The sequence below is a fragment of the Sorex fumeus genome, unplaced genomic scaffold, assembly GCF_029834395.1.
Source record: "Sorex fumeus unplaced genomic scaffold, SorFum_2.1 ptg000041l, whole genome shotgun sequence".
In the NCBI taxonomy this organism is placed as follows: Eukaryota; Metazoa; Chordata; class Mammalia; order Eulipotyphla; family Soricidae; genus Sorex; species Sorex fumeus.
Window position 1 is genome coordinate 2,768,816 of NW_026606098.1, and position 72,089 is coordinate 2,840,904.

Genomic DNA, 72,089 nt, shown 5'->3' on the forward strand with positions numbered 1-72,089 from the left:
TGAAATTAACACCCTCTTAGAAGGAGGACAAAACAAGCTTGATTGCTTGCATGCAGATCATCTGCATAGAAATGAGGATTCCAAGAGCAAGAGACCGGGAGGGGTCTTCTGAATCCTCGAAGGCTGGGGGAAGGGAACTGGGGCTCCCAGAAGAAAATAGGGGGCTTCCCTGAGGAGGCCTTCCCCGAATCAAGACTTGTGACGAGAGGCTTGTTCTGCCATTGAGAGGCTCTTCAACAACAAGATTTTATTTATGGTTTTAAAAAAATCCAGATTTGGAAGGACGGGTATTAGAACATTATATGACTGAAACCCAATCATGAAAAACTTTGTAACTGTGATTCAATTAATAAATAAATTTTTTTAAGAATAAAAATTTTTACTGTTAAAAAAAATCCAGATTCTGGTTCATCCTCCCAAGTCACTCTCATTTTCATTGACTTACCTTCTTTTGGCTTCTAATCGAGTGGGGTTTTGGGGGGTTAGTGCCACGCCCATATGTGTATAACTGCCACCATACCCACCACCAAAGTTCCAGGGCCATCCTCCACCCAAATGACCCCTCTGTCCTTAACCCTACCCTGTCCCCTTCCCAAAGTCTTCCATGTGTTTAGGGTCTGGTTTTGCTCTTTCTTGTCAGTTTATTTGCCTTCGTAGCTCAGAGTCCACATGGATGAAGCCATTGAATAATTCTCTGCCCTTTCTGGATCATTCCATTGAGCATTGTCACCTCTAGGTCCCTCTGTGTAGTTCCAGTGAGCACACCCTCTTTTTCACTACTATGTAGCATTCCTGGTGTGTGTAAACCCAGGGCATAGAATTGAGTCCAGGGTTGGGCTACTGTGAATTGCTTTGCTGAACAGGGTATGCACACAACTTTTCAGGGCTCAAAGGGGCCCAATCAGTGTGGCTGGTTCCCACCAGGAGGGTCCTACATTTCACCTTCCAGGCCTCTGGAGAAGAGCTGAAAATTTCCCCCCAGGGTGGGTCAGCCTGCCCAAGAAGAGCTCTGGCATTTGAAAACTCCCATGCTCCACAATCACTGCCATGCTCCTGGCCAGACCCCAGTGCTCAGAACGAGCCTCACCCAAAAATTAATCTGCTGAAAAATTCAGGTATGCGGGGCTAGAGTGATAGTACAGTGGGTACATTTGCCTTGCACATGGTTGACCCAGGTTTGATTCCCAGCATCCCATATGATCCCCCGAGTACCACCAGGAGTAATTCCTGAGTGCAAAGCCAGGTAGTAACCCCTGTGCATCACTGGATGTGACCCAAAAAGCCAAAAAAAAAAATTCTCAACTTTCTGAAGCCAATCGACATCTCAAACTCTACAACACTGATAAACCAGTAGTAGCACATCAGATTGGAATGTCATGTAGAAGGCACCCAATCTCGATTAACAAAATATAAGCATAGTAGACTTAACCTGTAACAACATATTAGTAATCTCTTATACAAATACTTAATGGTTTGCTTCAAGGTGTAGTACAATAATCTCCACTAATTTTCTTCTAAGGATATTTATTAGCAAATTATTGATAACAAGCAATATTCAATAAATGATTGAGGACCTGCTATGGGAGCAGGGTTAAGGGGTGGTTGTGAAAATTGGAGAAAATGGTGGAGGGAAGGTGTAATGATGGTGGGATTGGTGTCGGAATATTGAATGCCTGTAACAATCATGCACACCCTTGTAAACCTCAGTCTTTATATAAAGTGTGAGTGGAAAATTGGAAAACATCAATAACTATTTTGAAGAAAGGAAAGAAAGTTTCCCCCTAACCTATGGTGCCTTCTATGAAACTCAGCTGGGAAAGAAGAAGAAAAAAAAAAACACCTGCCAAAGGACACAGGGACTGACATTTATTTGGGGTCATTAATAAATAGCACAAGTAAGTCCAACGTGGGAAGACCCCCACAGTAGGTGGTCCGTAGAGTTTGGGGTGAACAGCCAGTGGAGGAAATGGGATCAAATAGACAGTCCTGGGAGGAAATGCAAGGTTCTAGAAGGGCTGCTGGGATCTGCTTGCTGCCTTGGAGGGGGAACTGCAGAGTGGGGGACCTCTGTCCCCCACCCCACCACAGAGTTTGAGCCTTCCTGTCCCCCCTCACTTGCCATTGCTGATGCTCAGACTCCCAAACACTACCCACAGTGCTCACCACAGTGCTCACCTTCTGCTCCATATTTCTCCCCTTTCCCATGAGGCTTCCCGCAGAGGGATGCATATTTCAGGGGTGTCCTTTCCTGCAAATTCCTGTCCCTAACTGTCACCCTTCTCCTACAAGCATTCCTTCTTTCTCTAACTGCTTTGCAGGTGGTGCCTGTTTGTTTGATTTTTCCCCCTCAAAATGTTCTAAATTATCCTCACTCTTACTAAATTTTGCACTTGTAAGATTTATCTCCTTTGGACAGACACCCAAGGACAGTTGACACAAGGACCAGGAATATTGCTCCATGGTTGGAAGCCTGCCTTATGAACTGGGGGAGAAGGCAGCTGGAATAGAGAAGGGATCACTAAGTCAGTGATGGTTGGAGGGATCGTTCGGGATGGGAGCTGTGTGCTGAAAGTAGATAAAGGACCAAACACGATGGCCTCTCAGTATCTATATTGCAAACCATAATACCCATAAGTAGAGAGAGAGTACGGGGGAAATTGTCTGCCATGGAGGCAGGAGGAGGGTTGGAAAGGGGGGCATGGTATACTGGGGACATTGGTGGTAGAGAACGTGCACTGGTGGAGGGATGGGTGTTTGATCATTGTATGACTGAAACTCAAACATGAAAGCTTGTAACTGTATTTCAAGGTGATTAAATAAAAAAAAGATATGAAAAAAGATTTATCTCTTTTGTGTAAATTTTTAAATGTATTAGCACAGAGTTACTAAAGATACTAGTTTTTTAATTTACACACCTAAAAAAATCATAGTTCTTGAAATAAATTTTATCAACTCATTATTGATTTACCATTCTGAGGAATTTCAGATGTTGAACTCTATTCATTTATATGTGTACAAGTGTCACCACTCTAATATAAAAAAATTTTTTTAAAGGTCTCTCTCCTATACAAGTATCATAATGGAGACGTTACTGAGCCCGCTAGAGCAAATCGATGAACAACGGGAGGACAGTGGACAGTATTACAGTGCTCTCTCCTATGTGGACTAAAAAAGAAACACAGTAAGGTAACAACAAGTGACCAAAGTCATTGAAGCTGGAGATTTTGCCTATATAACCGAGGCTCCTGGGGAGAGGTCCTTGGGGTGGGTGGGAGCACATGGACCCTCTGGGGGTGGGAGTGGTATCGGAATGATGCATGCATGAAAAGTATAAGTAACAATATTATAAGTCCTGGTACCTCCATTAAAACGGTTTCAAAGACACAAAAAATTTTAAGTGCTCTTTTGTGTTCCTTGCTGCACTATCCACAGTAGCCAAGGTCTAGAATCAATCCAAACACTCAAGAACTGATGAGTAGATAAAGGTGCAGTCTATCGGCATGACAGAATGGACTCAGCTCTTAAAAAATGAAAAGATGAAATCCTGCTTGCAACAATGTGGGTGGAATTGAAAGGAATTCAATTTCGCTCAGCGAAACAAGTCAAAGACCAAGGGTATAGGATTTTACTCATATGTGGAAGATAAAAAACAAAAAAGTTAAAGAAAGCAAAAAACCCTTCTGTTTTGATCCCAGAATGGGGGTCACCATAAGGGAAGGGATACAGAGGGCAGGTATGAGGAGCTCAACGAGGAGTTCAACATTACGACAATGAGTGGAAATAAAAGCATTGCAGGGTGATGAGACATATCCCACAATGGGACCAAACAGTCTTTGTTTTGCCATTCAAGGAAGGGGCAAGGATGGGTTTAGAAGGGGCGTGGGGGGTGGGAAATGTCATAATCATGCCGAATGCACTAGACCCACTCCTCACCAATGTGTTCAGACCCACCACCATGGTACCCTTTATTTCAAGCTCAGAAAGATTCTAAATAACTCGTCCAAGATCAAACAACATGTAGAAAAAACGAATTCCTACCCAAAGTTACCAATTCCAAGCTATTGATCTGTTTGTCGACTGAAGCTGCCTTGGCTAAGAAAGGTGGTACTAGGGCTCCTGGGAATATATCCCGGAGAGGCAAAAAAGTACAGTTGAAGTGACATCTGCACTTCTATGTTCATTGCTGCACTATTCACAATAGCCAAAATTTGGGGGAAAAAACCCGAGTGCACGAGAACAGATGACTGATTAAAGAAACTGGTACATCTACACAATGGAGTACTATGCAGCTGTTAGAAAAGATGAAGTCATGAAATTTACATACAAGTGGTACTACCTGGAAAGTAATGAGTCAGAAAGAGAGGGACAGACATAGAAAGATTGCATTCATCTGGGGAATATAAAATAACAAAATAGGAGAATAACACCCAAGAATAACCAAGATAAGCACCAGAAGGTTCACTCCATGGCTTGGAGGAGGCCAGCCACACATGCTAGGGGGAAAGGCAGCTCAGATAGAGAAGGGAGCACCAAATAAAGGGTGTTGGGAGGATCCTCCCAGGATAAGAGATGCATGCTGAAAGTAGACTATAGACCGAACATGATTGCCACTCAATTCCATTTTTGCAAACCAAAGCACCCAAAAGGAGAGAGAGAACAAGGGGGAATGCTCTGCCACAGAGGCAGGGTGGGATGGGGGGATGGGGGGTGGGAGGGATACTGGGATCAGTGATGGTGGAGAATGGGCACTGATGGAGGGTTGGGTACTCGATCATTGAATAACTGAAGCCCAAGCACAAAAATTTGTAAGTCTGGGAATGGAGTGATAGCACAGCAGGTAGGGCATTTGCCTTGCACGCAGCCGACCCAGGTTCGATTCCCAGCATCCCATATGGTCCCTCAAGCACCGCCAGGAGTTATTCCTGAGTACAGAGCCAGGCGTAACCCCTGTGCATTGCCGGGTGTGACCCAAAAAGAAAAAAAATTACAAGTCTACAACTTTACCTCATGGTGTTTCACAAAGAAAGAAAGAAAGAAAGAAAGAAAGAAAGAAAGAAAGAAAGAAAGAAAGAAAGAAAGAAAAGTGGTGCCAGGGAAACAGGGGCCAGGAGGCCTGGTCAGTGGTGGGAATCTACCACAAGTTGGGCAGGAGGAGGGTAGGTAAGGTAGAGAAGGAACCAGTATGACCACAATAGCTGGGAATGATCACACTGGACAAGAACTGAATGGACAAGAACTGAATGTTGAAAGTAGGTAAAGTGAGACACAGAACCTTTCAGTACCTGTATTGCAAACCATAATGCCCAAAACAGGGAAGAGAGACAGAGAGAGACAGAGAGATGGATAAAAACAGATAGAAAGAGACAGAGAGACAGACACAGGAACAGAGAGACAGAGAGAGAGATAGACAGAGAAAGAGACAAAGACACAGGGGTAGAGAGAGAGCGACACAGAGAGACAGAGAAAGACAGAGAGACAGAGACAGAGAGAAACAGAGAAACAGAGAGAGACAGAGAAGAAACAGAGAGAGACAGCGGGAGAGAACTGCCTCCCATAGAGGAAGGCTGGGTTGAGGGGAGAAGTTTATGGGTGCTGGTGGGAAAACTGGGGACATTGGTGCTGGGAAATGCACACTGCTGGAGGATGGGTGTTGGAATATTGTACGACTGAAATCTAATCATGAGTGGTTTTGTAAGGTTTTATTTGTAGCAGTTTTATTGATTCACAGTGGTTCAATAAAAATTTTTTGAGAGAAGGGGAGAGGGAGAGAGAGGGAGGGGGAAGAGAGAGAGGGAGGGAGAGGGAGAGGGAGAGAGAGGGAGGGAAGCAGAGAGAGGGAGGGAGAGAGAGGGAAAGAGGGGGAAGAGAAGGAGAGAGGTGAGGAAGATTAAACACATACTTGTTCCCTCAGGATTCAGAGGCTGGGGAGAGCCTGGTCAGGCCACGGTCAGTGCCGCCCCTGATGAGAACTGTCTCATCTCTTCTCCCAGGGACACAGAACCTGTTGGGTCAGCCCCACACTAGCGACCTTGCTAACCTTGACAGCTTCCTTAGAAGCCCCATCCCCAGTGCACCCGGGCTGCCCAAAGGGGAGGGTTAGGGTCCAAACAAACTGAGGGGTTGGCATTCCCTCCTTAACGTGGTCTTCCCGCTACACCACACTGCCTCTCCATCGACACGGCAACTGGCACAAAAGCACTGCCTCCAGGACCCAAATCTGTGGTTACTACAACTTTTCTTCTTCTTGATTGAGGCGAATAGTGGGCACAACTAGAGAAAGAAGTTAGCCAGATAGAATGAACCCTTTTATTTTTATAATTGGTCCACGGTGGCAAGCCTGCCTCAAGCGCAGGGGGCCAAGGCAGTTGGGATAGAGATGGGACCATTATGACAGTGATGGTTGGAAGGGATTGTCTAGATGGGAAATGAGTGCCGGAAGTGGGCAAAGGACGAAACAGGATGTCCTCTCAGTATCTATATTGCAAACCACCATAATGCCCAGAAGGAGACAGAGAGAGAGAGAGAGAGAGAGAGAGAAATGTTTGCCATAGAGGCAGGCTGTGGGGGGAGGGGAGGGACATAGCAGCAGGGAATCTAGAGACATTGGTGGAGGGAAATGTATTCTGGTGGACGGATGGTTGTTGGAACATTGTATAACTGAAGCCCGATCATGAAAGCTTTGTAACTGTATCTCCTCACAGTGATTCAATTTTTTAAAAATTAATTGATTTAAAAAACAATAACTGGGGCTGGAGAGATAGCACAGCGGGTAGGGCGTTTGCCTTGCACACAGCCAACCCGGGTTCGACTCCCAGCATCCCATATGGTCCCCTGAGCACCGCCAGGAGTAACTCCTGAGAGCAAAGCCAGGGGTAACCCCTATGCATCGCCAGGTGTGACCCCCAAAAAAGCAAAAAAATAATAATAATAATAATAATAACACGCGTAGGTCAACCATCAACTTTGATGCAGGATGTGAAGATAGACTTCCGCTGCGCTCTCGTCTGTGGGTTCCCAGCTGTCTCTGCTCTGTCGTTCTCTTATCTTCTCATTTGCCAGCCCTGGTCACCCTCGCTGGGGGTCAGCAAGGGGAACAAAGCACCGGACCCCTTTTGGTCCTGGTGGCTGAGGGCTGACCTTTGCTAAGAAGGCACCTGTCCCCTGCATTCTGTGCAGAAGGAAGCTTCCTTCCATGCTTGTCCTTAACCCTTGGCGGTGGCTGCAGAGGGAGAACCAGGAGCCCAGACTCTGGCTCACTGCTGGTCTCCTCAGGTCAGCGTGTGTCTCTGTGCCCTCCCTGAGTCCACACCCCGGCTCGTGTTCAACCTGCTGATCTCGGCTGCAGTTTTGCTCAGTTTTGCTCAGTCCCAGCAGCAGAACAGAACCGTCCCCTGCAAGCAAGCCTGAGCCCAGCCTCTGGCATTTCTGTCCTTCCCCGCGCTTTGCCAGAAGGGCGACACCAGAGCCCGTTGCTTTCTGCCGGTCCTCAGGACCTGCCGGGAGCCAAGATGTCAGTACAGCCTGACCTGCGATTTAAGAACTAATCTCTTCTTGGAAAAATATTAAAATACATTGTGTAAGTTTCTGAGCTATGCCCGGGGTAAATGCCATGAGCCCACCGCTAGGGCTCAAACCATGATTTATTGAAAATCTGCATGCTTTGTTAATTTCCCATTTTGCCCACTTCCTCATGTAACCAATCATAAAAGGCTAGCTTGGGAGAAATAAATCTGGAGCTTGATCAGAGTCTTGACTTGCCCTCAATCTTCTCTCTCTCTTTTTTCCCCACTCGTGAACCCTCTCCCGGTTATCCACGTTGAATAGTCCCGCGGGTTGGGGCAAGGACCATGCCAGGCTTTGGAACTCTCTGAGGCCGGAATCTCCCTCAGGACTCCATCTGAGTTTCACTCATGGCATTTCCTTCCAAGCCCAGAGCCCACTCAGCACTTGGGGGTGTCGGGGACGCCCCTGCGCCTGGCACTGCACCTGCTAGGTGGACGCCTGGTCAGGGGTCAGCCTGGAAGCCCACAGTCCTTAGGGCCACCCCAGGGTCAGGTGCTTCCTCTGAGGACAGGAGCGCCCCCTCTGTACGTGCACTGCCAGCCCCCCTGGGGTGCTTATAATTAATTTATTATTCCTCTGGTGGGGGCGGCAGTGATAGTATGGAAAAAAGAAAAATGATAACACAGTGGGCAGGGTGTTTACCTTGCACGAAGTCAACCTGGGTTCAACCCCGGCATCCCATGTGGTCCCCCAAGCGCCGCCAGGAGTGATTCCTGAGTGCAGAACCAGGAGGAAGCCCTGAGCATCACCAGGTGTAGCCCAAAAACAAAACCAAAACAAAACAAAAAAAGATTTAAGGACCTGCTCTGCACTTTGCTCATTTCCCATTACCCTGCCATCCCGGTCCCCAGAATTTCCCTTCTGACCCGTAATCCAGCAGTCAAATTTGCACCGAATATTCTGCCCCTGAGAACTGAGAAAGGCCCTGGGCAGGCAGACTGAGACCCCGAGAGGCGGTGTGGAGGCCGCTTCAACACCGTCAAAGAACCCGTGTAGCGCCCCCTGCTGGGCGCTGAACTGCCGGCCACCTGGGGGACTTCCTTCAGGGTTCAGACTCAGCATGGCTCACCACTTTCTCCCCGGCCCCGCTTTGTTGTCTGCACAAGATGACTTGTTCGTTAGCCAGAGTGAATAATGCGTAATTGCACAGCCGGGCTTTCCCACCGGGCCCCGCTTGGACTGTGCAGACGGGCGTAATCTCACCTAGGGCTCGGGATTACTGCCCTTCCTCCCAGGGCCTTATTCACGCCCAGCAATCATGATGGCATTCACTGTCTGGCCAAGCTCTGGGGTGGGGTGGGGGGGGGGGGTGACAAGTTAGAGGGGTGCATGGTCATGATCTCATGGGGTTGAGACTCAGAAATTTCAGTGTCTCTTGATGCTTCCTACGATGAAGACCAGTCCTCCCGTTGTTCATCGATTTGCTCCAGCGGGCCCAGTAACGTCTCCATTGTGAAAGTTCATTGTTACTGTGTTTGGCATATTGAATACATCACGGGTAGCTTGCCAGGCTCTGCCGTGTGGGCGAGATACTCTTGGTAGCTTGCCAGGCTCTCCAAGAGGGGTGGAGGAATCGAACTCCGGTCGGCCAGGTCGGCCGCATGCAAGGCAAATGCCCCACACCCTATGCTATCGCTCCAGCCCAAAAGACTCAAAATTATACCCACCGCACTCATGTCGAATGATCCCTTTCTTCCTTCACAAGGACAAAAAAAAAATGTATGCCATTAAACCGGTGTTTTCTGATGTGAACAGAACTGATCTGCTATGATCCAAGGGACCGTAACAGCACCACTGTTTGCAATCTCTTGCTTTAGCTGATGTTCACAGGAGCAAAACAGGGCCTTCCTCTTTCTTTTTTAGTGGAATTCCTTTTTTTATTTTGCTTTTTTGGGGCCACACCTGGTGATGGACAGAGGTCACTCCTGGCTCTGCACTCAGGAATTACCCCTTGCGGTGCTCAGGGGACCATATGGGATGCTGGGAATTGAACCCGAGTTGGCTGCATGCAAGGCAAACGCCCTACCCACTGTGGTATCACTCCAGCCCCGCAGTGGAATTTCTGAGTTACCCTTATTCTTTGACTTCTGCACTCCTCCCCCACCCCACCCCATTAGACCTGGGGGCTGCGATTAGAGTGACAGCAAGCGTGAGGACATTCGTGCACATGGAGTGGACAAGCCCGTTTATCCTTCACACACACACACACACACACACACACTGGTTCTGTGTCACTGAATCGGCTCTTCCCTGCTGAGGGCAAAGCCGAGTTCTCACTGTGAAGATCATCTAAAGCAAGAGATTGCGAACAGTGTTGGAAAATGCTCCCCTCACCCACCTTGCCTGATTGTATTACAAACACTCAAGACTTGAGGCTGATTCAGAGAAGTCAAGGCTTCCCCAGGGGCTGGGGGCAGGGGCTAGAGATGTGGGCGTAGTGGTGGGGGGGGGGGGGCGAAGGGAGAGGCCTGGAGACACGGATTTGGGTTCAGATGCAGCTAGAAGAAAGGAGAGACCGCTTGATTTCCAGGAATGGGTGTAAGCAGTCCTGGGCTCTGGCTGAGCAAATCTGGCATCCCCAGGGCAGGCCAGCTGGGCAGCTGGAAGCTGGCAGATGCAAGATTTGCATCGCCTGCTGGACTCTGTTCCGCTGGAGGAGCCCCGGATGGACACTCAGAGATTTATACTCTCCTGGGGGAGACCCACCTGGGAGATGACATCCTTAAAGTCGGTAAATGGTGATTAACTCGACATCATTGTGTTCTTTATTTTTTTTTTTTTTTTGGAGAAAGTATCTGGTGGTGCTCAGGGATTCCTCCTGGACTCTGAGCCCAGGGTCACTCCTGGTGGGGCTCAGGGCACCATATAGGGTGCTGGGAATAAAGCGCAGGCAGAGGGCCGGAGTGATAGTCCAGCGGGGAGGGTGTTTGCCCTGCACGCAGCAGACCTGAATTCGATTCCCAGCATCGAATAGGGTCCCCCTCCATAGGATCCCGCCACAGCACTGCCAGGAGTTAATTCCTGAGTGCAGAGTCAGGAGGAACCGTTGAGTATTGTTGGGTGTCACCTCAAAAGCAAAATAAAAAATAAATAAAATAAATCCACATGTGCAAGGCAAGTGCCCTCCCCGCTGTACTATTGCTCTGGCCCAAATCAGCATCATTCTTGCAGGTCTCTCCCTAGCAAAACCTCGAAGTTTTGTCCAGGAGCAGGGCGCCACCGCCAAGCCAGGCTGACACATAAAACAGGCGGCTGACCCCTACCATGCTCTGCTGTGAAGGAGGAAGTTTCCCTTACCCAGTTCAGATGGAGAAGCTGAGACTCCCTCGGGTGGGGGCGGGGGAATCTACTTGCAGCCCACAGCTCACATCCATGTACGTAGCGAAGGGGGGACACGCTAAAGAATTCCCAGAATGAAAATGCAAGCCCTTCTCAGAGTCACCATGGGCGACCTGCACCCCCCAAACTTCAGAAGCCCCGGCGATACACCATACCTCACTGCCACCACCGTGTAAGCTCAGCCTTGCTCTGGAGACTCATATATAAATCTTAAAAGAGATGAACTTAGTTGCAAAAAATCTCTCGAATACCCATGCCCAACTGACACTTCTGAGGCAATCTTGGGAGGGGTCAGGCCCTCTCCTGCCCAGCCAACACCACACAGCAGCTGACCCACAACCTTTCCCCAGGACTCCCAGAGTCTCAGCAGCCAACATGACAATCGTAGATGCTCAAGACTCTGGAACGTATGTAACTGTTAGAAAAGATGAAGTCATGAAATTTACATACAAGTGGTACTACATGGAAAGTATCATGCTAAGCGAAATGAGTCAGAAAGAGAGGGACAGACATAGAAAGATTGCATTCATCTGGGGAATATAAAATAACAAAATAGGAGAATAACATCCAAGAATAATCAAGATAAGCACCAGGAGGTTCACTCCATGGTCTGGAGGCCAGCTGCACATGCTAGGGGAAAAGGCAGCTCAGATAGAGAAGGGAGCACCAAATAAAGGGTGTTGGGAGGATCCTCCCAGGATAAGAGATGCATGCTGAAAGTAGACTATAAACGGAACATGATTGCCACTCAATGCCTCTTTTGCAAACCACAGCACCCAAAAGGAGAGAGAGAACAAAAGGGAATGACCTACCACAGAGGCAGGGTGAGATGGGGTGAGGGGGAATGGGGGGAGGGGGGGATACTGGAATCAGTGGTGGTGGAAAATGGGCACTGGTGGAGGGATGGGTACTCAATCATTATATAATTGAAACCCAAGCACAAAAATTTGTAAGTCTACAGCTGTACCTCATGGTGTTTCACTAATAAAAATTTCAAATAAATAAATAAATAATAACAATAAAAAAACAAAGACTGCAGTACGGGGCCTCAATATTCAACCGCTCCATTGCTGAGATCAGAGCAGAGGGTAGGGGAAGAGAGAGGCAGAGCCCACCTCCTCTTTGGTCCCCCACGTCCCCAGGTCTCCGACTGGAGACTGGTGGTGTCCATTGTCTCTGTGAGTCAGCCGACCTCCCGCGAGCCCCAACCACGCTCATCAGGACTGACAGCAAGAGGCCTTCGGATGCTGGTTTCTCCGTGGGGAAACTCAGCCTCCCAAATCAATAAATAATTGAGCAACTTCGAGTCAGAACGAGCATCCCCCCGCCCCCTAGGCCAAGCCTCCTTTGGACCCTGTCCCAGCATCCCGTCTCTCTCTGTCCACTCTCTGAAGGCCTTGTGGGGACAGAGGGGCAAAATCTCAGTCACCCCCAGGGCAGAGAAATCGGGTGACGCCGGGCAGGAGAGGCTCTGTGTTTCTGTTGCGGTGCCTTTCTGGCGGCCACTGGCACAGGACTGCTGTGTACTCCGAGAAAGTCACATCAGCTCTGCCGTCCCCTTTTGGGGTGAGGGGGTACAGCCTCCCCAGGAGAATGTCCCCCCAAATTTCAAACTACTGACCTAGCCATGGCAGAAGGGTGGTATCGTTTGTCTCACAGATGACAGTTGCTTTGAGGCTCCCATGAGGGAACCTGAAAAAAAATGCACAGGACTTGGGGAAAGGAACACGCGTATTCACCATCCCCCTGCCCAAGGGAAGCCGGAAATGGGGCTGGATTTTCCAAAACTTTCACTGCACAAGCCAGCAAGAGACCCAAAGGGATACAAAACAAAGACCATTGCCAATGGGTGAGGCACGGTGGGCACACGATGCCCTCTCAGCCCAGCCAGAACGTCCCTTAATTACCTCTCGAGCTCACTTCCAGTCATTTGTTACTATTGTTGAGTTTCTTCCTTTTTTTTTTCTTTTTCCTTTTCCACAAAACAACTCAGCGTGTTTTCAACCGTTGTCATGGAGACTTGGCAACCGAGAGACTACTTGAAGAAAAATTTCTCCAAAGACTTATGTCCTCTAGACAAACAAACCCCCACCCCCGGCCCACCAAAACAAATATATTTCCCCCCAGGAGGTGTGAGGGGAAAGGAATTTTGAAGATAAAAATATTGCGATCAGATCTATAAGCCTATTTCTCTCTCTCTCTCTCTCTCTCTCTCTCTCTCTGGCATCCGTTTGGTTCCTCATCATCAGCCATCACCTACAAATTACTGGCTTTTATTACCCTGTTATGATTTGATATGACAGCAACTACAAAAACTTGAGCAAATTAACAAAATGGAATGAACACAACTGAGGAGTGTTTTGAAAACAGCTGCAAATAAACGCTCTGAAGAGTCGTGAGAAGTGCTAGACAGGGTGCTCCCACCCGCACGCCACGGGTAACAGTCTGGAAGGTTCTATCAAGGGAGGCCATGTGTCAGCTGCTTTCTGATCTCAAGAGTCATTTCATAAGTTTAAAGCAGTTCTAGAGAGGGTGACGCCTGAATGACCCAGAAAGTGAGTCAACCTGTACCTACAAGCCCATGATGCGTGTACATTTATGTGTCCCATGTTATTCACTAGTAACTTTTCTGTGCATAAATTCAGTGCCTGGGGCCGGAGCGATAGTACAGTTGGGATAGCACAGCTGCTTTGCACACAGCCGACTGGAGTTCGATCCCCGTCATCCCATATGATCCCCCGAACACCGCCAGGAGTAATTCCTGAGCGCAGAGCCAGGAGGAACCCCTGAGCATTGCTGGTTGTGACCCAAAAAGGAAAAAAATAAATACATTCAGTGCCTGTTTTGTTTTTTTCCCAGCTATACTGGAGTGATAGCACAGCGGCTAGGGCGTTTGCCTTGCAAGCGGCCAACATGGCCAACCCGAGTTCGATTCATCTGCCCCTCTTGGAGAGCCCGGCAAGCTACCGAGAGTATCTCGCCCGCACGGCAGAGCCTGGCAAGCTCCCCGTGACGTATTCGATATGCCAAACACAGTAACAATTGTCACAATGGAGACATTACTGGGCCCACTCGATGAACAAATCGATGAACAACGGGAGGACAGTGATCCTGGATAAATATCAGACATTTATTTGGAGCCTGGTGGAAAATGTACCAAGGAACATTGAACCATACAGGCTTCCCCCCTGCCATGCTGTGGTAGAAAATGTGCCCTGAGATGCTGCGACCTTAGTGACAGCTGGTGCTGCTCAGAATGTCGAGAGAGGGAGGGTCCAGTTGTTCCGAGCCTGTTTTCTTACATCAGGTCACTTTGGGAAGAGATGTCAGAGAGAAGAAGGCAAAGGAGCTGTTTGACTAGAAGCTCCGAAAGCCGTGGCTGGTGCTCACACTGACGCGGGCAACCGCTCTGAGACCTTTCCTTGCCTGTGGGGGTGACTCAGCCTGCCTGCACTGTATTCCCAACCACCAACCCTTTTCAGAAGAGAGGAGGTGAGCTATACGCCCTCAGGGGCCCTCCCCAGCCCCTTCCCTGCCCTGAGCGCCCCTGAGCGCCCATTCCACTGAATGCTCTCCGACGTTTTCCCCAGTTTTTCCCTTCTCCTTCCCAGAAGCTACTTGAACATCTTTCCTCTCCAGCAGGATCCTTTCAGTACTTGGGACCAGAGAGATAGTTACAGCAGGTACTTGCAGCTGACCGGGATTCAATCCCCAGCATCCCATTTACCACCCCTCCCCCTCCCCCAAGCACCACCAGGAATAATTCCTGAGTGCAGAGCCAGAAGCAATCCCTGAGCATCATCAGGTGTGACTCCCAAAGTAACTAGGTAGCTCTGTAGCACTGTCCTCCCGTTGTTCATCAATTTGCTCGAGCGGGCACCAGTAACGTCTCCATTGTGAGACTTGCTGTTATTGCTTTTGGCATATCCGATACACCACGGGGATCTTGGCAGGCTCTGTCGTGTGGGCGGGATACTCTCGGTAGCTTGCCGGGCTCTCCGAGAGGGATGGAGGACTCGAACCCGGGTCAGCCACATGCAAGGCAAACGCCCTACCCTCTGTGCTATTGCTCCAGCCAAAGTAAATAAATAAATAAACGAGAGGGTCCTTTCAGATATGGCGGGTGTTTACCTTTTTGATGTATTTTACAGATGCTGCTCTAATCATTTCCAGGTCTTTAATCCCCTTTGAATCAACTTTTGTGTACGGTGTGAGAAGTGGACCCAATTTCTGGTTTGGTGTCCATGACGCTACCAGGTGTTCCCAGCACCACTGGTTGAAGGGGCTCTTCTTGCTCTACTTCGTGCACCCAGATTCTTCATCAGATATGGACTTTCCATTAATCTGAGGGTTTACCTCTTGGTTCTCGATTCTAATCCAGGGGTCTGATAGTCTGCCCTTGGTCCTGCGCCAGGCTGTTTGATTACTATGGCTTTCTAGGAAAACTTAAAGTTGAGAAATGCCACGTCTCCCCACTTCCTTTTTCTCAGATTTGCTTTGGCATTCAGAGAGGAGTTTTTTTGTTTTGTTTTGTTTTTTACTTTTTGGGTCACACCCGGCAATGCAGAGGATAGTTACTCCTGGCTCTGCACTCAGGAATTATACCTGGAGGTGCTCAGGGGACCATATGGGATGCTGGGAATAGAACCCGGGTCGGCCACGTGCAGGGCAAACGCCCTACCCGCAGTGCTATCGCTCCAGCCCCTCAGAGGGTTTTTTGGGGAATTCCATACAGATTTCAATAGTGTTTGTTCTACGTCTTTAAAAACGTCACTGGACTTTCCATGAGGATTGCAGGGAGGCTGAATACTACTGTGGGTCAGACAGTCGTCCTGACAACGTTAATTCTTGCTGGCACTCAGCCAGGAAAATTGGCCTCACCACACCCTGAGACCTTCCTCACCCCAGAGAGTCACAGGCCCTGCCAGGGGAAGGGAAACCCTCATCTCCCCGCAGCCAGGAGGACATGGTTTAGGGAGGCCCCCAACCCACTGCCCCCATGCCCTTTGGCGTGTCTAGAAGAGTCTAACACAGAGATAGAGAGGCAAGGGCACCCTCTGGCTCCTCCCAGCCTAGCTGGAAATCTCATGAGTGCCACCCCATGCCTGCTCACCCTTGGGTGTCCCTCCCACTGGCTCTGCAGCTCCCCTCAGGAGGAAGTAGCCCAGAGCCCTGGCTCCTTGCTGAGGGGTAGGAGACCTGAGGAACAAAAGACCGTAAGTGCAGTGGCTGGAAACCTGGAGATGTGTACTCTGTTCACCCATTAGAGAACTCTGAAGTCAGTAGCTCTGGGCCACAGCTGAGGTCTCAGCAGGGCTGGTTCTTTCTAGACGCCCCGAAGACCGTGAGAATCCAAGCCTCCAACTTCCCAGCCGCTGCCAAGTGCTCAACTCCTCCACTGGCCTCAAAACCAGCCTCCCAGCAATCAGGCCAACCTGGGGTGCAGATGGGGGGAGGGGGCGGTGCTGGCCATGGGAGTTTGCAGGGGGAGACCCTGAGTGTGGCCGTGGGTCCCCCAAGTGGGTACAGGATCTGTCACCAGAACAGGACTAGGGAGGGGAAGGGGTTGGAGGAAAGTAGGTCAGAATATTTAATTTCCCATTAGTTATGGAAATATTATACAGATGGAAGTGTTCATTTACGGACTAATCATAAATGCATCCTCAGTGCCTATTAATGAGCTTATAATTCACCCAGAAACATTCCTGGGGGCACCCGCTTGCCAGGCTGTGTGTATTAAACCTGAGATTGACCCTGAACCTGAAAGAGAACCTCTCTAACCCAGGAACCTATCTTCTGGAAGCTTCCATGAATGAAGCAAAAAGGGGCTGGAGCGATAGCACAGCGGGGAGGTTGTTTACCTTGCATACAGCCAACCTGGGTTTGATCCCCGGCATGCCATATGGTCCCGCAAGCACCACCAGGAGTGATTCCTGAGCACAGAGCAGAAATGACCCCTGAGCATTGCTGGGTGTGGCCCAAAAACTGGGACATAAAACAAAAGAAAGAAGAAAGAAAGAAAGAAAGAAAGAAAGAAAGAAAGAAAGAAAGAAGAAAGAAAGAAAGAAAGAAAGAAAGAAAGAAAGAAAGAAAGAAGGGACCCAGTAAAAAGCTAGGAGTTTCAGCATGCTTCTCCCACCCTGGGTGGATCCTCCCAACACCCTTTATTTGGTACTCTCTTCTCTATCTGAGCTTCCTTTTCCCCTAACACGTGTGGCTGGCCTCCAAGTCATGGATCAAAATTCCTGGTACTAATCTCAGCCACTCCTGGGTGTTAGTCTCCCATTTTGTTGCTTTATGTTCCCCAGGGCTGGAGCAATAGCACAGCGGTAGGGCGTTTGCCTTACAAACGGCCAACATGGCCAACCCGAGTTCGATTCCTCCGCCCCTCTCGGAGAGCCTGGGAAGCTACCAAGAGTATCTCGCCCGCATGGCAAAGCCTGACAAGCTACCTGTGATGTATTCGATATGCCAAACACAGTAACAACAAGTCTCATGATGGCGACCTTACTGGGCCTGCTTGAGCAAATTGATGAACAACGGGAGGACCATGATGTTCCCCAGATGAATGCAATCTTTCTGTGTCTATCCTGCTCTTTCTGACTCATTTCGCTTAACATGATACTTTCCATGTAGTACAACTTGTATGTAAATTTCATGACTTCATCTTTTCTAACAGCTACATACTACTCCATTGTGTAAATGTACCAAAGTTTCTTTAACCAGTCATCTGTTCTCGGGCACTCAGTAGACTATAGACCAAACATGATTGCCACTCAATGCCTATCTTGCGAAACACAGGACCCAAAAGAAAAGAGAGAGAACAAGGGGGAATGCCCTGCCACAGAGGCAGGGTGGGATGGGGGGATGGGGGGTGGGAGGGATGCTGGGACCCGTGGTGGTGGAGGATGAGCACTGGTGGAGGGATGGGTACTTGATCATTGTATAACTGAAACCCAAGCACAAAAATTTGTAAGTCTATAACTGTACCTCATGGTGTTTCACTAATAAAAAAATTTTAAAAAAGAAAAAGAAAAAAAACTTTAGAAAAATTGAAAAAAAAACTAGGAGTTTCACATTCTAACCATCCCCTTAGAAGTATATGTCTAAGGCCCCAACTCTCACTCTATGGGAGAAGGTGCTTGTCTTGCACACAGTGGAACCCAATTCAATCCCCAGAACTGCTGTGACTTTTGTCTTCCACTCTGCATTCTGCCATCAGCTCCCTTCCCCCTCATTCCTCTCTTCCCAACCCCCCCCCCCCCCCACTCAGACCCTGCATGGTAGCTGAGTCTCCCAAGGCTGTGTTCCTAATACCCCCCTGCTCCTCATTTCGAAGGGGGCTTCACCTACATGGAGGTTGCAGTATGGTAAACATATATTTAGAAAAGGGGTAAAATTGTACCCCTAAGCAACCCACACTACCTCAATTCAAGATGCAATAAGATTAACTGCACTTTTTCAGAAGCTGAAGTGAGATTGGTTTGTTTCAGGAGTGTATCATTGAAAACCAACCTATGTAAAGGGATGATTAGAAGTTAAAAGCGGGGAAAGGTGGCTCTGGGGGTCAGATAAAATGACAGAAGGCCCTGGAGAGTGGACACAGGTGCCCAGGCCTGGAAGAATTCAGATTCCTTATATAGACCTAATACTCGGCTTCTGTTTGGATTATTCCAAGACAACAATTTGTTCTGGGGCCAGAGAATGTAGTGGATAAGGAACTTACCTTGCATGCGACCAGCCACGGGTCCATCTCCAGATTGTCATTTGGTCCTCGCCCACCCCAGTACTGCTCTGGGAGGGGTCCCTGAGCACAAACCCAGAAGTAAGCCCTGAGCACCACAAGGTGTGGCCAAGATTTTTTTTAATTCTGACCAGGACCAGAGAGATAGGATGGGCAGGGGGACGGTGTTTGTCTTGTACACAGTGGACCCTAGTTCAATCCCCAGAAGTGTTCGTGGAACCAGGAGTAAGCCCTGAACACCACCAGGTATGGCCCCAAAGAGAAAGTACAGAGAGAGTGAGGGGAAGAGGGAGAGGAGAGAGAGAGAGAGAAAGAGAGAGAGAAAGAGAGAGTAGAGGGAGGGAGAAAGAGGGAGGGGGAGAGGGAGAGAGAGGGAGAGAGAGGGAGAGGGATAGAATGGAATTGATAGGAAACATCCTGTGAAAGGCAGGAGGGGTAGTCTGGCACCGGACAGGTCTCTCCAGCAGAGGAAGCATCTCTCAAGGTCCTCAGGTGGTCCATGCCCAAGAAAGGGGGTGGGAAGGACTGATGCCCTTTTTCTTGGTTGAAGAAACTGGGGTTGGCTGCACCAGACAGAGCAGGTGCTGAGACTCAAAGGCAGCTTGGGACCCTCCCCCACAAAACACACACACACACACACACACACACGCACGCATGCACGCACGCACGCACACTCTGCCCTGATGCGGAGCTGGAATCTGGATCGCAGCTAATGCAAGTTCAAGGCAGGCAGGGATAGAAAATAGGCCAAATGAATCATCCCTCAAGCAACAAAACACAGCCTGGAGGTGAATGCTTTCCTGACACACACACACACCACACACACATTCACACACACACGCACACACTCTCACACATATGCACACACTCACACACACTCACAAACTCACACACACTCACACGTATGCACACACAGGCACACACCCACTCACACACACACAGGCACACATACTCACACACAAACACACATGCATGCACACACTCACACACACATGCCTTGGTCCCCTCGCCCCCTCTCCTGCATCCCACAGTTACACCTCCAGCTCTTCCGCCTTATGGCTGGGGGCGGCAGGTCCCTGGCCCCAACACAGGCCTGAGTGACTGGAAACTCTTCCCTCGGGGAGGAAACTGCTCACAATGACCCACAGCTGGCACCCCTGGCCGGCATGCCACTGCTCGCTCATGCCCGACACCTTTCTGAGGACTCGCCTTCACCCTGACTTGGGAGCAAGTTAGGACGTGCTGTGGACGTGCTGTCAGCCATGAGGGAGACCTCGCTGCTGAGATCCCCAGTCAGCTGTGTACATGGCATCCCAGGCATAGGTTGTGTACATGGGATCCCAGGCATAGGCTCTGTACATGGGATCCCAGCACTCAGCTGTGTACATGGGAGCCCAGGCATAGTCTGTACACAGGATTGCAGGCATAGGCTGTGTACACGGGATCTCAGCATTTGGCTGCGTACATGGGATCCCAGGCATAGGCTGTGTACAAGGGATCCCAAGCATAGGCTGTGTATACGGGATCACAGCACTCAGCTGTGTACACAGGATCCCAAGCATGGGCTGTGTACATGGGATCTCAGTTACTTGGATGTATACCGGGAATCCCAGTCACTCTGCTCTGTACATGGGAGCCCCAGACTCAGTTGTGTATATGCAATTGCAGACACTAGACTATGTATACAGAATCTGAGGCACTCAGCTGTGTACACGGGATCCCAAGCATAGTCTGTGTATATGGGATCCCAGGCATAGTCTGTGTATATGGGATCCCAGGCATAGTCTGTGTATATGGGATCCCAGGCATAGTCTGTGTATATGGGATCCCAGGCATAGTCTGTGTATATGGGATCCCAGGCATAGTCTGTGTATATGGGATCCCAGGCATAGTCTGTGTATATGGGATTCCAGGCATAGGCTGTGTACATGGGATCCCAACATTCAGCTGCGTACATGGGATCCCAGGCATAGTCTGTGTACATGAGATCCCAGGCACAGGCTGTGTACACAGGATCCCAGACATAGGCTGTGTACATGGAATCCCAGGCACTGGCTATGTACACAGGATCCCTGGCACTCTGCTGTGTACATAAGATCCCCAGGCTGGGCTGTGTACACTCAGCTGTGTACCTGGGATCCCAGTCATAAGTCGCATATGCAGAATTCTTGGCACTCTGCTGAGTACCCAAGATCCCAGCACTCGGCTGTGTAAAGAGGATCCTCCACGCCTCCGATGCATCCCGAGAGTCACCTGGAGCTGCCCGTAGGGTTTAAGGCCCAAACTGCTCAACCTTGTCCCATTGCTGTTCCCATCACAGGGCATCCAGGACGGAGGGTGGAACCCAAGGGCTCCACTCAGAGACACAGGACCCCACACAAGGGCGCATAGCAGCCAAGAGCCACTGCCAACTGCCAGGGGTATGCAGATATGGGTAGATCTGTGGGAGTGGGAGGGGGGGACAGGGGTCAGCTCTGCTGGTCTCATGGGTGCTCAGAGCTTCTGGGGATATTCACTTTACTCTGACTTTCTCCCTTTTCAGTTTGTACACAGGTGTATCCAGGAGGAATGGCAACGTCCCAGAACTGGAGGTGAGCATTAATGCTTAGCCGTGGAATAGAGAACGATGCTGGTTACAGAGAAGGGAGGGAGGCAGGCCATAACCTTGAAATACAGCTATGACCACATGACGAATGTCCCCAGAGGGGCATGTCCATGTGTCCATGGAGGACAGAATGGGCTTTATGGCTGTGACTTCAGATCAGGAGAGAGGAGAGTACAGTGGTTACGGGCCTTGCCTGGCACACTACTGATCCCAGTTTGGTCCCAAGCACCACACATTGGTCCCCTGAGCACTTCTAGACAAGATCCCTGAGCATAGAGCCAGAAAGAAGCCCTAAATCCATCCAGGTACGGCTGGCTCCCAAACAAAAATCAAATCAGGAAAGTCAGGAGGAAGACGAGGGTAGATGTGGCAGCAATACCCTAGGTCAGCAGGAACGAGAGAGAGGGGACGAGTACTGGTGACCGGCAGAGCACAAACATCAGCTTCTGGGGTAGACTCCAGGCAGTCAGCTCTTCTTCTGCTCCTTTGATGCAAAGGTGGGTGCTGGTTCTATCTCCTGAATTCTAGGCTGGCCTGGAACTGCTTCACCAGAACATGTTGTGGCATCCAGGACTCTGGAGGGCTTGTAAGTACAGGAGCATCTACCTGCTTCCCTCAATCTTAGGAGCCTGAGCCATCATCCAAAAAAAAAGGCTGAGCACCTGTAAAACAGGGGCCGACATCTCTTTCAGAGGAATCACACGAAGACAAGTTGTGATACAATAAGCAAAGGGTCTTTATTGGCTAACTCGAGCTAGGATCCTCGTCCGGGTCACTGACACAGTGAAGCCTTCTCAGAACTAGTGGCGCCCCAAGTCTCAAAACTGAGGGGCTTTTATATCATAACGTTATATAACAGGGACTTTCCGTGGACCACCCTTTTGGGCCACAGTCGGAGGGGCTTTCCACTGCTTGTTCTTAGCTGATTGGTTATAAGTTGGAGTTGTATAAGGGTTATATAGGGTTATATATATATATATATATATATATATATATATATATATATATACACATATATATATCCCTACCTGCATCTGATTGGTAACCCTTAGTTGACCTCACCATGGCAATCTCATTTTGGGGAATTCATGACTCAATTCCAGATATCTGGGCTCAATTCCAGGAATTCTGGAACCGAAACCTAGGCCTAGCTACTTCTGGCTTCTTTAGGAGACTCTCATGACTCTGCCTTTGCTTCTCTATCTCTCACACCCTGTAGGGACCTTGTCCAAAAGTCCCACTCCCTGCCCAGCTGAAAGACGCAGGGCCCTCCCATACCAGATATCCCCGGCATATAAGCAGCCCAGCCTCATACTCCACTGCCAATCGTGATGAGACGCCAAGCTGCTAAATGACCTGAGCGGCACAGCCTCTGGAGCCTGTGACTGCCTGTGCAGCTCCTGACACCTCCCAAGTTTATAGAGCCGGTAGCCCTGTAGGAGACCAGCAAATTAGGTGGGAAAGTTGTGCAGAGTCCCACGAAGTTCAGTGAGCAAAAGCACTTAACACAGAAGACGCACCTGGCGCCAAATAGCTCAGTGAATCAGACAAGGACTTTTGTAACGTCATTGTGAGATATAACAATCTTCACAAATATTCTTTTACTGGACTATTGTTTTATATATAATTTCATTTGCTGTGACAAGCAATATAAAGTAAATTATTATGTGCCTTTTAAGGGGGCAGGCTTGGAGAGTGGGTGAGAAATGGAGGACTTTGGTGGAGGGACGGTCCCACGGGTGGTGGGCGGGATTAGTATTGGAACACTGAATATCTGCAACAACTGTATTAAGAACAACTGTGTAGGGCTGGAGCAATAGCACAGTGGGTAGGGTGTTTGCCTTGTACTTGGCCAACCCAGGTTCAATCCCCAGCATCCCATATGGTCCCCCGAGCACAGCCAGGAGTAATTCCTGAGTGGGAATTACATCAATAAATCCTGATGAGTCGCACAAAACAGCAAATTAGATCACTAGATAGAATCCAATCATTTAGTCTCTTGCAAGCACTGCCCAGATGATCTATACAGAGATGCTCCCTCTCTCTCTTCCATTGTAACTATAACTGAACACCTTATTAAATGAAAGTGGCTGAGGCTGGGCCGGACTGATAGCACAGTGGGTAGGGCATTTGCCTTGCACATGACCAAACCAGGTTCCATCCCCGGCATCCCAGATGGTCCCCTGAGCCAGGAACCAAGAGTGATCCCTGAGCACAGAGCCAGGAGTAAGCCCTGAGCACTGCCGGGGGTGGCCCAAAAACCAAATAAATAAATAAATAAATATTTAAATAGAAAGAAAGTGACTAAGGAAAAGGACCTGGCATTTTTTTTATACCTTACAAAGGGCATGAATGGAAGAGCATCCAAAGAACTAGTGAGGCATCCCATTAATAAATAAAAATGAGCTGTTACTATTTGAGAAGCGTTTTGCTTAGAAATGAACCTGCAAAAACAATCCCAGGAGAAGAGAGGCCCTGCCTTTACACACTGGTGCGAGGACCACCATCACTGAGGTAGTTTCTGCCTTTCCAGAACTGGAATTTGAATCCATCAACCCTTTCAAACTCACTCTGATGGAGAGGGACAAGGAGCAATCTGGAAACATGAGAAGGAAAATCACAGGTACATTCAGCAGTGTCAGTCTAGGCTGTTCCAGAGCACGCATTGTCCTCTTCAATTAATGACAAGAAAATGAGAGAGGGAGAGAGGGAGTGAGAGAGAGAGAGAGAAAGAGAGAGAGAGAGAGAGACAGAGACAGAGACAGACAGAGACAGAGACAGAGACAGAGAGACCGAGAAACAGAGAAACAGAGAGAAACAGAGATCTGGGGTGAATCTGAAAGAGTTCACATTGTTTGGATCCCAATTCAAATATCAAACTGTCAAAAAAAAATAAAATAAAATTCACAAGACAACTGGGAAGCTATCCAGGCTGGGAACTTGGAGGTATCTTTGTTCTGGGTGAGATCATAGTGTTGCGGCTTCATTAGTATGGTTTGTTTCTAAGTTCCTTAATTTCCCCCTATCTTTTAGATAACACCAAAATATTTAGAGATTCCTGGAAAGTGCTTCAGAACCATTTGGGGCGGGGAGGGTCAGGGATTAGGAGAAACCAGGTGACCACAGCTCACCCTCAGGCTACAGCTGACAGAGTTCTTGTCCGCTATGTGTTCAAAAGTCCACACTAGGGCTGGAGAGAGAGTTCACGGGTTAAGGCACTAAACTCACGTGGAGCCAACCGCATGCCACACACCAGCCCCCAAGCACCCCCAGGACACACTCCAGTGCACACAGCCAGAAAGAGCCTCCCAACACCTCAGGTTGTGGCCCCAATCCATTCTGCAAAGTCCTTCATCATGCTTACATGTTTTAGCAGCATAGAAAAAAATTGCTGATGACACATTATTAATTATGAAAAGGAGAGAAGACCTGGAGCGATAGCACGGGGGGGGGGGGGCGGTGGTGGCGTTTGCCTTGCATGCAGCCGATCCTGGTTTGATTTCCAGCATCCCATAGGGTCCCCCGAGCACCACCAGGAGTAATTCCTGAGTGCAGAGCCAGGAGTAATCCCTGAGCAACGCTGGGCATGACCCAAAAAGCAAAAAAAAAAAAAAAAAAAAAAAAAAAACAAAGAAAAAGAAAAAAAAAGAAAGAAAGAAAGAAAGAAGAGAAAAGAAAACAAAACAAAAGACTGAGTATCGTAGAACCCAAGCTCTGTCCGTCAGTATGCTGCACCCCGGTGTTCCTGGGTGTGTTCCTGGGTTCGCTGGAGGCAGCTCTCCCGCCTGCTAGGCTGGGTGGGGGCCCCCCCCGGGTGATTCAGGAAAACCAGAGATCTAGTTCAGTGGGGGAGGGGCAGTTCCAAACAGAGCTCAAGAGGTTCAGGGGCCACCCCGGTGACTCTTGCCCAAGCGGGCTGGACAGTTCAACCTGGCCCAATCTAGGATCTGGTGCTACTCAGGCCTGGCAGAGCTGGGGCTCCCCAGAGCTAGGTAGGGTCCTGCCGGGTCACATGGCAATGGTCATCCGGGCCCTCCAGTGCTGGGGGTTGAACTCTGCTCCCTGCATAGGCAAGTGTGAACTATGACCCCTGTGCCATCTCCCAGCCCCTCCCCTTTAATTTGGGGAGGGGCTGTGTCCAGGGCTGACTCCTGGCTCTGTGCTTAGGCATCACTCCTGGAGGGGTTCAAGAGATCATATGGGGTACTGGGGATCAAACTTGGATGAGTGGTAAGTCAAGAACATTATCCACTGTCCTATCTCTCCAGCCCCTGTATATGGGGGTCTCCCAGGGCATGCCCAGGAGAAAGCAGAGGGTGGGGCTCTTGGCATTTTTCACCAATCCCCTGGGTCGCCACCTCTGCACCCAGGCCTTGCTGGCGGCCTCCTGGTGATGCTTTGGGGGCCATACAGCACCAGGGATCAAAAAGGGCAGGCTGCAAGCAAGGCAACCACCCTCACCATCTCTGTACTGTCTGGTCCTTCGTTGTTTTTTATTTTTTCTTTTTTGGATCACATCTGGCGATGCACAGGGGTTAGAAATTACTCCTGGTGGTGTTCAGTGGACATTATGGGATGCTGGGAATTGAACCCGGGTCAGCCGCGTGCAAGGCAAACGCCCTCAGTGCTGTGCTATCGCTCCAGCCCCGGTCCCCTCTATGTTAGTGGTTGATGTGGATGAGCTCTGCCTATCTGACGTTGCTCTGAGTCATGGTTTTGTGCCACATATTCTCAGGAAGATTCCTGAGACATCTCAGTGCACCTCACATTAAGTTACCCCAAGAGGCGAGATGGCCTGGAATGAATGACTGGTCTGCACTTCCAGAATCTCCCCACCGTGCTGACAAAGGGACAAAAGAGCCAATCATCTCCCAGGCATGACCACCCATGTGCCCCCAACACCATCTATAGGATGACATTGCTTTCTATAGCTCTGCCAGGCCTGAGTAGCACCATCTATAGGATGACATTGCTATAGGATGACATTGTCCTTTCTCCCTTTCTCCACAAGGAGCTTAGGTTTATCAGGTTACACCCATCACAGTGCTCCCAAGTCACTCCCATTCCTCCCTTTATCTGTAACCACTTCTCTATGCTCTCTTCCCCAACCAGGTAATCAGCTTTTTCCCCCTAATCAGTATCTGTTCATTTGTAAGGTCAGATCCTTCTAGGGCACTAAAATTGTATTGTAAGTTAATATTGCCTTTCTCCTCTCCTTATGTCTTTTGAATAGTTTACTTTAAAGCAATGCCCTTTTTGAATAGATACAGGAAGACCATTAATACCATGCTTTGTAATTTAGGATTTGATTGGCTCTGAATATTATTCACTCCCGGCATCTGCTTTCTCGACTTAAGCCTCAGTTGCCCTTAGTTCTTTTTTTTTTTTTTTTTTGCTTTTTGGGTCATACCCAGCAATGCACAGGGGTTACTCCTAGCTCTGCACTCAGGAATTACTCCTGGCGGTGCTCAGGGGACCATATGGGATGCTGGGGATCGAACCTGGGTCGGCCGCGTGCAAAGCAAACGCCCTACCCGCTGTGCTATCGCTCCAGCCCTGCCCTTAGTTCTTAACACCCCAAAAGCAGGATCCCGACAAGGGACTGAATGGACCCACCCAGGGCAAGCGGTGAGCTACCCTGGCATCGAAATGGGCCAGGCCAAAGTGCCACGGTTCTTAACTATAAGTTAAGAGCTTGATCATAGACAAATGTTGTCATGATCCAAAAGTAACAACAAGAGTAGGACCCTGCTAGGGGTAGGAAAGACTATCGGGCCTGAGCACTGTAGTCTGAGATCGAGATGGCCCTAGGAAGGCAATTCTATAAGTTTAAGATATTTCGTACTGTACCCATACAAAATGATTTATATTATGTATAATATAAATTATATCTATATTTATGCTTCTATGTTTGTTAGACAAGGAGAGGAGAAACACACCCAGGGGAATCTGATCTAGGGTGGATTGATCTGATAATGAGGATCTGTCCTAGGAGCGGATGTCCCCGAGGGAAAGAATTCTACCCCTATTGATTGTGATCGCACCTATGTGTAATTGTTATCCAACCCCTCATGCTTTGGGATTTAACTAGACTGTAAGAGTGGGCTGGGAGATCAGAAGTGAGTATCCAGATTCCAGAGCAAGAGGAGAAAGGGAATCAGAATCAGAATCCAGACTCCAGAGAAGGAGGATGAAGGGGTATTGAGAAGGAGAATGAAGTAGCATGGGGGAGGAAGAAGCAGAGAGCAGAGGCAGAGGACAGAGACAGGAGTGGATGGAGAGAGGATTGGAATAAACTGCAACAAAGACCAACCAGCCTGTCCCTCGTTTCCTTCCTTCGCCTGCCCATAGCCATCGACCTCCCCCGGGGTGGGGGAAGCGGCTTGAGACTACCGAACACGGGCGGTGGGAGAGATAGAACAGCTGCTGCTGCCTTTTTTGAGTTTACACAACCATCATCGTTATTATTCTGTCCTTAAGGCTCTAGAAACTTCTGTGCTCCGGAGGAAACAGACCTCGTGCCTTCATTGTTTAGGTGAAATCTCTGATCCAGAGGACCCGACCCCTTCTCAGTGCTGGACACGGCAGACTCAGTCCTGCAGAACCTGGCACATTCCCTGACCAGTGTGTCCTCAGAGACCCACCCCCACCAGGCACCAGCGTCCAGTGGCACTTCCTGCGGGTGCAGAGCTTGTTTGTTAGGGGAATGTTCCTGGAAAAGGGATTTGCACGATGCCTTCCTTCCAGCTTGTCTTCAAAATCATGTAAGAGAAGTCCTGGGCTGAGAAACTGGAAGAAACCTGAGTGCCCAAGAACAGATGACTGGTTAAAGAAACTTTGGTACATCTACACAATGGAGTACTATGTAGCTGTTAGAAAATATGAAGTCATGAAATTTACATACAAGTGGTTCAATATGGAAAGTATCATGCTAAGCGAAATGAGTCAGAAAGAGAGGGATAGACATAGAAAGATTGCATTCATCTGGGGGATATAAAGTAACAAAATATGAGATTAATACCCACGAATAGCTGAGATCAGCACCAGGAGGATTACTCCATAACTTAGAGGCCAGCCGGGTATCCTAGAGGAAAGGGCAGTTCAGATAGAGAAGGGAGCACCAAATAAAGGGTGTTTGGAGGATCCTCCCAGGAGGGGAGATGCATGTCGAAAGTAGACTATGGACTGAACATGTTTGCCACTCAATGCCTCTTTTGCAGACCACAACACCCAAAAGGAGAGAGAGAACATAGGGGATTGCCCTGCCACAGAGGCAGGGGAGGATGGGGGGATGGGGGTGGGGGGATATTATCCATGGTGGTGAAAAATGGGCACTGGTGGAGGGATGGGTATCTGATCATTGTATAATCAAACCCAAGCACAAAAAAATTGTAAATCTACAACTGTACCTCATGGTGTTTCACTAATAAAAAAAAAAAAAAAAAGAGAAGTCCTGGGCTGGACCGAAGGCACAGAGGGTAGGGCGTTTGCCTTGCATGTGGCCAACCCGGGTTCGATTCCCAGCATCCCAGATGGGCCCCTCAGCACAGCCAGGAGTAATTCCTGAGTGCAGAGCCAGAGGTAACCACTGTACATCGCCAGGTGTGACCCAAAAAGAAAAAAAAAAAAAGGAGTCCTGATGCCCAACTCAGCAAGGTTTATGTTACTGGCCAGCACAGAAAGTTCCAGGAGGGTCTCTGAAACTCTCGGGGCCTGTCCTACCCACTGCCCCCCAGAGTCCAGGCTGCTGCCCACACTCCAGCTGGGGTCCTGCCCAAGTTAACAGAGTCCTCCCCTCTCCCGGTCCCGACCACAGACAGCTGAGCTGTGCCACGCAGCCACTGAGCTGTTCTGGTCACTGAGTTCTTGAGACGTGTCAGGTTGAACTTGAGCCACGACAGGCGCGTGGATTTTGCCTCAGAATGAAAGAAGGAGTGTAGGCGTCTCCGCTGTTTTCCACAGAGTGTGCCATGAGATGATGTCTGGGCTGCGGTCGTCGGTTAAATAAGCTGCGTGATTAGAATCAACTTTGGCGTTTCTCTCGCGCTGCCTCTGAGGAACCCCTAGAACACGCTCCGTTCCCCGAGCTTCCACCTTCTGTTTCTCTCCAGCAACACTTGTCTCCAGACTCCTCAAGCTTCAGCGCTGTAATTCCTGGAATCAGCCTGAACGATCATTCTCTGTTCATCTCTTCCTTGGGGGAGGAGAAAAAGAAGCCATAATTTAATCAGCTTGTTCCTACCTGATTGCTTCTGAGGAAGCCAAAGGAAAAGAGAGGAGGATGGAAGCCACGTATTTATCTGCTATTATTGCCTCTACCCTGGCAAAAGTCTCCTTGGAATATTATGATGCCAATCCTTGATTTAAAAAAAAAAATGATCCTTATTCTCCATCTAACAAGATAAAGGCACTTCTTTTGTTTGTTTGTTTGTTTTGCTTTTTTGGGTCACACCCAGAGATGCACAGGGGTTACTCCTGGCTCATGCACTCAGGAATTACTCCTGGCAGGGCTCAGGGGACCGTATGGGATGCTGGGAACCGAACCCGGGTCAGCTGCATGCAAGGCAAACTCCCTACCCGCTGGGCTATCTCTCCAGCCCCTAAAGGCACTTGTTTTGCATGCCGTCAAAGCATGTTCAACCCCAACACCAAATATGGTGCCCCAATTACCAGTTATGGTAAAAAAAAAAAAAACCCACTAAATATAGACAGACAGACAGAGCTCTACAAATTGCTCTTCACCTCATTTGTAATCCAAGCCAGGAAAGGGATGAGTGCCCTGGGTCCTTAACTCTGCATGGCCCATCTGTTTTAGGATACTGTTCTGCCCCTTTCCCACCACCCCCCCCAAAAAAAAAAAAAAACAGCCTTCTCCCGAGCTGCTGTTTTTGAAGCAGGAGGGTTGTTTGTTTCAGGCCTGGAGCCCAAGACAAACATTTGTTATAAGGCGCCAGAGATTGTGCAAACAATTTCCACCCGTGGCTTCCAAGAGCCGGCCTTGCTTGGGTAACCTTTGGGTAAGAGCGTGGGCCGCGAACGTGAAACAAGCATCTGCAAAAAAATGTTTACTCTGAGGGAGGGAGTGGGGGGGACTGAGGGGGCAGGAGGGAAAATGCCATTCCGACCCAAACCCACGCGCGGTCACGTGACTGGGCGGCAGCGCTTCCGGCTGAAATGGACCCGGTCACGTGAGCAGCTGTCTGCTCAGCTGGACCCTGCAGCCCCTGAGCTCCGCTACCTGCAGAGCACCTGGGGGCAGATGGGCATCTCAGTGGCGCTGGCCCCACTGAGGGTGACCGGTCAGAGGCGGGGACCCAAAGGCTCCTGAACACAGGGCAGAAGGACCTGGGCGTTTCTAGACTGTGCTGGGTGCGGCCTGGGTTATGAGCCCTCCCAGGAAGGGTGTTGGTCATCAGGACCTTGGCCAGCCCCCAGGTCATGGGCTGAAACCCCAGGCCCCCTCCTCCCCAGGGGGACGCTGAGAAGCAGGATTCAGGAGGGGCCTCATTACAGAGACCCTGGAGAGCTCCCTGGGGGCCCTGCCACGTGAAGTCGCGGGAGACAGCAGCTAGGACAGCGACTGGGCAGTCTCTGCCGTCCCCTCATCTTGGCTGCCCTTCCAGTCCCCAGAGCCATGAGAAGCGGTTTCTACAGAGACGTCGTATCTTTCTGATGAGACCTGCCAGAGAGAGAGAATCAGGGCTGAGGGAGGTGTCTGCACCGAAATTACTCCAGGAGGCTGGGGAGAAAGTGCAGCAGATGGGGTGCTTCCTTGCAGGCCAGGCTAGCCCAGGTTCAGTTCCCTGCACCATGCATGGTCCCCAAGCACTGCCAGGAGTGATCCCTGAGCACAAAGCCGGGAGTCTTGCCAAAAGCCAGAACCAACGAGGGCTGGGGAGGGGCAGCCGGAGCTTGTGCTCTGCATGTGGAAGGCCCAGGTTTAGCCCTGGGCACTGTATTTGGAGTAGACTCCCAAATAATGGATAAAATGCGAGATCAATCTGGGCTGTGTGGGTTGCTGGGCTTTGGGGTGTGTGTTTTTTTTTTGGGGGGGGGAAGGGCTACATCTAGCTGTGCTTGGGAGTTACCCTGGCACTGCTTAGAAGTTGCTCCTGGAGGTGCTCAAGGGACCAAGCACGTGGTCCGGCCTGCCATACCCACTCTCGGTCCTCACGTCCTGAATCCTGAGAGGCACTTAGGGCCTGGAAGGCGTCTCAGCACCCGCCCCGTAGGTGTGGGACCTTGAGTTCGACCATGGGCACCAGACGGTAGCCCAGAATTGCCAGATGCAGTCCTAGAGACCCCGAGCACTGCTGGAGTGACCCAGGGCCAAGCATCATGGCACCCTTGGGCCCCGCATTGAGCCACTGATCCCCTTGGCCAAGAATCACTGGTGAGACCCAGTCTCCTGAGCTCCTCGTGGTGACTTTCTCGCCACCCCCTGAACTACGGGCAGAAAACCCACAAGGACATACAGGGGGCCAGTAGGCATGCTCTAAACTGCTTTTCTCATTTGTTATTCGAGAATCGCTGACTCCCTAAATGATAGAATTTGCTGCCAGGGAGACACAGGCCCAAGGGATAGCGAAGCAGAGTGGGGGCTTGCCTTGCACGCAGCTGACCGGGTTAATTCCTGGGAGTTCCCCGTGCTCTAAGTGACCCCTGAGCGCAGAACTGGGCATAAGCCCTGAGAGGAGGAGGAGGAGGAGGAGGAGGAGGAGGAGAAGGAGGAGGAGGAGGAGGAGGAGGAGGAGGAGGAGGAGGAGGAGGAGGAGGAGGAGGAGGAGGAGGAGGAGGAGGAGACGACAATTCTGCAAGATGGGAGGACAGTTCTGACACGAGTTGATGCTGGTGCCACTAAGGTGCCAACAGGGAGCAGGTACAGCCCCAAGGCAGACCCTGGGCTGCTGTGTGCCCATGCCAAGGAGTACGCATACACACACACATACACACATATACACACATACACATATGCACATACACATGCATACACGCACATGCACACACACACATACAAACACATATACACACATACACACACACACACACACACACACACACACACATGATGTTGTGACCTCCTCAAGTGCTCCACCATGGAGGGTAGTCTGGACCAGACAAGGTGGGACAGGGTAGGTTGGGGGCCCCCAGGCTTCACCCCCCCCCCCTTCCTCACACTGGGTATTCTGCCACGGAGACGCTGAGCCCAGCCTCTGGGCTCCCGCCCTGTCCAGGGTGCCAGCAACCCCAGCCTCCACCAGCCAAGCCCCTCACTCCCCACGTAAAGGGGGTCACGGGACGCTGCTGGCTGTGTCTGTCCCGGTGTGTGTGGAGGAGGGAAGGCCAGCTATGGGCACGGAGGGACACTACTGGGTAAACCAGGGTGTCCACCTCCTTCGGGGTGTCTGTGGACACACCTGCCCCATTCAGAGCTGCCTCCTGCCCCTTCCGCTTCCAGGGACCCCCGTTCCACCCACCCCTTGGGCTGGGGTGGCGGCTGGCTCTGCTGTAGGGGTGTGGCCTGGGCCCCTGTGGGGGGGAGGGGGGAGCTCTTCTCTCCAGGGCTGAAAAGATGTTCTTCCCATTTCACAGAGGCAGAAACTGAGGCTCCCGGTGCCAGGGGACAGGATGGGTGCTTTCCTGAGGCCTTAAGCGTCCTTGGCTGCGGCAAGGGCCACGAGTACCGGCCTCCTACTTTCTGGAGACTTTTGCCATCTCATCATCCAAGATGACCTGCCCTTTGCCCTCTCCTCGCCCTCTGACCTCTCAGCTCTCTCTCTGTAACCTCCAGGCCTCCTTGGGGACAAGGATCTTCAGGAGCCCAGGTGCTGGGACCCCAGGCCCTGGGAAGCTACCCTGGGGGGCAGGGTAGAATGTGGAGTTCAGCTAGACTAGGGCAACACGGCTGCAGGATAAAAGACCCCGGGGGCCTCAGAGCCCCCAGACTCTCCAGCTTTCCTGGCAGCACGGAGGTTCCTGCAGCTGCCACCAGCCAGGCCACCGTCACCAGCTGCTGAAACTGGGTTGTGGGGAGCAGAGGCCCCAGTTCCCCACCCCGGGAAATGAGACCAGCCAGGGCTCCCGCCAACCCCCCCCCCCACCCCGTGCAGAGCGGGGCCCGTCCTGGCCACCCCGGGGAGGCCGGCAGTGGGGGCGGAGAAGGCCAGGGCTGGCCAGAGGTCGACAGCTGCTTCCCCGGGCAAGGCTGCTGGGGGGGTAAGGGGGCACTCCCACGCCCTCACCCCACCTGCCAGGCGCCCCTTCCGGCCCCGGAGTCTAGCTACAAGCCCACGCTGAGTCCAGGCAGCTGAGAGCACTGTCGGGACATGGGTACTGGCCTCCCTCAGGACAATGTCCCTGCACAAGGCTAGGCACTGAGGGGCTCTGGGAGCCAGAGAGTGGAGAAGGTTGCGGGGAGCTCCAGGACGAGCCTCTGGGCTGCCCCTGCCTCCGAGGCCAGGGCACAGGGCCCCGGGGTCAGCCCCCGACCCAGGGACAGAGCCTAGCACTGGTGGGCTGCAGCGTCAACAAGGAAGCGCGCTGCTGGTGCTTGGTCTCAGCATCAGATTCGGCCTCTTAAATGCCACAGGCAGCCCACGGCTCAGCCCACGGTTCAGTCCATGTCTCAGTGTCCAGCTCAGCCCATGGCTCAGCCCACGACTCAGTCCATGGCTCCGTGTCCAGCTCAGCCAACGGCTCAGTCTGACCTCACTACAGTCAGCATGATGACAGGTCTTGGTGGGGGCTGGAGCTGGCAGTGCCAGCCAGAGGAGAGGGACAGACAGAGAGATAGTACAGCAGGAGAGGCACTTGTCCTGGACACAGGGTTCTGTCCCTGGCACGATGTCAAGCACCAGCAGGCATCATCCCCTGAGCACAGAGTCAGGAGTAAGCCCTGAGCACTGCTTGGTGTGACCCCCCCCCCAAAAAAAAACAAACAAAACACAGAATGATTTCTTTCCTCTGTGGGATTTAAAGAAATCTTGTAAGAGAACAACAAAGGGTCAAAGATAGCAGAAGTCACTTGTTTGTTCATAGCAGCACTCTTTAAAATAGCCAGAATTTAGAAAAAAACCTGACTGCCCGAGAACAGATGACTGGTTAAAGAAACTCTGGTACATTTACACAATGGGGTAGTATGTAGCTGTTAGAAAAGATGAAGGCATGAAATTTACATACAAGTGGTACTACATGGAAAGTATCATGTTAAGCGAAATGAGTCAGAAAGAATGATAGACACAGAACGATTGCATTCATCTGGGAAACATAAAGTAAAAATCAGAGACTAACACCCAGGAGTGGCCGAGATTAGTACCAGGAATTTTGCTCCATGACTTGGAGGCCAGCCACACGTGCTAGGGGAAAAGGAGGCTCAGATAGAGAAGGGAGCACCAAATAAAGGGTGTTGGGAGGATCCTCCCAGGATGGGAGAAGCATGCTGAAAGTAGACTATAGACCAAACATGATTGCCACTCAATGCCTCTCTTGCAAACCACAGGACCCAAAAGGAGAGAGAGAGAACTAAAGGGAATGCGCTGCCACAGAGGTAGGGTGGGATGGGGGGGTGGGGGATTGGTGGTGGGAGGGATGCTGGGACCCGTGGTGGTGGAGGATGGGCGCTGGTGGAGGGATGGGTACTTGATCATTGTATAACTGAAACCCAAGCACAAAAATTTGTAAGTCTATAACTGTACCTCATGGTGTTTCACTAATAATAAATAAATAAATAAATAAATAAAAAGATAGCAGAAGCTGAGAAGTGGGGTTGGGGAGGAGCTATCCGTGGGGGTGATGTGGAGGAGGGGTGAGGAGTGCCCTGGGGGACCCTGAGACCACAGAGGAGGGAAGCAGACACTCTGGCAGGGCCTGTGGTATTGGAATGTTGTGTGCATGGAACCTTACCAGGGACTGGGGGATAACATTGGTTTGTCCTTTCTGCCTTGCCGCAGGGAGCTTAGGCTTACTGGGTGACTCCCATCACAGTGCTCCCATTCCTCTGTGTTTGTCTGTAACCTCTTTCTTTGTGCTCTGCTTCCGCAACCAGTCAATCACCTTTATCTCCTGATCAGACTCTGCTAACTTGTAAATATTGCTTTTCTCTTCTCCTTATGTCCTTTGCATAGTAAATTCAGAGCAATGTCCTTTTTGTATAGACACAGGAAGATAATTGATGCTATGCTTTTTTTTTACTTGAAAGTTAAAATTAATTGACTCTGAATAATATTCACTCCTGGGCATCTGTTTTCTTGACTTAAACCTCAGTTGCCCTGAGTTCCTAGAACCTCCAAAGCAGGGTCCCGACGAGGGACTGGATGGACCCAGGGAAAGCTATGAGCTACCCTGGCATCAAAATAGGCCAGACCAAAGAGCCATAATACTTAACTAGTTAAGAGCAGCCATAGACAAATTCTGTCATGACTCAAAAAGTAACAACTATGGGGCTGGAGCAATAGCACAGCGGATAGGATGTTTGCCTTGCACTCGGTCAGCCCAGGTTCAATTCCCAGCATCCTATATGGTCCCCTGAGCGCCGCCAGGAGTAATTCCTGAGTGCATGAGCCAGGAGTAACCCCTGCGTATCACCGGGTGTGACCCAAAAAGAAAAAAAAAAGTAACTAGATTAAGACCCTGCTAGGATTAGGAAAGATTAATCTGGCCTGAGCACTGTAGTCTAAGATCTATAGCCAGATGTCCCCTGGACAGTCACCCTACAAGCTTAATGTATCTCTTTCTGTGTCCATGCGAAATAACTAATATTCACTGTCACTGTCCTCCCATTGTTCATCGATTTGCTCGAGTGGGTCCAGTAACGTCTCCATTGTGACAATTGTTACTGTGTTTGGCATATTGAATACATCACGGGTAGCTTGCCAGGCTTTGCCATGAGGGCAAGATACTCTCGGTAGCTTGCCGGGCTTTCCAAGAGAGGGAGGAGGAATCAAACTCAGGTCGGCCAGATTGGCCGCATGCAAGGCAAATGCCCTACCTGCTGTGCTATTGCTCCAGCCCCACTAATATTAAGAAGTAGAATTAAGATGAATGTTTAAACGGTTATTAGACTAGGGAAAGGAGAAAAGCAATATTCACAAGTTAACAGAGTCTGATTAGGAGATAACGGTGATCGACCGGTCGGGGAAGCAGAGCACAAAGAAAGAGTTCACAGATAAACACAGAGGAATGGGAGCACTGTGATGGGAGTCACCCAATAAACCTAAGCTCCCTGTGGCAAGGCAGAAAGGACAAACCAATGTTAGCGTACAATGGACAACAGTGCAAAATTACAGTGCCTCACGTTTAAAGAAGAAATTTAAAGGCAGCTGCACTGCTAAAGGGGGATGGAAGATAGAAACCAGCACTTGGAAAGTAAAATTAAGTGCTGCTGCTGGAAGAAGAGCTGAGAACCAGAGCTCAGTGCCTCTTTCAAATCTACTAAGCAAGCATCTCAGGAAAGTCTAGGGGCAAGAAGTCTGGCTCTGGGGGTGGGGGGCTCGGGGCTACTGGACTCTTTGCATTGAGTCCATCAAATCCTTCCAGGCTACCCCAGAAACTCACCGTGTGGCCGTGACCCAAACACCGACGCCAGGACATGCAAAGGCTGTCATGCTGGGTTCTGTTTTTGTTTTTCGGAAGCTTTGGGAATTCCCATGTGCGTGTCGTAGTCCCAGAGGTGCCAAGGGAATTGGTTTGGTATGAGCCTGAGTGTCAAGACTTTGAAAGCCTCCCAGGAGTCTTAGGAGATGGGTGACCCCACCCGGAACCCCACCCAGAACGTTAGAGTGGAAGGAAGTGTGTTCACAGAAATAATGAAGGGAAAGAGGAATCTGTAAGCGCAGGCCTCCTGGTCAAGGTGGTTCTTAATTCCTAAGACTGAACCGCTCATAGAAGGCAACAGGACAGGGACTCGGGCTGACCCTCGGAAGGACCAAGTCCCAACCAGAGACCAAGAAATGCCAAGGTCACAGAGCCAGCAGCCGCTGAGAGGCAAATCCAGATTCTCCCCCAGCCTCGGTTGGAGATCAGCACTGCCTTGACTTCAGTCTCCTGCTCTGCGGACCCCACAGCCTCCCAGAAAGAATCCTCCCAGTGATTATCAGATGGACAAGAGACAGTGTCGTGGAAAAGTTAGGACCGACCAAAATTTCTGGAGCATGCAACTCCTGGTGGTACATCTGCAGAAATCGGGAGGAGGGGGGGCGATTCTAGAATTTTCTAGACACCTCTATATCGGTGCCTCCAAACGTGACTGTGTGCACTTGATTTCTGGTTCCCAGGTCCCCTGGAGTTTCTGATTTTCTTGGTCAGCATAGGGCTCTGTGGTGGGCAAGTTCTTTAAAGACTTGAAGTGACCCCAAGGCATAGCCAAGATGGGGAAAACCACTGTTCAGAGTCCCAGTCTTTTGAAAGCAAAGTTGACTCTGCCCTCTTGGTCTATGTCAGGGACTTGGCCAAGAAATACAAATTGCAGACTAGTTTCTTTCTTTGCAAAATGTTAGTAGCTTTTGCTGAGATGAAAGTCTCAGCAACAGCCCCCACTAGTCTCTTCCCCACCAAGAACCCAATCCAGGAGCCAAATTTTTCCTTATTTTTTGATGTGGTGCATGGTTGGTTGGTTGGTTGAATGTTTCTTTGATGGTTGAATGGATGGACGATATTTTGGGTGCTTGTGGGATGGTGGTTGGTTGGATGATTTGTTGGTTGAATGGTTAGTTGGTGGATTGTTTGGTTGGACAGTTGGTTGAATATTTTGGTTGTTGAATGTTTAGATGGATGGATAGATGGATGGCTGGCTGGATGGATGGGTGGGTGGATAGATGGATAGTTGGTTGGCTGCTTCATGGAATGGAGGTTGGTCGGAATATTGTTTGTTGAGTTTTGGTGTACTTTCTCCTTTTTTTTTTTTGAGATGTTTCCCAAATACTAATTTAACTTCCCAGGAAATAATATCAGATTTAGTAGGAGATCAGTCAAATCAATGTCCAGGTGTCCTGGGTAAATTGGAAAGAGTCTTTATCTGTGTCCTACACATGAAGCCAAGTCTGACAAACGAATTGGGGGCACAGGGAGAGTGTTCATAAACAGAGATGTATCTTTTCAGTTCTGAAGACAGAAAGTCTAAAAGCAAGGAGCAGGTTGGAGCAATGAGATAGCAGGGAGGGCATTGGCCTTGCGTGCGACTGAACTGGGTTTGGTCCCCAGCATCCCATGTGGTCCCCCGAGCACCACCAAGAGTAATTCCTGAGTGCAGAGCCAGGAGTAACCCCTGAGCCTCGCCAGGTATGACCCAAAAAGCAAAATAATAATAATAATAAAGTAAACAAAAGCAAGGAGGTCCCAATTTGGCTTTTTCGGAGAATCGCCAAGGACCTATTCTAAGCCCTCTCTCTGAGACAATCACTGGTGCTCCCTGGGTTTTAAAGCATCTCCCCCACATAAAGTAACAAAAAAGGAGACTAATACCCAAGAATAGCTGAGATAAGTACCAGGAGGTTTACTCCATGGCTTGGAGGCCAGCCACACATGCTAGGGGGAAAAGCAGCTCAGATAGACAAGGGAGCACCAAATAAAGGGTGTTGGGAGGATCCTCCCAGGATGGGAGAAGCATGCTGAAAGTAGACTATAGACCAAACACGATTGCCACTCAATGCCTTTTTTGCAAACCACAACACCCAAAAGGAGAGAGAGGACAAAAGGGAGTGCCCTGCCACAGAGGCCCTGCAGATGGGGGGGATGAGGGGTGGGAGGGATACTGGGATCCGTGGTGGTGGAAAATGGGCATCGGTGGAGGGATGGGTATTTGGTCATTGTATAATCGAAACCCAAGCACAAAAATGTGTAAGCCTACAACTGTGCCTCATGGTGTTTCACTAATAAAAATTTTAAAAAATAAAGCATCTCCCCCTTCTCTGTCCCATATTCCCCAGTGTTCTCCCCGTGCACACCTAACCCCCAGTGTCCCTTTTCATTAGGACGCCATCAGCATTGGATTAGGCCCAACCCTGTAGCCTCTCCTCAACCTGATCATCTCTCTCAGACCCTCCTCCCAGCTCAAGTCGTGTTTCTGAGGGGCTGAGGTGGGGGCTCCATGCAGCCCAGCTGTGGCTCAAGCTCCTCCTCTAGTCAGACACCAAGGCTGGCCCTGGTCCAAGCTCTGCTCGCTCCCACGCCACATGGTGGGTCCAGGAGCTCCCACCTGCAGGGCCGTGTCCACAGGACCTGCTGCCTGCCCTTGACTCAGAGACCCTTGAGGATGAAGACAACAACAGGAGGAGGGTCCCTGGAGTCAGATTGGAGGTGCTGGGGGGTAGGCGAGTCGCTTATCATCTCTGTGAGAATCCCAGGGGACTCAGCAATCACACAGGGAGTGAAAATGAGCTCCTAGGGGCCAGGAACGTGGGTCCGAGAGGCAGCGCCTGCCTATGTGCTTGAGGTCTGGCTGGACCTTCCCCCCCCCCTCCACAGCCAATGATGCCCACCATCGTCCTGACGAGGAAGCCCCTCCTTCTGCCTCAGTGTCCCCTTGTTCCCTTCTCGACTCAAGTAATAGTGTGAGGAAGTTACATGCTTACATCCGCCCCTGGAAGGTGTCCTCGTTGCTAAAGGGGAAGGACAGGGGGTGGCAACCATGTCTGTGAGGGTCTGTGGAGTTAGGGGAGGTGAACCCCAAATCTTCAGCAGGAAATTCAAGCGGCAGGAGGAAGACTGATGCCCTGAGCACACACAGGTTGCTGCTCAGGCCTTGTCTGTGACGCGCACACACACACACGCACGCACACACGCGCGTACACACGCACACACATGCGCACATGCACACATGCGCGTACACACACACACGCGCACATGCACACACGTGCGCACACACACACATAGAAACACACACCAACCCCACATGCAAACACACACATGCACACACACACATGAACACACACACACACACACACACCCCAACCCTGACAAGGCAGGACATTTCCCGACTTGGGAACAACCAGGGCAGTCCCCACCTTCCCAGAGGCTCTGGGGAGAGACTCAGGGAGTCATCCAGGAGGCAGTGGGCCCCCCTCCTCTCCCCTCGGTCCCCAGGTCACAGTCCCAGGGTCCTGCTCCGAGCGGGGAGCAGAGAGCACGACCGTCCTGAGCCCAGTGCAACAAGCCAAGCTCCTTCCACAGTTCTCTCAAGACACTTAGAACCATCCAGGACTCCCTTCTGAACCCCACGGCTCAGCACCACCCCCAGCCAGGGCCCACTCACTGCCCTGCTCCCAACACCGGGCGCCATCTCCCGCAAGGAGGAAGCTGGAGCCTCCCTTCCTCTTTCGTTCCTGAAAAGTCTGCTGGGCCCCCAGGTGCAGGCGCAGTTTCAGGATGATCCTTCCTGGGGTTCCACTTTTGTGTCACTTCCTCCCGAGGATGCTAGGGGAGGATGCGGTTCCCCTCGCCTTCCCCCTTGAGGAGCTAGACAGCATGAGAGAACCCCAGTTTGACACACAGGTGTGCTGGGGGTCTGAGGGCTGTTGCTGTTCCTCTGGCTCTCCTTTGCCGGTACCCACAGCGCAGGAGGTCTCTGGGGGCGTCTGCACCCCACCGTGCACAACATCCAGAGAGAAGAGGTCAGAGCACCCCCAGAAACCCACTAGGAGGACCCCCAAGAAGCCCCCTGGGAACAGGGGAGCTGCAGCTGGCAGGATCCAGGTGGGGGATGAGGCAGGATCTTGGAGGCGTCCATCATGTTGGCCCTTTCCGGCCACAGCCACCTGGGCTCCACACTGCCCTGCCCGGGGCCTGCCCTCAGAAAGGCCTGGGATGAAGGGGGCATCCCTCAGCGGAGGGGACTCCCTTTCCGGCCACCTAGCCTCAACAGTGGAAAGTCTCACCGTGTGTGTGAATCTGGTCAGGGACCCCCGACCCAAGACTGGGGGACACGTACCACAGAGGTCTCTGCGATCCCTGCCACAGCTGCACATAGAGGGTCCCACAGCCCCCCGGGGCAGCACGGCAAGGCCGACCACCAGCCCCCTCACCCAGAACTCTCCTTGGCGCCCAGGGCCCCCCCAAAACACACCCCTCCTATCTCCCAGAGCACCCCTGAACCTTCCCTGGATTCAGTGCTGAGAGGCAGTGAGAGGGTGGATGCTGAAGCAGAGAAAGAGACTGAGGGGTTGGTAAGCAGGCTGGGTGAAGGGCCAAAGGCAGGCTTTGCAGGTACGGGCTGGGGTTTGATCTCTGGCACTGCCACCGCCAGATGATGACAAAGCCCGCCTGTTCCTCAGGTAAAGAGGGACACCCCTACTAACCACCCACCACGATCGACATGGAGAGGATCATGCTGAGTAAAATGAGTCAGAGAGGGACAGACAGAAGGACTGCACTCATTTGTGGAGTATAAGATAATAGGAGACCGACACCCAAGGACAGTAGACACAAGGGCCAGGAAGACTGCTCCATAGTTGGAAGCCTGTCTCATGAGCTGGGGGAGAAGGCAGCTGGGATAGAGAAGGGATCACTAAGACAATGATGGTTGGAGGGATCGCTCGGGATGGGAGATGCATGCTGAAAGTAGATAAAGGACCAAACGTGATGGCCACTTAGTACTTGTATTGCAAACCATAACACCCAGAAGGAGAAAGAGAGTAAGAGGGAATGTGCCTGCCACAGAGGTGGGGTGGGGTGGTGGGGGATGGGATGGGGGTGGCGGGAGGGACACTGGGATCATTGGTGGTGGAGAATGGGCACTGGCGGAGGGATGGGTACTCGATCATAGTATGACTGAAATGTAATCACGAAAATTTGTAAGTCTGTAACTGTATCTCACGGTGCTTAACTAAAAATTACAAAAACAATAATAATAATAAAAATTTAAAAATAAACACCCACCACGCTCCACAGCCCCAGACGGGGGACAGGAACTTGGAGATTCCCCAGTCCTGGGCCCGCAGCAGCCCCAGGGAGAGCTGGGAGATGAGGAGAACCCACGGCCCCATCCCCCCAAAGCACCCCAGACAAGGGAGCTTGTGGCCCGAGGCTCCTGCCCCTGGGAGAGTCACCCCAGAGCTCCGCTCCCCAGATCTGCAAAGGCCGAGGTCCAAGCCCAGGGCCAAGAAGATGCCAGAAAAAACACAGCCTCTGGCAGGCCCTGGGGCTGCCAAAAGACGCCCACACGGCAGGTCTGGGCCCTTGGAAGCCTCAGTCTACACGGAGGCTGCCAAGAAAAAACATGCCGTTGTGTGACCTCCTGGACCTCAGAAGTGGGGGCAGAGAAGCTACTTGAACATACCTGACCACCCACCAGGCCATGATAATAAAGAAAGGGAGCAGCAGAGGGTGGGTGGTCCCAGGGTCTGCTGGGACTCAGTGACACCAGACAGTGAGTTGGGAAGGAATCGAAGCCCAGATAAATACCGTGAGCCACTATCGGCCGAGGGGAACGCCGTTTGCTCTGTGCCAACCTGGCGAGCTCACGCCAAGGCTTTGAGTCATTCCTCTCCATGGGGACGACCAGGGCCAAGTCTGTGTGCGGCCAGAGAGGACACGTTGAGCTCCTGTCCAGGCCCCTGACCAGATCCAGCGAGGGTCAGGGCCAAGCCCAGGTTTCATCGGGTGGGAAACAAGATGGGGAACATTTGGACCCAGACGACGCCATCTATTCCTACGTGTTTTAGATTCATGTGTGTAAAGGTGCATATGGTACATATAAACAAACAAACAAACAAACAAACACTGTCCTCCCGTTGTTCGATTTACTCGAGCGGGCCCAGTAATGTCCCCATTTTGAGACTTGTTGGTACTGTGTTTGGCATATTGAATACGTCACGGGGAGCTTGCCAGGCTTTGCCGTGCAGGTGAGATACTCTCAGTCGCTTGCCGGGTTCTCCTAGAGGGGCGGAGAAATCGAACCTGGCTTGGCCGGGCTGGCTGCATGCAAGGCAAACACCCTACCACTGTGCTATCGCTCCAGTCATGGTGCATATAATCCGTGCTTATTTTATAGATTTATACACACATACTCTTTTTTTTTTTTTGCGTTTTGGGTCACACCCGGCGATGCTCAGGGGTTACTCCTGGCTCATGCACTCAGGAATTGCTCCTGGTGGTGCTTGGGGGACCATATGGGATGCTGGGAATCGAACCTGTGTCAGCCATGTTGGCTGCATGCAAGGCAAACGCCCTACCCGCTGTGCTATCACTCCAGCCCCATACTCTTTTTTTTATATAATTTTTATTAGTGAGACATCATGAGGTACAGTTGTAGACTTACAAATTTTTGTGCTTGGGTTTCAATTATACAATGATCAAATACCCATCCCTCCACCAGTGCCCATTTCCCACCACCATGGATCCCAGTATCCCTCCCACTCCCCATCCCCCCATCCCACCCTGCCTCAGTGGCAGGGCATTCCCTTTTGTTCTCTCTTTCTTATTGGGTGTTGTGGTTTGCAAAAGAGGCAATGGGTGACAATCATGTTTGGTCTATAGTCTACCTTCAGCATGCTTCTCCCATCCTGGGAGGATCCTCCCAACACCCTTTATTTGGTGCTCCCTTCTCTATCTGAGCTGCCTTTTCCCCTAGCATGTGTGGCTGACCTCTTTTTGTTTTAACCACATGATAGTATCGCTGTCCTATAGCTTGGAGCTTCAAAGAAGAGTGTGCTTTGGGGCTGGGGGCTAGTGTAGTGGGAAAGGCGTCTGCCTTGCTGGGGGTTGTCCCTAAGTACAGAGGCAGAAGGAAGCCCTGAGCACCACTGAGTATGGCCCCAAACCAACACAAACAAGCAAGGAAGAGTATGTTGAACATGGAATACATTTCTGCTTCAGTATCTTACCCCACAAGAAGGAGAAAAGCACTGAGACCCTGCACCAGGCTGTTTCACTCAAGGCACCCCAGGGAACAGGTGAGAGCCTCCCCTGCCCCAAGGGACCCAGCCCTGGCAGCCAGAAACCTCCAGAAATCAACCACCGCCCTGCTCATGACCATCATAGGACTTCATAGGATACACCTTACCCATACTCCAAGAGTACCGCACAACATTTGATGGGGTTCAAAGTAGGAGGCAACCAACCTTAGGGTGAATATATAAAAGCACACAAGGGTCACCCTTTATTTATTTATTTATTTATTTATTTGCTTTTTGGGTCACACCCAGCAATGCTCAGGGGTTACTCCTGGCTCATGCACTCAGAAATTACTCCTGGCGGTGCTTGGGGGACCATATGGGATGCCGGGGATCGAACCCGGGTCAGCCGCGTGCAGAGCAAACGCCCTACCCGCTGTGCTATCACTCAGGCCCCGGGTCACCCTTTAACAACATGTTAGTCATCTCTTATAGAATGGTTCATCTACACAATGGAATACTGGGTAGCTGTTAGAAAAGATGAAGTCATGAAATAATTTACATACAAGTGGTGCTACATGGAAAGTATCGTGTTAAGCGAAATGAGTCAGAAAGAGAGGGATAGACACAGAAAGATTGCATTCATCTGGGGAACATAAAGTAACAAAATAGGAGACTAATGCCTAAGAGTGGCCGAGATTAGTGCCAGGAGGTTTGCTTCATGGCTTGAAGGCCAGCCACACATGCTAGGGGAAAAGGGAGCTCAGATAGAGAAGGGAGCACCAAATATTGGGAGGATCCTCCCAGGATGGGAGAAGGAGTATGCTGAAAGTAGACTATAGACCAAACATGATTGCCACTCAATGCCTCTTTTGCAAACCACAACACCCAAAAGGAGAGAGAGAGAGAGAGAGAGAGAGAGAGAGAGAGAGAGAGAGAGAGAGAGAGAACAAAAGGGAATGCCCTGCCACAGAGGCAGGGTGGGATGGGGAGATGGGGGTTGGGGGGTGGGAGGGATACTGGGACCCATGATGGTGGAAAATGGGCACTGGTGGAGGGATGGGTATTTGATCATTGTATAATTGAAACCCAAGCACAAAAATTTGTAAGTTTACAACTGTACCTCATGGTGTTTCACTAATAAAAATTAAAAAAAAAAAAAAACAGAAAGGCTTAATGGCCCCTAGGTGAAATACAACAATATTCACAATCTTTCCTCTAAGGATACGTTTTTTTTTTAGCATTTTCAGCAGTTTTTCATAACAAACAATACAAAATATATCGGTTCTCCTTTGGGACAGGGATTGGGGCTCAGGATGGAAACACCCGAAATATGGTGGTGGGAAGGTGTCATGGTGGTGGGATTGGTGTTTGAATATTAAATGTAATCAGCACTGTCGTCCCGTTGTTCATTGATTTACTTTATAAAATAAAAAAAGCTAGGAGCTGGAGTGATAGCACAGCAGAGAGGGCGTTTGCCTTGCACAGAGCCAACCCGGGTTCAATTCCCAGCATCCCATAGGGTCCCCGAAGCACCACCAGGAGTGATTCCTGAGTGCAGAACCAGAAGAAACCCCTGAGCATCGCTGGGTGTGACCCAAAAAGAAAAAAAAAAGGTATTAGGGAAGTGAAAAAAACAGACAGTGAAAGCAGAAGTAAGCTTTGAAGGGATTCGATTCTGAACAACAAACCAAAACGCTTGCAAAATCTATCAGAGCCCCTTGGCAGCTCCAGGCCTTCCAGGACAGGACAACCTAGAATCCCGACGACATCCCAGGGCCACACAGGACCTGGTCACAGGCTGTGGCTGAAGGCCCGTTGTTCTGGCAAAGAAGGCCTAGGGGAACTTCCTCCTTCTCTGAGCAAGAGTCAGAGGCGCCAACTAGCCGGGCCCATAAGCTGTGGGTCACTGTCTGCACCTCAGAGCTAATGATGAAAGAACAACCAAGGGGCTGGAGCAACAGCACAGTGGGGAAGGCATTTGCCTCGCACGCAGCCAACCCGGGTTCGATTCCCAGCATCCCATATGGTCCCCCGAGCACCGCCACAGGAGTGATTCCTGAGTGCAGAGCCAGGAGTCACCCCTGTGTGACCCAAAAAGCAAAAAAAAAAAAAAAAAAAAAAAAAAAAAAAGGACAAATAAAACCGGCCTCTGCACATACTGCCCGTCCGATCCCTGCGCCGACACAGACGACCTCTGCCTCTGTGTCTCATCCAAGGCATCAACCTCAGCAAGGCTGACTGCACCCAGAGTCTGTGCTGAGGCGGGGGGCTGCCCCTGCCCACAACCCAGGTGACTCTACAGAACCCATCAGGAGAGTCTCTGTGTCCAAGAGGGGCCCCGCCCTTCTCCCTCTCCCCTGCTGTCGAGGCGAGAAGGTCCCTCACAATCTCCAAACACACCCCTGACTGAACCCCACGGTCAGGGGGTGCGAGGCCGAGTGACCGGTGAAGCTGGATTAGCCTGGGGGTGGGGTGAAGAGCTTTCTGGGGAGACCCCAGCACCGAGGGAGAGGGCAATGCCTTTGCAGCCCAGCTTGGCACGTGCCTTCAGAGGCCTCTGAAAAGCAGCAAGCCTGGGCCTGGGGTCACTAGGGCCAGGCTGTTGGGAGCGAATCAAACCTTGGGTTTTCTGAGAGCTGTTCTGTGGGGTCATTCCCCATGGCCTGGTATTATGTGCCGGGAGGCCAGTATGGGATCAGAGGTCATCAGAAGAGGAAATTGGGCTGTCAGTTTTCTGCCTGCAGCCCAGAGGAGGGCCGGGTGTGTGTGTGTGTATGTGTGTGTGTGTGTGTGAGAGAGAGAGAGAGGAGAGAGAGAGAGAGAGAGAGAGAGAGAGAGAGAGAGGAAGAAGAAGAAGAAGAAGAAGAAGAAGAAGAAGGGAGAGGGAGAGAGAGAAGAAGGAGAGAAAGGGAGAGAGAAGGAGGAGAAAGGGAGAGAGAAGGAGGAGAAAGGGGGAGAGAAAGAGAGAAGGAGGAGAAAGGGAGAAAGAGAGGGGAGAGAGGGGGAGGGAGAGAGAGAGGGAAAGAGAGGAAGGAGAGGGACAGAGGGGGGAGAGAGAGAGAGAGGGAAGGAGAGAGAGGGAGAGAGAGAAAAGGAGAGAGAGAGGGAAAGAGAGAAAGGGAGAGAGAGGGAAAGAGAGGCAGAGAGAGAGGAGAGGGAGAGGGCAGGAGGGAGAGGTCCCCACCCCTCCGGGTCCAGGTGACACGTCCCGGGAAGCTACTTGTTGGCATCTTTATAGCTTCCCCTTCCAAGGACACTCACTTGGGCAGCAGATGCTTTGCCTGCAGCCGCCCAATAAGGCAGAGGCAGGAGGAGAAATGGCCCCGGCTCTCTTTCAAGCTTCACCTCAATTACTCCAGGAAGCAAGTTGCCAGGGCACTGACCCGGCTGCTCTAACATAGATTCATGGGCTGTCACGCAGCTCCCCCGAGATCACACAGCACCTCATACTCTCTGAGCAGAGGCCCATCTTTCCCCAGAGGCACTGAGAACTCATTCGATGCAGATCTGCCCCACTGGGAAGTACAGTTCCAAGAACTCTGCTCCCTGGGAATCATCCCCGTCACACCCCTGGCTGGGGCGGTTCCCCCAACAATGACCTCAGAGTACCCCAATCCCCCACCCCCACAGGCTCCGGGCCGCCTTCCCGGCTCTTCCCCATTTTTGTTCGTGACAATGCTGGAGGCTGACTTGTGCTGAGGGTCCCGCCCTCCTGGTACCCAATGGAGGCGACAGAGACCAAATAAGATGGTATCACACAGAACATCTGCTGGTAGGGGACAGAAACAGTCCCCAGAAGCAGAGAGAAGCCGGGCAGGGTGCAAGGGGTCCAGAAGCTGGTAGAAAAAAGAAGGTCCCAACTAAGTCAATGATGGTTAGAGGGATCGCCCAGGAAGGGAGATGTGTGCTGAAAGTAGACCAAGGACCCAACACGATGGCCTCTGAATATCTGGATTGCAAGTCACAATGCCCAAATTTAGAAAGGGAGTAAGAAGGATTGTACCTGCCATAGAAGGATTGTACCTACCTCCAAAGGGAGTGGGGTGGGCTGGGGGTGGCGGGTGGGACACTGGGAACAATGGTGGTGGGAAATGTGCACTGGTGGAGGGATGGGTGCTAAGCATTGTGTGACTGAAATGCAATCATCCAAGTTTGTAACTGTATCTCACGGTGATCCAGTGAAATTTCTTTTAAAAGAAAAGGTCCCTTTGAAGGTCCCTTTAACCAGAGCGAGATACTCCCCTTGGGACAAGCCCCCCTGCCTGGGAAGAGCATTCTGGGCAGGGGCACGTGCAATCCTGCCTCAGGAATGAGTGTCCAGCAGTCCAGGAGTCTCTGGACAAGAAGGATGGAGTGAGCTTCCCTCTCCCACGCGAAGGAACGGCTCTTAGAAGACAAGACCTCAGGGGCACCAGCACAGAGGGTGGGGGTAGCTATGGGAGATCTGGAGATCCCCAGAAAAATAATAGGGAGCGGGGAGGCTAGCTTGGGAGTCACAGACACATCCTGGCACCTGCAAAAGACTCAGGAACAAATCTCGGAACCCAGCAGGTTTTGGCAGAAATCCCTCCGTATTTAATTGGTAAAATTTCGGAATTCCAAAATCACGTGGCCACTACTGCAGCCGCGCAACATCATATGTTATTCATAACCAGCAATAGAAAACAAATTGTCTACTATTGCCTTCTCGGCAGATCTGAGTGTTGGGGTAAAATCCCAAATAATAATGGTGGTCTGGTGTCAAAATATCGAATGTGATCAAAGTAGAGAGAGAGTAATATGGAAATCATTTGCCCCACAAGTAGGGGGAGGGTGTGGGATCGGGGGTATAGTGGGGTTTTTGAATGTGGAGAATGAGCACTGGTGAAGGTACGGGTGTTTCATTGTATGAGACTTAAACCCGAAAGCTTTGTAACTGCTCTCATGGTGATTCAATAAATAAAATTATAAAAAAAAGGGGGGGGAGGAAAGAAGGCGCCAGTGGCAGCAGAGAGACAGGACAGGGGCCGGCACCCGCCTTTCCTTCCATCGGCCCCCACTTGATACCCAGCACCACATGTGGGTCCCTCCCTCCCACTGACAGGGGCTTCTGGTCACGGGAAACTGAGCACAGCTGGGTGCAGCCAAAAAAAAAAAAAAAGGAGAGGGCTTCTTTGGGGAGAGGGATGCAGAACTCCCCAGATGCCACCTTAGAACACAACCACTCTTTTTTTTTTCCTTAAATTTTTATTAGTGAAACACCATGAGGTACAGTTGTAGACTTACAAATTTTTGTGCTTGGGTTTCTGTTGTACAATGATCGAGTGCCCATGCCTCTACCAGTGCCCATTCTCCACCACCAATGATCCCAGTATCCCTCCCACCCCCCACCCCCCCACCCCCCCTGCCTCTGTGGCAGGGCATTCCCCTTCGTTATCTCTCTCCTTTTGAGTTCTGTGGTTTGCAAAAGAGACATTGAGTGGCAATCTTGTTCGGACTATAGTCTACTCTTATCACGCATTTCCCATCCTGAGAGGAACCTCCCAACACCCTTTATTTGGTGCTCCCTTCTCTGTCTGAGCTGCCTTTTCCCCTAGTGTGTGCGGCTGTCCTCAAAGCTATGGAGTAATCCTCCTGGTACTTATCTCGGCTATTCTTGTGTGTTAGTCTCCTATTTTATTACTTTATGTTCCCCAGATGAATGCGATCTTTCTATGTCTGTCCCTCTCTTTCTGACTCATTTTGCTTAGCATGATACTTTCCATGTAGTACCACTTGTATGTAAATTTCACGACTTCATCCTTTCTGATAGCTACATAGTATTCCATTGCCCACTTTTCTAGCCCACCTTCCCTGCGGACTGGCCCCAACTCAGGGGCTGCTCTCCCCTTCTGTGAACAAGCCTTCTCAATGTCCACTCAGCCCATTTGCTTTTTTTTTCTTTTTGGGTCACACCCAACGATGCTCAGGGGTCACTCCTGGCCCTGCACTCAGGAACCACTCCTGGAAGTGCTCAGGGGACCATAGAGGATGCTGGGAATTGAACCCGGGTCGGCCACGTGCAAGGCAAACGCCCTCCCCGCTGTGCTATTGCTCCAGCCCCCACTCAGCCCACTTGTGCCCGTCCTTCCCCTCTTTATCCCCCACTCTGGGCCAGGCCCCCCCACTCCCAGTGCCCACCGGCCACCTCCTCCCTCCACTGGAGTCTTCCCTCTGGCTCCAGGTGCCAGGCAGCCTGTGTGCAAGGTGGCTGGGCTCGTGACGCAGAGAAGCAACGGTCTAAGCTAAACTGTCATTAACCCAGCAGCACCCGGCCTCTGAGAACTCGTTATGGGAAAAACATGTAAAGGGCAGGCGTGGGCCGGCCCCACGGGTGTTTGCCAGTGTTTATAAACATCACTGGGGGGATGGAAGCCAACTCCACAGTGCCTGGCCCTTGACGTAAACAAGGCCGGGAAGGCAGCGGCCCGGCTTTCATTTTCAACTTCGCCCTAAAAAATGGTAGAGACCTTGGGTGCAAAGACTCACAACTACTTCCTCGCCGAAGCTTCTCTGGGAGCCCCCACGTGACAGATTCTGGGTTGACTCGGACGCCGTGGGATCAGCATGGATTCCCGTATTGATACAGAGAAAGAAGATGCCCAAGAAAAACGGTGCTCGGCCCACAGAAGCCTGGCCTGTAAGATAGCTATGACGTGTCCAGGCGGTTCACGGCCAGTGCCACAAAGAGAGCGGGAAGGAAGAAGCCCAGAGTCGCACATGGCACCATGGAAGGTGTGAAAATGCCAAAGATGCACAGCGCAGGCGCACACAGACAACTGATCTTAGCACTGTCATCATTGATTCTCCAGGGCTGGAGCAATAGCCCAGCGGGGAGGGCATTTGCCTTGCACGCAGCCAACCCAGGTTCGATCCTCAGCATCCCGTATGGTCCCCTGAACACTGCCAGGAGTAGTTCCTGAGCGCAAAGCTAGGAGTGACCCCTGTGCATCGCCAGGTGTGACCCCAAAAGCCAAAAAAAAAAACAAATTGTGGGTTCTCCGGGAGATGAGGGGAGACGGAAGGAAAGCAGGATGGGGCACTCTGTTACAAGCCTCCTCTGACCACCCCAAACACAACCCAGCCTTGCAAGCGGTACAAGAAAAACCCGAAACCAAGAGGGTAGGACGAGGCCCCTGGCCCGGCTTCAAGCAGCCCAGTGGAGGCGCCGGCCATATGCAAGTCTGCATGGGGGTGGAAATCTATTTTCCCCACTTTCCGTGGATGATTCTAGCATCCAAGTTTTTCCAAAAAAATGTCGGACGCCTTTACCACCGCAATTAAGCTGTCTGCCATCTGCCAGAGGCTTGGCTTCAGGTTGGCTGAAGTTAAAAGTATTTTGGAAAGGAAAAAAAAAAATGAAGTCTTGCATCTTCAGTTCCGGTTCGGCAGCAGCATTACGTCTCGGAGATCCTAAAGGGTGGGCCCTAGGGAATAACTCGGTGTTGGCATGAAATGGGCCAGCTCTTCCCCCCCCCCTCCCGGGGCAGCCCTGCCAGTGACCTGCTCCTCAGGAAAGCCCAAGCCTGGTTCTGGGATTGGTACTGGTCAGCTTCCCCGGGGAGAGTCAGTCGAGCTGCTGAAACAAACACTCCTCTCTAGGTGCTATTTTCAGGAACCAGACTTGAATAAAAAGGGAGTCTCACCCTCCCGTCCTGGCATCCTTAAAGTAAGTGTCTGAAACAGAGCCAGCGGGACAGTGGTTTCAGATTGTGAGTCGAGTCCACAGTGAAGGTTCCCCGGAAGGAGGCTGGGTTGTCTCTATTCCTGATGTCCATCTGGTGTCTGCCAATGATACGATTCTTCTCGGTCATCAGTTCCAACTTACCTTTTATTCTTTGTTGAGAAATAAAATAGCACAGCGGTAGGGCGTTTGCCTTGCACGCAGCCAGCCCGGCTGAGCTGGGTTCGATTCCTCTGCCCCTCTCAGAGAGCCCGGCAAGTGACCGAGAGTATCTCGCCCTCATGGCAAAGCCTGGCATGATGAATTCGATATGCCAAACACAGTACCAACAAGTCTCAAAATGGAGACGTTACTGGGCCTGCTCGAGCAAATCGATGAATATGGGAGGACAGTGACAGTGACAGTGAGAAATAAAGTGCCGTCACAAAATCCAACACGAGGGGATGTGTCGCACCCTTGGATTAAAGATCCAGAGAAATCCATATTCCTCATCCGCCTTGTTCTCTGAGAACCAATGGCTGGATTTTTTTTTCCTCTTTGAGCACAGAAAACAAGCAACCGACTATTGGGGACTTCTGATCAATATTAAGGGTGTAAATACTCCTCCCCTGGTCAATTTCTAGGCACCCACAGTTTACCAGGCAGACTTTCAAGTGCTATCTCAGAAGATGACGGTAATGTCCTCAGCTGGCCTGGAGAATCACTGTCCGTGAGGGTGTGGGTAGGTAGCTTTCTCGGGCACAGACGACTGTGGAATAGGAAAGGCAAACTGTCTAAAAGGTCTCTACCATTAGGCCCAGGGAGATAGCACATGGAGTAAAGCTGACCATGGTTCAAATGCCCAGCACCATGTATGGTCGCCTTAATGCCACCAAGAGTGATTCCTGAGCACAGAGTCAGGAGTAACCCCTGAATACTGCCAGGTGTGGTACAGAAACAGACCAAAGAAGATGCGTAAATCAACCTTCACAGACTGACAGAATTTGTATGGAGCTGACAGGGGAGGTGGAACCCTATCCCACCTGGATCAGCCTCAGTTTCCTAAAGCTTCTCGATTCTAGATGAATGTTTCCCAGGCTTCTTCCAACATGGCCCCCTTCCAAACTTGTCCCCTTCCTGTGGCACCCCCGTCCTGCTGGCTGGACCCTTGAGCTGGGCCCCCACCCATTTTCACAGGGGTCCCACAGAAGGCCATATGGCCCCAACTGAGAAACACCGAGCTAGATAACAAGAATTGATACAACTAGCAGAATACTTTCAAAAAAGTTAACCAAAAAGGTGAAAGGTCTTACTCTGAAAACTAGAGTTTTCAGGTGTTTCATGATGAACAAAATCAAAGACAATATTAAAGAGAGAGAGAGAGAGAGAGAGAGAAAGAGAGAGGTACCCCCATGTTCATGAATTCATGGGTTAGAAGATTGTTGCAGTAAGAATATCAATACTATCAATAGCTCTCAACGAATACAGTGCAGTACCTACCAAGAGTTCAATAATAACAAGGGCTGGAGCGATAGCACAGTGGGGAGGGTGTTTGCCTTGCACATGGCCAACCTGGGTTCAATTCCCAGCATCCCATATGGTCCCCCGAGCAATGCCAGGAATAATTCCTGAGTGCAGAGCCAGGAGTAACCCTTGAGCATCGCTGGGTATGACCCAAAAAGCAAAAAAAATAATAATAATAAAAGAGTTAAAAAACTAAAAAAAATTCCAATGGCAATTTTTACCAAAGCAGGAAAACACCTCTCACGTCTGTGAAGAACCCAGGTTTGATTCTCAGCATCCCATATGGTCCCCTGAGCACGGCCAGGAGTAGTTCCTGAGCACAAAGCTAGGAGTGACCCCTGTGCATCGCCAGGTATGGCCCCAAAAGCCAAAAAAAATCGTGGGTTCTCCGGGAGACTAGGGGAGACAGAAGGAAAGCAGGATGGGGCACTCTGTTACAAGCCTCCTCCGACCGCCCCAAACACAACCCAGCCTTGCAAGCAGTACAAGAAAGCCCGAAACCAAGAGGGTAGGATGAGGCCTCTGGCCCGGCTCCAGCAGCTCAGTGGAGGGTTATTGATAGCATTGATATTGCACTCTAATTAATTCCAGAGTAATTCCTGAGAGCAGAGCTATTGATAGTATTGATATTGATAGAAGGTTCCTGAAGAGTCAAAGAAATCCTAAGAAAGAAGAACACACAGATGCTGCTGCATTTCCTAGTTTCAAGCTGCACAGTAAAGCTATACTTGCTCAACAGCAAGGCACTGACATAAACACAGGTCAACCGAGGACATAAATACAGAACCAGAGCACATAAACAAACCGAGCCGTTTCAGGCAGTTAACTTTTGACCAGATAAGAGATTTCCCAATAGAGAAAAGGCAGTCTCTTTATTAAAAAGTAATGGAGACTTAGAATAGTCACATATAAAATAGCCAAACTTGAATCCCATTTCACACCACTCACAGAAATTGAATCAAAATGCACAGAAACTTAGATGTGGGCCCTAAGATATGAAACTCCTAGAAGAAAACATAGGAGTAAGGTCCTTCACCCTGGCCTTAAGAATGATTATTATTTTTTTTTGGATGTGATAACTAAAGTGCAGGCAAAAAGTGAAAAAAACAGGGGCCAGAGTGATAGCACAACAGGGAGGGCATTTGCCTTGCATGTAGCTAACCTGGGTTTGACCCCCAGCATCCCATATGGTCCCCCGAGCACCGCCAGGAGTAATTCCTGAGTGCAGAACCAGGAGTAACCCCTGAGCATCACAGGTATAACCCAAAAAGCAAAAAGAAAAGGAGAGAGAGAGAGAGAGAGAGAGAGAGAGAGAAGGTAGGCAGGCAGGCAGGCAGGCAGGCAGGCAGGAAGGAAGGAAGGAAGGAAGGAAGGAAGGAAGGAAGGAAGGGAAAGAAGGGAAAGAAAGAAGGAAAAAAGTAAAGAAAGAAAGAAAGAAAGAAAGAAAGAAAGAAAGAAAGAAAGAAAGAAAGAGAGAGAAAAGAAAAGTGGGGTACCTTCATGCTGGAAAAAAAAAAAACTTTCTCACAGCAAAAGATATCTATGACCGGGAGCTGGAGTGATAGCACAGCGGGTAGGGCATTTGCCTTGCACGCGGGCAACCCGGGTTCGATTCCCAGCATCCCATATGGTCCCCCGAGCACCGCCAGGAGTGATTCCTGAGTGCAGAGCCAGGAGTAACCCCTGAGCATCGCCGGGTGTGACCCAAAAAGCCAAAAAAAAAAAAGATATTTATGACCATGAAGATCATGAACGATCGGTTTGAGGCTCTTCATGTTCCCAGAGCGAACAGATGCCATTGGGCTACACTAGCACACGACAGGGACAAATGGAGACGTTACTGGCGCCCACTCGAGCAAATCGACGACTAACGGGAAGTTAAGTGATTAAGTGATCTATGACCAAGCCAAACCACACCCTAGGATATAGGAAACAATACATTCTTTTCTTTTTGGTTCTGGGGCCATAGGGGGCGGTGTTCAGAGGTTGTTCTTGGTTCTGTTGGCTCTCAGAGGAAACTCCTGGTGGGGTCCGGGGACCACAGGGGGTGCTATGCAAAACAAGTGCCCTCCCCACTATACTACATCTCCCGTCAGCAAACAGTGTTTTCAAACCCTGTCTGGTAAACAGTTACTATATAAGTAACTCATACAACCCAACAGCACACATAGCCAATTTTTTTTTAATTGAACCACAGTGAAATTCACAGGCACAAAGTTATTCATGATTGGGTTTCAGTCCTATAATATTCCAACACCAAAAATATTATTCACCAAAAATAGCTGATTTTAAAAACAGACCATTGAGGGGGTTGGAGCAAAAGCATAATGGGTAGGTCATATTTCTTGCATGTGGCAGACCTGGTTTCAATTCCCAGCATCTCATATGGTCCCCCGTGCACCCCCAGGAGTAATTCCTGAGTGCAGAGCCAGGAGTAACCCCTGAGCATCGCCGGGTGTGACCCAAAAAGAAAAAAAAAATAAAAGACCAAAGGATCAATTAGACATTTTCCAAAAATATCTATCAAGAAATTACCAAGGATTCCCAGGAAAACGTTCAGCCTCACTAAGCCGCAGGTAATTACCAACTGAACCCCTCGGAGGTGAGCATACCAGTTAGCTTTGCCTCAAGGAGATAAGCCAAGAAGTTCGGGTGGAGGATCCGGCGCCAAGTACTGGATCTGGCACCAGCTTCACATGTAGAAGACCCAGGTTGGATCCCTGGTACCACCTGGTTGCATCACCGAGCACTGCCCTGAGCGTAGCACAGAGAGGAGCTTCTGAGTGTGGGCCCCATGGATAGCCCAGACTGCCCCCCCCACCCCAAAGAAAACTAAGATTTAAAAAAAATGCTGGCAAGATATAAATGGATCAACATGGAGAGTATCATGCTAAGTGAAATGAGTCAGAGAGAGAGGGACAGACATGGAAGGACTGCACTCGTTTGTGGAGTAAAAAGGAACAGAATGGGAGACTAACACCCAAGGATAGTAGAGATAAGGGCCAGGAGGGTTGCTCCATGGCTTGGAAGCAAGCCGGCCTGACATGCTGGGGGAAAAGGCAGCTGAGGTAGAGAAGGGACCCCTAAATAAAGGATGCTTGGAGGACCCGCTCAGGATGGGAGATGCGTGCTGAAAGTAGACTATAGACCGAACATGATTGCAGTTCAATTCCTCTTTTGCAAACCACAGCACCCAAAAGGAGAGAGAGAACAAAAGAGAATGCCCTGACACAGAGGCAGGGTGGGATAGGGGGATGGGAGGTGGGAGGGATACTGGGATCAGTGGTGGTGGAGAATGGGCACTGGTGGAGGGATGGGTACTCGATCATTGTGTGACTGAAACATACACACAAAAGTTTGTAAGTCTGTAACTATATCTCACAGTGATTCACTAAAAAAAAAATTTTTTTAAATGCTGGCCAGGAGACAGACAAAAGGGAAGTTTGGTGCCCCACTGGTGGGACTGAAAATTGACGTGGCTACTATGGAAACCAGCGTGGGGCTTCCTCAAAAATACTGAAAACTGAGGTCTGGAGGCAGAGCACTGCAGGTAGAGCATTTGCCTTGCACACGGATCCAGGTTCTATCCCAGCACCCTACAAGGTCCCCCGAGCACCGGCAGGAGTGACTCCTGAATGCAGAGCCAGGAATAACCCCCTAAGCACCGCTGGGAGATGGCCCAAAAACAGAACCAAAAAAAAAATTGGAAATAGTTCTCCCTCAGCATTGAGCACTGTCATCTGAGCATTCCCAGAGAAAATGGGGAACACTTGCGTGAGAGATGCCCGAAGACTGTATTTTGTGTTTTTCCCAGAACCCTGGAGAAATGTGAGTGGAGAGTGATAGGGCACCAAGCCACGGGAGCAGGGCGTGAGACACATCCCCTGGTCACTCTGTCACCCTGCAGACGTCACAGGGCGCATTCCAGGCTGCACTGCCCAGAACACTCTGAGACCCCGCGGTGGACCCAGGCGTCTCTCCCTCTGCCGTTGGTCATGGACTAACGCATTTTTCAGTGACACCCAAGTCTCTCAGACAAAGGAATATCATCCGGCCGTAACCGAGAGAGGAGGGACCCAGAGGCAGTCACTGGGCTGAGCATGGGCTTGGCGTGCCAGCAGCCTGGGTTCCACCCAGACCATCGTCTGGTACCCTGGGCACCTCCGGGAGCGACCACTGAGCACAGAACTGGGAGTAATCCCAAAACTCCACAGAGCGGGTTCCCAAAAGCAAAAAGCAACGAAGAAAGGAGAAGATTTCATTTCGAGACTGTCCGATAGTACAGCAGGTCAGGCTCCTGCCTGGCACGCGGCTGATGGGGGTTCCATCCCCGGCATCCTATAGGGTCCCCTGAGCACTGCCGGGAGTGATTCCTGAGGAACCCCTGAGCATCAGCCGCTGTGGCCCCAACACAAAACAAATGATTTTACTTCGTTCTACCTTTTAGGCAACAGAGGTCACTTGAAGGCCTTCTGCCAAGTCGAAGGGTCTGAGAAAGACAGACTCTGTCTGATCTCACTTAAATGAAGCATCTTAAAAACAAAACAACAAAAAAAGTCACAGAAAAGAGATCATATTGGTGGAGACCAAAGACGAGGAGGAGGTGGGGGAGGAGGGGCCTACAGCTACACAAGTCACAGTTCAAAATCAGGGAGTCAGGGCTAGAGCGATAGCACAGCGAGTAGGGCGTTTGCCTTGCTCACAGCCAAAATGGCCGACCCAGGTTCGAGTCCCAGAATCCCATATGGTCCTCCGAGCACCGCCAGGAGTAATTCCTGAGTGCATGAGCCAGGATTAACCCCTGAGCATCGCCAGGTGTGACCCAAAAAGCAAAAAACAAAACAAAAAAAAAAATCAGGGAGTCTGCCGGAGGACACTGGCCCTGCCCATAGCTGACCCGGGTTTGATTCCCAGAACCTGTTATTTCCACCCCCCCAAGCCCAAGCAATCACCATGAGTCATGCCTGAGCACAGAGCCAGGAGTAAATCCTGAGCAAGTCCTGGCTGGGGGCGGCCCCAAAACAAAAAATAAAATAAGGGAAGGCTGGGGGGCATTGTGTGCCCTGGAAGTAAGGCTACTGCAGGTCCCGGGAAGCCCTAAGGAAAAGCGTCCGCACGAGGCAGGCAGGACCCTGCTCTTCCCATCCTTGTCCCCTGCGTTTGTAAGAAGCATCTGGCCAGAGAGGAAGATGCGGGCATGACTTCACCAGCCTCCCTGCCCTGGGCCTTTCATGCAAAACATAAACCAGAGGCACGGGGCAGCTGGCAGAGCGGGGAGGGCGCTCACCTGTTGGATCCCAACACCCCAGAGGGTCCCCCGAGCCTCCCCAGGAGCAAGCTCGAGTACAGAGCCAGGCACAGCCCTGAGGACCACCCGGTGTGCCCCCCCCTCCCCCAACAAAGTCACTGACTCAGGAGGTGACGTCCAAGATCCTCCAAGGAAGGGGCAGACGACCTGCGGGTTTCGTTCGGAGACAACTTGAATGCACTGTGTTAGGTGGAAGAGGGCTCCTGGCTGAAGGTCAGGCCCCCAGGCCGGTCCCCTGGCACCCTGCCCTGAGGGCCATGCAGGGGAAGGGGGCAAGGCTGTGAGGAAAACAAGGTGGACTGAGTTGGGAGAGCTGCCCCCAGGCCAGCAGAGGCTGACGTGCAGGGCAGTTAATGGAGTTAAACGTTTTGCTGACTGCGTGACTGAGCTGAGCTAATAACGCTAGTGGAGCAGGAGAGCCGGGAAGGGTCTTCCAGGGACACCTCGGCCCTGGGGGGCAGCGCTACCCTCGGCTTTTTCAGGGTAGAGGCAGGGGTGGCTACCTGGGGGGTCCCGGGGGCAGGCCTGCCCTCCCCCCCAGCCCGTCCACACCCATTCCCAGGGGGAGGATGAATCCCTGGAGATGCCTGGGACGTCTGTCAGGCAGAGGCTGCGCAAAAGCACCCCAAGCCCAGATGCCCACTCAGCTCTGCTGAGGATGTCAGGGGGATTGGTGTCAGGACTCCCTGAAGAACCCGGGAGGGGAGGGGGCTGCCTCAGGAGGAAGGAGGGACCCCACAGGTGCACCACCACCCCCCCCCAGCATCCTGTTTACAGAAGTTTCATTAGTCACACCTGGAGTCAGCCCTTCTCCACTGTCAGGGGCCTGAGACAGTGCTCTCACCCCCGCAAGTGGGAGTCCCTTGCTTTGGGTGCCAGCGACCCCCTGGGCCTTGGGGGACACACCTGTACTTGACCAGCACCTCCTCAGCAACCCCAAGTGATGACAAAGCAGTTGGGGGGAGCTGCTGGGGGTAACCCCCAAACGGCGGGTCTCACATCAGCCTAGACACAGGAAGGGTCTCCCAGGGTATCACCTTCCCAAGCTGGGAGCTGGCGAGAGAGAGAGTTTGGCAGCGGGCGACGCTTTTGCCTTACGCCTGCTGGCCATGGTTTGATCCTGGCACCCCAGAAGGTCCCCCTTGCTGCAGAAGTTCTCACGGGCGCCAGAGAGAGGCGAAGCGGCCTTGCCTGGGAAACGGAAGGACACGGCTTTAGTGCTCCCACGGACCCAGCACAGCGCGTGCTCTGAGACTGGGCCCTGGACAAAGGTGAGAATATACCTGATGGGCGGTGGGGGTATTTTCAAGCAGCTGGCAGGAGGAGGGCACAGAAGCAGAAGTTCTCAAGGATGTCATCTGCATGCCAGGGTGAGACCCTCCCCTGAAGAACCTGAGCGCAGGGGAGGACACCCCAGGCTCCCAGATTACAAAGTAAGGTGAGGACCAACCCCAGGCCATCCCACTGTCCTGCTCAGACTCCTGCCCGCTGACCGCTCCTGCTCTCTGGGGTGAGCCGTCCGGGGGGTGGGGGGTGGGGAGGCAGAGCTCCATCCTCCTCATTGCTCTGAACCCCCGCCAGGAATGGACCCTGAGCATCTCTGACGCAACTTAGCAAATGAACAACCTAGTAAATCATGGTGTTGTAACAGCAACAACAAAATGAATGAAGTGGCCCTGTAGAACCCTGGGGCATTGCTTGGAGCCCCTCCCCCCAAATTTAAAGACATTAGGAGGGGCTAGAGTGATAGCACAGTGGGTAGGGCGTTTGCCTTGCACGTGGCCGACCCGGGTTTGATTCCCAGCATCCCATATGGTCCCCCAAGTACCGCCAGGAGTTACCCCTGAGCATCTCCAGGTGTGACCAGAAAAGCAAAAAAATAAATAAAAAATAAAATAAAGACATTAGGAAACCAAAGGCTCTGCCCTGAGGGACACACAAGCACTGCGGGCCTGCCTCCACGGTAGAGGGGCACCCACCCCGCCCAGCTCCCCACTCCCTAGAACCCTGGGACCCGAACCCACAGAGACAGGCACTCCTTCCCCTCCTCCAACCTCCAGCTTGAGGGTTTCGTTCTTTGCCAGGTCTATCTGGGCTCTTTTTCCACTTGAAGAGCCCTCGGAGGAGGAGGAAATGAAAGTTCTGTGGGTAAGGGGGAGAGGCCCCTGGGCAGAGCCCCCATCCTGTCTTGTGCAAGGGCCCCAGTTCCACCCCCTGGCTCGCATGGCCTCCTAGCACACAGGGCGTGACCCCGGTGACACCTGACCCCCCCCCCCACTGGCCCAAACACGACCTGGTGTGCCCCTACTTAAAAAATTAATGGATCATCAATTTGTTTGTTAGAAACAGTGGGGTTTGGGGCTGGAGCGATAGCACAGCGGGTAGGGCGTTTGCCTTGCATGCGGCCAACCCAGGTTCGATTCCCAGTATCCCATATGGTCCCCTGAGCGCCACCACCGGGGGTGATTCCTGAGTGCATGAGCCAGGAGTAACCCCTGAGCATTGCCAGGTGTGACCCAAAAAGAAAAAAATATAGTGGGATTCACGCCCAATTCAATCAGCTTAATCAGTGGCTGAATAAATAGCAGTACTTCTACATTAAATTTAAAAAAAAAATAACCAGCATTTCCAATGTCAAGGGTAGAGGGAGGCCTTTTTGGTGGAGGCGTAGTGCAGCTCTGCAAATCTGCAGGTAGCCAACCTAGTCGAAACACCACAGAGAGCTCAGGTGTGTGCCCAGGCACAGGGCATGAGGCCTCAGTCTTCCAGAACATTCCGCGGCCCTTCCCTGCAGGAAAGACCACGCATGATCAGGGGCCTGCAGTCCAGCCATGGACCCAGGGACAAGAGGGACAGAGACCCTGCAAGGCACTCAGCTTTCTCCTCTGGGGCTCTCTGGGCCTCCTTCGCTGTGGAGTGTTTGTGGTGTGTGAGTCCTGAAGCAACTCTGCATGCACCTCCTTTTCTCATTCCTCACCTCCAGCAGGAAGCTCCAGTGAGCAGCTCCCAGGAGCAGAGGCCCCACCTCGCCAGCCTCCACACAAACCTCACACCACATACAGCTGCTTCTCTCTCTCTCTCTCTTTCTCTCTCTCTCTCTCTCTCTCTCTCTCTCTCTCTCTCTCTCTCTCTCTCTCTCACACACACACACACACATACACACACACACATTGTACAGTGCTCTCCTCACAACATTGTACAGTGCACTCCACACAGCACTCACAACCACACACCATTGGGCTGGAGGGATAGCACAGTGGGTAGGGCATTTGCCTTGCACGTGGCCGACCCGGGTTCGATTCCCAGCATCCCATATGGTCCCCTGAGCACCACCAGAAGTAATTCCTGAGTGCAGAGCTAGGAGTAACCCCTGAGCATTGCCAGATGTGACCCAAAAAGAAAAAAAAAAAACACACACCATGTAAGCACTCCCCTCACATACATTGTACAGTAGACTCCTCACACACACCATACCACTACCACGTATACACTCCTCATACACGGTCTCTCTCTCTCTCTCTCTCTCTCTCTCTCTCTCACACACACACACACACACATTGCTCACATACCTCACACACACTCCACTCTTTCCTCTCTCTCACACACACACTCTTCTCTCACACATACACACTCACACACACACACACACTCCTCTCTCCCTCTCTCCCTCTCTCTCTCTCACACACACACATTGTACAGTGCACTCTTCACACACATTGTACAGTACACTCCACACAGCACTCACAACCACACACCATGTAAGCACTTCCCTCACACACATTGAACAATAGACTCCTCACACACAGCACTCACAAACACCATACCACACATACACTCCTCACACACGGCCTCTCTCTCTCTCTCTCTCACACACACACACACACACACACTCTTCTCACACATACACACTCTCACACACACACTCCTCTCTCCCTCTCTCCCTCTCTCTCTCTCTCACACACACACATACACACACTCTTCTCACACATACACACTCACACACACACTTCTCTCTCTCTCTCTCTCACACACACACACACACACACACACACATCCGCTTCCTCTGGGCATCTCCAGGGCAGGTGTGGGCAGGCCCGACTTGGGTCAGGGCTGGGTCAGCTGTTGCCGGCCCCTCCCTGGCGGCTCTCAGCGGGCCACGGCGCCATCTAGAGGCTGCTCTGCTCCTCAGCACGCTCAGAAGTGGGCACCGCACAGAGTGGGGGGGGCAAGGGACGGCCTGTGGGGACCCAGGGGACACCCACGTTTCTGATCTAGACTCAGGAGGCTGAGCCAGGCCACCGAGACGGTCCCAAGGGGCTGAGGGTGCGATTCTGCTCCCCCGCCGTGGAGACGCGCGCCTCCCCCTTCACCCACACGCACCTGTCATCATGCATGTCTGCCAGGCTCCGAAGGGTGCTAAGCCTCAGAAATCCCAGAACACACAGTCTGGAACCCCCCCCCCCCTCCCCCTGCGCTCCAGCGCCCCCACCTCCCTGAGTGCAGGCGCCCAAGGGCTGTTGTGAAAGCCGGTGCCCGCAGCGCCCTCCTGGAGTGTACCCCCTCGTGGGCGTGCACAAAGCCCCCTGCCTGCCTCCCCCATACACACACACTCCTCTCTCACAGACACGAACACTCCTCTCTCACAGACACACACACTCCTCTCTATCACACACACACACTCCTCTCTCCTCCTCTCTCACAGACACAAACACTCCTCTCTCACACATACACTCCTCTCTCACACACACACTCCTCTCAAACACACTCCTCTCTCTCACACACACTTCTCTCTCTCACACACACACTCCTCCTTCACAGAACACACACTCCTCTCACACACACATTCCTCTATCCTCCTCTCTCACAGACACATTCCTCTCTCACACACACTCCTCTCTCACAGACTCACATACTCCTCTCGCACACACACTCTTCTCATTGACACACATACTCCTCTCTCGAACATACTCCTCTTTCTCATACACACTCCTCTCTCTCCTCCTCTCACACACACACAAACACTCCTCTCTCACACACACTCCTCTCTCCTCCTCTCACACAGACACAAACACTCCTCTCTCACAGACACACATACTCCTCTCTCTCACACACACACTCCTCTCACACACACTCCTCTCTCACATGCATACTCCTCTCCTCACACAGACACAAACACTTCTCTTTCACACACACACTCCTCTCTCCTCTTCTCACACAGACACAAATACTCCTCTCTCGCACACACATATCCACACACACAAACACTCCTCTTACACACACACTCCTCTCCTGAACACACACACACACACACTCCTCTCTCGAACACACTCCTTTTTCACACACACACTCCTCTTTCACATACACACATACTTCTCTCACATACACTCTTCTCCTTTCTCACAGACACAAACATCCCTTTCTCTCTCTCTCTCTCTCACACACACACACACACACACACACACACACACACACCTCTCCCAAACACACTCCTCTCTCTCACATGAAACAACCCAACTGTCCAAGGAGAGATGAATGGATGAAGGCACAGTGGTGGACAGGCACATGGAGTACGACTCTGCCACAAAAAAAGGACGAAGCCGTGCTGTTTGCTGCCAAGTGCACAAAACCCGAGGGCTTTGTGTTAAGAAAATTAATCCAAGGGAGAAGAGCAAATGCCAGGTGAGCTGGCGCATCTGTGGTAGAGAGAGACAAGACAAGGAAGAGATAGCTGGGACAATGACAGACCCTGGGTCGGGAGGACCGTCTTGGGCACTTTGGTGGTGGCGAAGACACAGGACTCTTTCACCAAAACAAATGTTAATTGGGCTGTAACCCTGTGATTTAGGCGTAATAAAAAATTTAATTGATGCTGCATATGGCAGTAGAGCAAAAGTGTAAATTAGGCTTTTAATTTAAGTGCACTTTTTAGCTTTTAAAAAAAAAGTAGGGGGCCGGAGGATAGCACAGCGGGTAGTGCATTTGCCTTGCATATGGCCAACCTGGGTTCGATTCCCCAGCATCCCATAGGGTCCCCTAAGCACCGCCAGGAGTAATTCCTGAGAGCAGAGTCAGGAGGAAGCCCTGAGCATCGCCGGTTGTGACCTAAAAAGCAAAATAATTAATTACTTTTTAAAAATAATAGGAGGGACAAGAGAGATAATACAGAGATCAGCGGGGTGCATGGCCCAGTTCAATCTCTGGCACCCGGTGGTTCCCTGGGCATCACCAGGTGGGCCCTAAAGACCCCTGAGCACAGCTGGAGCAGCTTGGCCCCCAGAACCACAAGACCCTAGACTCAGAGAGCAGGTCCACTGAGCACTGCTAAGGAGGCAAAAAAAGAAAAAGAAGACAGGATTTTACATAGAGGAGAAGTCTTTCCGTTAGAGAAGATATAGATGTGTATACACAAATGTATGCATAAAATATGCAGTTATGTACAAGTATGTATGCGTATATAATAATATGCATAACCAGAAATGTGGCGAATGAGACCGTGCTGGCACTTTCCCGGCTGTGTCTATGGCCAGGTGCTCCCATTAGCAGTCCGGGCAGCTCCTCGGTCCCCAGCTAAGATCCCCTCCTTCCCTCACAGCTGTTGCTCCCTTGAGCTGGCGAGACCGTCCACATCAGAAAGGTTTTATGTGGAACCAGTTGAGATGCAAATCCATGTTCAGATTCTTTTCTCCCCTCAGGGGATTGCTTGGTCCAACATTCCTTTTGCCTAACTGGGTAATTTAATTAGGATATTGATGATGAAAAGGGCAACAGCCTCTACAGGAACTAGCTAGAAGGTTCGGAGAGTCACCATCAGTTGTGAGAACTATGTCTACCTCCCGCGGTAGGATGGAGTGCCTGCTGGGTACCACAGAGAGCATCCTGGATGCCACAGGGTGGGGGGGGAGAGATTTCTAGATCTCTTGGTGCTGTTTGGTGCTGTGGAAACACTAAAGACTCTTTTTTTTCTCTCTTTTTTTTTATTAAAAAATATTTTTAATAGTGAGACATCATGAGGTACAGTTGCAGACTTACACATTTTTGTGCTTGGGTTTTAATTATACAATGATCAAATACCCATCCCTCCACCGGTGCCCGTTTCCCACCACCACGGATCCCAGTATCCCTCCCACCCCCCATCTCCCCCATCCCACCCTGCCTCTGTGGCAGGGCATTCCCTTTTGTTCTCTCTCTCTTATTGGGTGTTGTGGTTTGCAAAAGAGGCAATGGGTGACAATCATGTTCGGTCTATAGTCTACTTTCAGCATGCTTCTCCCATCCTGGGAGGATCCTCCCAACACCTTTATTTGGTGTTTTCTTCTCTATCTGAACTCCCTTTCCCCCTAGCATGTGTGGTTGGCCTCCAGGTCATGGAGTAAAATTCCTGGTACTAATCTCAGCCATTCTTGGGTGTTAGTCTCCTATTTTGTTACTTTATGTTCCCCAGATGAATGCAGTCTTTCTATGTCTATCCCGCTCTTTCTGACTCATTTCGCTTAACATGATACTTTCCATGTAGTACCACTTGTATGTAAATTTCGTGACTTCAGTCTTTTCTAACAGCTACATAGTACTCCATTGTGTAAATGTACCAAAGTTTCACTAAAGACTCTTTGAATAACTGTTTCACATCTTCGTTCAAGTCATTCACAGACACCCAATTATACTGCAGAACATGCCCTGGCTGTTCTACTTGTGAAGAGTTAAGCATTATGTTTTAGAAAAATGTAGTTGCTTTTTTTTTTTCTTTTTGGGTCACACCCGGGGCAACGCTCAGGGGTTCCTCCTGGCTCTGCACTAAAGAATTACTCTCAGCGGTGCTCAGGACCAAATGCTGGGAATCGAACCCGGGTCGGCCGTGGGCACGGCAAACGCCCTGCCCATTGACTCTGAACCCTGCTCCCTTCCTTTTGAGGGCTGAGCATTACGCCCCTGCTGGGCGACCACACTGTGTGTCTCTCTGCTCGCGTGTTAGCAGAAACCCAGCCTGCTCCCACCCTCTCAGCCCCCCACCCCTAAAAGCTGCTGCTAAGAACTCGGATCTGAGATTCTCTCTGTGAACTTCCTGTTTGCTCAGGTGTAAGTTCACAGCAGGGAACTGCCAGGACAACTGGCCGTTCTACTGAAATTTTGTAGCCCCGTCAAACCATTTTCCACGCAGACGGTACCACGCCAGCTTTACTCCGACGAGGTACCACGCGGATGTGCCAATTTTCCACATCCTCATCCGCAAGTGTTCGTGTGTTTCTATAGAGCCCCTGTTGAGAGAGGGTGGCATCTGGTCATGGCTTGGGTCAGCGTCTCCTGCCGGAGCTCGTGGCTATGAGGTGGAGCCTCTCTTCAGCCTTTCAACGGTTTCTTGAGAATCCCTCTCTTCCCTGTCACAGCCTGTGGGTTAGAATTTAGTCCCCTGGTGGCATCTATGAAAGGGGAAGAGGTGTGCTGTGGGCTATGCTGTAGCTTCCATCCTGTCTGATTTTATCACCATGCGCAAGTGGACTGTGAGGGGATCTTCCTTTTCTCACAGTCCACCTGAGTTAGAACCGCAGCCACTCAATGCCTCTTTTGCAAACCATAACACCCAAAAGGAGAGAGAGAGAACAAAAGGGAATACTCTGCCACAGAGGCAGGGTGGAAGGGGGAATGGGGGGGTGGGAGGGATACTGGGACCCATGGTGGTGGAAAATGGGCACTGGTGGAGGGATGGGTGTTTGATCATTGTACAATTGAAACCCAAGCACAAAAATTTGTAAATCTTCAACTGTACCTCATGGTGTTTCACTAACAAAAATTAAAAAAAAAAAGTAAATGATGGAGAATGAGCACTGGTGGAGGGATGGGTACTGGATCATTGTATAACTGGAACCCAAGCACAAAAATTTGTAAGTCTACAACTGTACCTCATGGTGTTTCACTAATAAAAAAAGGTAAAGGCCCTCTCATTGATCGTCGATTTGCTCGAGCGGGCCCAGTAACGTCTCCATTGGAGACTTTGTTGTTACTGTGTCTGGCATATCGAATACTCTCGGTAGCTTGCCGGGCTCTCCGAGAGGGGCGGAGGAATCGAACTCGGGTCGGCCATGTTGGCCGCTTGTAAGGTGAACGCCCTACCCGCTGTGCTATCGCTCCAGCCACTAATAAAAATTAAAAAAAAAAAAAAAAAGAAAAGAACTGCAGAACCGCAGCCTCGTCTGATGGTCACTCGGGGGAAGGATCTGCTTCCAAATTGACCATTTGGTTTTGGGTTTTGAGAGAGCAACAACCAGCAACATGCAGGACCTCTCCCTGCCTCAGCGCTCAGGGCTCACTCTTAGCAGTGCCCAGGGAACCACACACAGGGCCAGAGGTCAAGCCCAGCTCAGTCGTGTGCAAGGAGACCACCTTCTCCCCAAGTTATCCCTCTGCCCCACCCACCCACCCACCAAGTTCATGCTTGTCAGCAGAATCCAGTGGCCGGGTGGTAGACGCACAAACTCAGCATCCTGCCCAGAATCTAAAGCACCCCTCAGCTCCCAGAAGTTCACCTCGGCCCCTCGCCCTATGGAATCCTTCCATGCCAACAAGAGAGATTTCCGAAGTATGGGTTCTACCCTCTCACAGATGCGGTCACAGACTCAGGGGCAGGTCACCTGCTTCCTCTTCCATCCTGCACCCTCCCCACTGAGAGAGGAGAAGCCCATGGAAGCCCAGGACCCTAGCAGGCCGGATAGAGGGCCCACCCCAGGCTCCTGTTGCCATGGGAACAGCAAGCCGAGCAGTGGGCCAAGGATTCTCAGGCAGGAGGATCGGAGGAGGATCGCTAAGCGGAAGGCGGGATTCGTGTTGTCTTGGATGGTGACTTGGGGGCTGGTGTTGGAAATTTGCATCTGTCCTTCTTGACATTTGGCTGCTTCCACGTGTGAAGTTGGACATGTTCGTATTTTCCCTGACGGCTTTTGAACTGGGATGTGATGTCTGCCATGTCACTAATTCCATCAGTCCCACCTGACTACAAATCTGGGGAACGCTGAGCTTCACTTCTGGCGTAATTTGTTTATATCAATTCTTCTTCAGTTGTCAGCTTGCTCGCAAAGTTATTTGTTCACAATTCTGCTAACCAGTGACTTTCCAAGGAAAAGAAGTGAGATTTCAGCAAACTGTGTTCTCCCTTGAACATGCCATTCTTTATATATATATATATATATTTTTTTTTTCTTTTTGAGCCTGGCAAGCTCCCCGTGATGTATTCGATATGCCAGACACAGTAACAACAAAGTCTCCAATGGAGACGTTACTGGGCCCGCTCGAGCAAATCGATGATCAACGGGAGGGCCTTTACTTACTTACTTTACTTTTTGGGTCACACCCGGCAATGCACAGGGGTCACTCCTAGCTCATGCACTCAGGAACTACTCCTGGCGGTGCTCAGGGGAACCACATGGGATGCTGGGAATCGAACCCGGGTCAGCTGCGTGCAAGGCAAACGCCCCACCTGCTGTACTATTGCTCCAGCCCCTTAACATGCGATTCTTCGCATGGCTCCAAGACAAGTCAGAAAATGCCACCGAGGGGACGGAGCAATAGCACAGCAGGGAAGGCGTTTGCCTTGCATACAGCTGACCCAAGTTCCATCCCCGGCATCCCATATGATCCACCCGAGCACTGCCAGGTGTGATTCCTGAGTGCAGAGCCAGGAGCAACCCCTGAGCACCAAAAAAAAAAAAAGCCAAAAGAGCAAAAAGGAAAAAAGAAAATGCCACCCGAAACTCTTTTTTTTCTTTCTTACCTTTTTGGGTCACAGCCAGCGTTGCACAGGGGTTACTCCTGGCTCTTCACTCAGGAATTACTCCTGGTGATGATGCTTGGGGGACCATCTGCTGGGATTCGAACCCGGGTCAGCCGCATGCAAGGCAAAAATGCCCTACCCACTGTGCAATCGCTCCAGCCCCACCACCAAAGACTCTTCATCTGATGCAAAATCAGTTACTTGCTCCCAGATGGTCACGACCCCCGTCCTTCCTGGCCTTTCTTTTCCTGACATGACATTTTTCAGACCTCGGTGTCCACCCTCAGTGGGAGCTAGCCACCATTTCTAGGAGACTGCCCCGAACACCCCTCCCTCCCCGGGGAACCAATCATCCACCACCACTCAAACAGAGACCGGGCTGTGGGAACATCCCAAAGAAACATGGGGCAACGTTCCTCTCCTCGGCGGAATCAAGTGTACCCCAACGCTGAGCAAAGCCTCTCTTCCCAGGGCTAGCTGCCCGCAGAAAGGATTGCCATCTGCTGGGAATTGCATTGCCGTCTGCTAGGGAATCTCTCTCCCGCACACTGCACACCCCGTGAGCAGAGTGTGAGCGCAGAGTCCCACAAACGCCGAGCAGGCTCGAGGGGACAGTGAAGAGACGGGCAGGGGACCAGCGCCCAGCACAGCTCTGAATGCTGCCATGTGGGCCGGGCTAGGCCCTGCTCGGACACCAGCTGACAACACCACACATGCTGACCATTTCCACGCCAGCCCTCGCACTTGCCCGGCACCCAGGAACCAGCCACGGCGGGTCCCCTCCACCTTCCCGCTGCAGCTGGGTGCTAGGGAACCTAGCGGGCCCGCAAGGGTTGGGACACACCCCCGCAGGTCTGCTCTGGGCCAGGCTGCCCCTGCCAGGGGGGCCTCAGTGCTGGTGCTCCTCACTCTCTCCCCATGTCGAACACTGCCCCCAAATCACCCAGGAGTCTGTGTGCCCACTGCCTGGACGGTTGGGTTTCAAAACTCAAAACCCTGGGGCTGCACAGTAGGGAGGGTGTCTGCCTTGCACACGGCCGACCCGTGTTTAATACCCGGCATCCCATATGGTCCCCCGAGCACCACCAGGAGTAATTCCTGAGTGCAAAGCCAGAAGTAACCCCTGTGCATCACCGGGTGTGACCCGAGAAGCCAAATAAATAAATAAATAAATAAATAACCCTTTAATTTGGGGGCTGGAGAAATAGTATATACAGTGGGTAGGGTGTTTGCCTTGCACACAGCTGACCCCGGTTCGATCCCCCTAGGGTTCTCCAAGCACCACCAGGAGTAATTCCTAAAGTGCAGAGCCAGGAGTAACCCCTGAGCATCACTGAGTGTCACACACACACACACACACACACACACACACACACACACACACAAAATCAAAGCCCACCCTGACCCAGCCTCCCCCCGGCCCTCTGCCCATCCCAGCCTGGAGCCCCTGAGGGCAGGGCAGGGTCAGAGGCAAGAAGGACTGGACAGATGGGCTGACCACTTGGATCCAGGCTGACTCTGGTCACACTGGGGAGTCTCGCGGTGAAGGGGGGATCCCCCACCCACTGGGAAGCCCTCCCAGCCCCCGCCCAGCCCTGCTAGCCATTACTGTGGTCTGGGACTGGGGTCTCCTGCAGTTCCCCCAAGCTGATTAGAGGGGCGCTCCTCCTCCCGAAGTCTCGGGACCACCCCCCTGCGAACCCACACCACCTTGTCCAGAGAAAAACCAAGCGGGCCCTGATGCAGACAGTCTGTAAACTGCTCCAGAGGGAGGTACCGGGCAGACGCTTCAAAGGCGGGGTCACATCTGGAAGCCAGATGTGAAGGGGGAGGGGGCAGGCATCTGTGCCCCACATTAGGGGGTGCCTGGCCACAGGCCCCACAAACATGCCTGCAGAAGGGGCCCGGGTGGAAGCAAAGGATCAGACCTGCCCTCCTGTCCCCCAACACTGGTACAAGAGCCCAGGGTGGACTTGGGGGACCTCCGCACACACACACACACACACACACACACACCTGCTGTTGCTTTAACTGTGACTGTGTCCACCCAGCAGAAATCAGGCAAGTGCCAAAACTCTCCAAAAGGCCCGGGGTTGGGGCTAAGGCGGGTTCAGTCCCCGGCACCCCAGATGGGTCCCCCGAGCCCCGCCAGGGGTGATCCCTGTGAGTGGAGCCAGGAGTGAGTGTGCACAGCCAAAAGCAAAGGAAAGGGGGTAAAAAACAAAATAAAATAAAATAAAATAAAATAAATCCTAATAGCGAGTTTCCAAAGCAACAGGGTCGGCACGCAGGGAGCTGGTTCTCCCGGGTCCCCTGAAGGGCCAGGGCAGGGTCTTCACGAGGGTCTCTGCTGCCCCCTGCAAACTGCAGGAAACCCCTCCACAGGGCCAGGCTGCAGCAGTGCGCGCTGGGTTCTTTGCTTTAGGGGACCTGCAAGGACTAGGTGGGTGCTGGGCTGGAATCTGTGGGACGACACTGCCCCCTGGTGGCCATGGCCAACATGCTCCCGCACCACGTCACCCGTCTCACTCCTTTGCCCCTACCTGCCCTCCTGTCTGGTACCTTCCTGGGCTTCCTGCTCCTGCAGGAGGGAAGGCAACGGGCATGGGTTGAGGGCCAGGGAGGCGGGCGCCTGTCCCTGCGCAGCCTGGACACTACCAGGAGAGCCACGCTGCACTCTTACCCCGGGGTCTGGCTCTGCAGGAGTGAACCCGGGCAGCCCTCCAGGGGCTGATCCCCA